This window comes from Humulus lupulus, chromosome 3 (assembly GCF_963169125.1).
Source record: "Humulus lupulus chromosome 3, drHumLupu1.1, whole genome shotgun sequence".
Classification (NCBI taxonomy): Eukaryota; Viridiplantae; Streptophyta; class Magnoliopsida; order Rosales; family Cannabaceae; genus Humulus; species Humulus lupulus.
Window position 1 is genome coordinate 224,293,840 of NC_084795.1, and position 72,089 is coordinate 224,365,928.

General features: G+C 39.6%; 1 protein-coding gene across 1 annotated transcript; it reads right to left on the reverse strand.

The window, feature by feature from the left end:
* Positions 1–32,187: 32,187 nt before the first annotated feature.
* On the reverse strand, positions 32,188–36,600 carry LOC133823441 (metal tolerance protein C2). Its single transcript, XM_062256220.1, has 10 exons — positions 35,907–36,600; positions 35,668–35,776; positions 35,434–35,473; positions 34,917–34,993; positions 34,282–34,370; positions 33,208–33,277; positions 33,008–33,046; positions 32,778–32,928; positions 32,603–32,692; positions 32,188–32,508 (listed from the first exon to the last, which is right to left on the reverse strand). The coding sequence occupies exons 1-10, from the start codon at positions 36,346–36,348 to the stop codon at positions 32,407–32,409; spliced, it is 1,209 nt and encodes a 402-aa protein (XP_062112204.1). The 5' UTR covers positions 36,349–36,600; the 3' UTR covers positions 32,188–32,406.
* Positions 36,601–72,089: the final 35,489 nt, after the last annotated feature.

A 72,089-nucleotide genomic window follows, 5' to 3' on the forward strand; every position in this document is an offset into this window, starting at 1 on the left:
TAATTTCAAAATTCTAACAAGTTTTTTTTTTATCGAATTTTTCATTCTTCCCAGAGCTCTCCCAAGTGGCGACTGATAGAGACTGGCATTGAGCGAGAGTTTCACGATTGCATCAAGGATAGAAAAGGTCAAAAGAAAAAATATTTCGATGAACATGGAGGGTATGATGATATTGAAACAGCCAGTAAGAATCCACTCAAGGACCTTGACAAAGATAGTTGGCAGAAGTGTGTTGACCACTTCATAGTTCATGGCACACTCAAAGACAAATGCTGCCAACAGAGCAAAACAGAAGTATCCAAGTCTCCATGGATCGACCTAGATAGTTTGAAGTATTTTCAGTTATCTTAATAATAATTTCAGTATTTAGCCGATATTTTGTTACATTTTGATTTCTGAAGATGAATCCTCAAACTAAGGAACTGCCCAGAATTATTGATACGTTCCATGACATGCATAATCATCTGACACGTTGAGGGGTGAACACGGATGCTAAGGATGCATATGTAAGTAACTTCTTAAGTTTTACACATATATGAATTATTTAATTATATCATGTATTACTTGTCTTGTTTCTAAATTGCAGGATGCCTTGCAGCAAGAAGTCCAGACACAAACGCAATCCCAATCCTAATCTGGTTCTTCAGCAGGAAATGTCTCTATCGATGAGACACAAGTCATCTCGAAGGTACTTGATCAACATCGTGACCACAACCGAGGTATTAGATGCAAGTTTAAGGGCACTAGTTCTCTTGCTACCAAGCCACTAGCGCCACTAGAGCCTCTTTGCAGTCAGAGGCATCACCATTTACATTGACTACAGTCGGCCCTCAATGGTACCAGCTGAGGCTTTCCAGTCAATAGTTCAACACTTCAGTCAAGCCATCATGACCGAGAACAATAATTTTCTCCAAATGCAACAATTTATGCAATCTTCCAACCCGAACATTCAAGTTCCACAATTTCAACCTGTGAACTTGGACATGAATATGATACAGTCCATGATGGCGAACTTTCCAAGCTCGGGCCAATTTCCACCACAACTACCACACCAGCCCGATGATGATGAATACTTTGGGATTGATTTAGATGACATTTAGTTTGGTTATGTTATGCTTTTAACTTTATTATTATTTTGTTTTTTTTTTCATTTTGGAGACTATACTACTTACTTGTAAACTAAGTTGAACTAAATTATTTTGATTTTGATTTTGATTTCATTAATATAATTTATGTTAAATATTATTTTATTAATATTAAATTATATTTTAATTAATAAATTAGTTTTATTTATATTTAATATTTATAATTAGGATTTTTTAATATTAAAATTAATATTAAAATGATTTTTTATAAAAAAAAATCACCTACAGCGATGACATGTCATCGTAGTAGGGTACACACAGAAAATGAAATGTTGAGAGATCATTATCCTACTGGGACCACATTTCGTCACTGTAGGTCCGTGAACCCTCACCCTCTACAACAACCACATGTCGTCGTCGTAGAGGGTGGGGGTTCACGGACCTACAACAACGACATGTGGTCGTAATAAGAGTTCTTGAAATTCAAATTTCAAATTTTGCAATGACCTACAGCGATGACATGTCATCTCAATAGAACATTTCAACCATCAAAAGGGATTTCCTACTACGACCGACCTATCATCGTTGTGGCCATAACCTACTGCGACGACTGTTTTTTGTTGTCGCTATAGGACGCTACACATACAAACCTACAATGACACCGTTTGGACGACGACTTCTTGATCTACAGCGATCACAAAAGTCATCGCTGTAAACCACTTTTCCTGTAGTGTTAATGCTATGCTATTACATTCTAAATTGAATTTTAGTTTGTGGGGTAAAACCTTGCTATCCGCTTGTCATATTTTGAATCGTATTCCCATGAAGAAAAATAATATCTCTCCATATAAGTTATGGAAAAGAAAGAAACCAAACATTGGTTATCTTAAAGTGTGGGGGTGTCTTGCTTTTTGCAAGAGCACTGATCCTAAAAGGACCATATTGGGTCCAAGGACTATAAGATGTGCATTTGTGGGCTATGCTAAAAATAGCAAAGCTTATAGATTGTTAGACTTTGACTCTAATGTAATAATTGAATCAAGAGAGGTTGAGTTATTTGATAACATGTCATGAGACGACAACAAGTTAGAACCTACTCAAACTAGAGAGCCTCAAGAGGAGACTCCTAAATTAGCTGGTGAGCAACCTCAATTGCGTAGAAGGAGCCAAAGGCTCAAAAATTTTGGATGAAGTGAGAAATGTTCTCAAATAGAGACACTATACCTTGTTGAAGGTGATAATGAGGAAGTTACTTGGAAATATCCAATATTACTTCAAATAGAAGATGATCTCAAAATTTTCAAAGAAGCAATTTTCTCAAGAGACTCTGCTTTTTGGAAGGAGGAAATTAATGATGAATGGATTCAATTATGTCTAACCACTCTTGGGAATTGGTTGACCTTCCAAAGGGGTCGAAACCAATTGAGTGAAAATGGGTATTTAGAAAGAAATACCATATTGATGGCACCATTCAAACCTTCAAGGCTAGGTTAGTAGCCAAATGTTTCAAACAAAAGGAGGGAATAGATTACTTTGACACATATGCACTGGTAGCAAGAACTACTTCTATAAGATTGTTGTTTTTCTTATCATCTATATCTAACATTTATGTTCACCAAATGGATGTCAAAATGGCATTCCTAAATGGGGATCTTGAGGAGGAGGTCTATATGGAACAATCGGAAGGTTTTATTCTTCAAGGAAATGAACATAAAGTGTGTAGAATTTTCAAATCATTATATGGTTTGAAACAAGCTCCAAAACAATGGCATGAGATGTTTGATAAATTCATTGTTTCTAATGGATTTAGACACAACAATGTGAACAAGTGCTTATACTCTAAGACTTGTGGTGACTATGTCATACTAGTGTGTCTACATGTAGAGTAGATGTTGATTTTGAGTAATGACATCAAATGAATAATATAAACAAAGAGGTTTCTATCTTCTATCTTTAAAATGAAATACCTTGGAGAGGTGGATACCATTCTAGGTATTAAAGTTAGAAGGAATAGTGGAGGTTTTGTGTTGAGTCGGACCAACTATGTTGAGAAAGTGCTCGACAAATTTAGTCATCTCAAAATCAAAGAGGCACATACACCATTTGATTCAAACATGAAGTTTGAAAAGAATGAAGGAAGGCAGTGGCTCAATTGGAATATGCAAGTACAATAGGAAGCCTAATGTAAACCGCTCATTGCACAAGAGTGAAAATTGCATATGCGATTAGTAAACTTAGTAGGTTTACTAGCAATCCAAGTATCACGCATTGGAAAGCGATTGAGAAAAATCTTTGTTATCGTAAGGGTACCAAAGAGTATAGTCTTCACAATACAAACTTTCCAAAGATACTTAAAGGATATTCTGATGCTAATTGGATATCGGGAGTAGGAGATAATCTCTCCACCACTTATTGGTTATTTACACTTGGAGGATGTGCAATCTCATGGGGCTCCAAGAAGCAAACTTGAATATCACACTCGACCATGGATGCAGAGTTTATAGCTTTAGCGGCAACTAGAAAAGAAACCGAGTGGCTTAGGAATCTCATGATAGATATTCCTTTAATCGCAGATATGGTATCAATAATTTAAATACATTGTGAGAGCATTTTTTTCACGTGCTAGAACATATAATAGTGTGTATAATGAAAGTCTAGACATATTAGTCTAAGACATGAATATGTGAGACAATTAATTCAAGGTGGAATCATATCGATCTCATATGTTAATACAAGTGAGAACTTAGCGGATCCATTTAAAAAACCTCTTGTGAGAAGGTTAGTAAATTCCACTTCAAAAGGGATGGGATTGAAACTCCTAGAATAATAGGTTCACCAATGATGGCATCCCAACTCCCAACTTGTACAAATCAAGGGAAAGAGTTCAATGGGTAAGAACAAGTCATTGATAAGTGAATAAATTCAACACTAAAACTTATGGTGAGTTTCATCTGAGATGGTTAGTGTTGGTTGCTACTGAGTTAGGGATAATCCTAGGGATTTTAATGAAGTTCTATTGAGTGTAATAAGCATCTATTTAGGTAGCAAAGATGTTGTAAGAACTTCACTTAAGTGAACTTAGAGGTGGTGCTGCCTCTCACGGGAGTTGGAGTTTCTCCCCAGAAATTTCATGAAGAGATGAGCACATGGCCATGATAGTGCTAAGCAAGAAAGTGAGAAAATAAAATATGTGGTGGAGGTGTGTGAGGTATCACATGTTTTATCATAAGGAAAACTTGGTTCAAACTTTTAAGCAACTAATGATTTTGATAAGAATTTGTGGTATTTTCAAACTGAAAGGTACTTTATTTAATGCACCAAAATTGTTTTAAGCTGGAGAATGAGTCTTGTATTTAACCAAGTGGGGGATTGTTATTATTGGTTAAATACAAAAAAGATAAGTGTTAAAATAAAAGCAAGGTATAAACACTTAGTGAATTTCACATAGTGAAGATGTGAAATTTGAATTTCAATTGTAGGCACTTTAAAACGTGTTTTTGGGTGCAAAGCAATGCATGGAGGTATCTAAGGGTCCCCAAAAATTTTGGTAGCATTTGGAATATTTTTAAGACCTTTGGAGGGGTCCAAAAACAGAGAGGGTGGTGATGTGTCACCACCCAAGTGGCATAGCATCTCCTGATGCTTAGGGTTCTTTAACCCTAGCAGGTGATGCATCGTCTGCATGTAGACGACATATCGCTTGGTAGGTGATACATCGTCTATATATAGGCGACGCATCACCTACTGGAGCTTGTACAAGTTATGTAAATTGCGCTAAATTACATGTTTTACAAGTCTAATCCTACTGGTTAGACCTAATGACGGTGTCTACTCTATATAAGGGTCAAAATAGAGTTTTGGAAGACTTGATCACTCTCTCATATCTCTCTCTAACCACTCTCTCTCTCTCTCTCTCTCTCTAGCTTCAAGAATCTCAAGTTTTCTCCAAGAACTCATATAGAAAGTGCTTGACTTTGTGAGTTTAAGGCTTGTTTAATCTGAATCCTCATTTTCCCCTTGAAAAGGCAACAATGGTGGCTAGAAAATAGAGTATTAGGACAGCGTTAAGAGATGTGTATAAGCCTTTGAATTTTGCTTTTCTTATGTTCTAACGATTTTCTCAAAGTGGTGGTTCTGTAAGGGTTTCAAGGTTCATCAAGGTTGAAGAAGATCATTCACCAACTTTGGTTTGCATAATCTTTCTCAATCTTTATTTAGTCTCTATCAATCCATTTTTTGTGTAGATTCTAAATTTAGATGTGGTGTTAACTCACTCTTTCCCAACACGGGTTCGAGTCTAATCTGACCCAAAATTAACATGTTAGGCCAAAAAGTGGGTTTTTGGGTTGCGGGTCGGACGGGTTGTGCGAGTTTTCGGGTTTTGTGGGTCAAATGTTCATCCCTAATCACAATGTATCAAAATCTTCAATACATCAACTGTAGTTTTCAATATCTCCAACATGAGATCTCTTAGCCACTCGGCCTCTTTGCCGGTTGCCGCTAGAGCTACTAACTCGAACTCTATGGATGAGTGACATATACATGTTTGTTTCTTATAACCCCAAGAAACCACACCCCCATCAAGGGTGAACACACAACCAGTTGTGGAGAGATTTTCTCCTACACCGGATATCCAACTTGCGTCGGTATATCCCTCAAGTACCTTAGGAAACTTAGAATATTGTAGGCATAACTCTTTGGTCCTTTTAAGGTATCCAAATACTCCTTCAATGGCCTTCCAATGTAAGACACTTGGGTTGTTAGTAAGCCTACTTAGTTTACTAACCACAAATGCAATGTCTGCTCAAGTACAATGAGTGGAAAACATTAAACTCCCAATTGCGCTTTCATACTCTAGTTGAGCCACCGCTTTCCCTTCATTCTTTTCAAGCTTTTGGTTTGGATCGAAGGGTGTGTTTGTCTCTTTAATATCAAGATGACCAAAATTGTCAAGCATTTTCTCAACATAATGAGCTTGACCTAAGGCATAACCATCGACATTCCTTCTAACTTTAATACCTAATATGGTATCAACCTCTTCGTGGTCCTTCATTTTGAAGTTAGAAGATAGAAACCCCTTTGTTTCTATAATATCTTTCATGTCATTACTCAATATCAACATATAGACACTAAGATGACATATTCATCACAAGACTTAGAGTATAAGCACTTGTCCGCACTGTTGTATCTAGGCTCATCTGAAACAATGGCCTCATCATACTTTTCATGCCATTGTTTGGTGCTTGTTTTAAACCATATAATGATTTAACAAGCTTACACAACTTATGTTCATTTTCCCTTAGAACAAACCTTTCTGGTTGTTCTATGTACACCTCCTTGTCGAGGTTACCATTTAAGAATGTCTTTTTGACATCAATTTAATGAACATATAGGTTGTGTATTGATGATAAGGCAAACAACAATCTTATAGATGTTGTCCTTGCTACCGGTGCATAGGTATCAAAATAATCTATGCCTTCCTTTTGTGTAAACCCTTTAGCCAACAATCGTGTCTTATAGGCTTGAATGGTCCCATTAGTGTTGTATTTCTTTTGAAATACCCACTTGCAACCTATTGGCTTTTATCCTTATGGTAGATCAACAATCTCCCAAGTGTGGTTGGACATAATTGAATCCATCTTATCATTTATTGCATCTTTCCAAAAATTAGAGTCCTTTGAAGACATAGCTTCTTGAAAAGTTTTAGGATCACCCTCCACTTGAAGCACCATTGGATACTTCCAAGTAATTCCCTTGTGGTTTCCCTCTACTAGGTAAAGAGTATCCACTTGAGAGGTTTTATTTTTTGGTCCAATATCTTTGAGCCTTTGGATTTTTATAAGCAATGTCGGTTGCTCTACAATCCTTGAAGGTAACTCTTCTTGAGTTCCTTCTAATGAGATCGATTATTGAGGCTTATTGTCACCAGACAACAAACTCTCAAAGAAATCCACTTTTCTTGATTTAATTATCACATTAGACTCCAAGTCTAATAGCATATAGACCTTGTTTTTTGAGGCATAACCTACAAACACACATTTGATGGCCCTTGCGCCCAACTTGGTCCTTTTAGGCTCCATGCTATTGCAATGAGCAAGGCAACCCCACACTTTGAGATACCCTAGGTTAGGCCTCTTTCCTTTCCATATCTCATATGGTGAAATTTTATTCTTCTTTAGAGGAATCAGGTTTAGAATATGACAAGCAGTAAGCAAGGCTTCTCCCCATAACGTAAAACTCAAATTTGCATGTAAGAGCGTAGCATTAATCATTTCAACATATGTTATATTCCTTCTTTCTGTTATACCATTTTTTTTAGAGAGTATAAGGGACTCTCCATTCATGCTTTATACCATGAATCTCACAAAATACATTAAATTCATTAGAAAAGTATTCACTGCCCCTATCACTTCTAATCACTTTTATTTTCTTTTTCAATTGATTTTCAACTTTGAATTTATAGATTTTAAAAATGCTAAAGGCATCATCCTTATTCTTAAGAAAGTATACATATGTGAATCTAGAACAATTATCAATAAAGGTAATAAAATACCTATGTCCACCTCTAGTAATGATTCCATTCAATTCACATAAATCACTATGTATTAAATCTAACAAGTTAGTTTTCCTTTCAACACTTGGAAAATGTTTCTTTACCATATTAGATTTAACACATAATTCACACTTATCATGATCAACACCATTGCATACAACTAAACCACATTTGATAACTCTTTTAATTATACTAAAATCTATATGAGCAAGTCTATTATTCCATAAAGTAATAGAATCAAAACCAAGCAAATAAGAGAAAGATGAGCATGCATTATTATCAAAAACATTGTCTTTCCTACACAACTTTATCATCCCATCACAAACATACTTTTTCCCCACAAAGTAATTTCCCTTAGATAAAATTAGCTTACTAAACACCACTTTGATGCCCAGTTTGCTCAACAAATGCCCACTCGCAAGATTCCTACTCATGTCTGGAACATACAACACATTGGTCAAGAGAACCTTCTTTCTGAATGTGAAGTAAAGATCAACATTCCCCTTGCCCAACACCTTGCGCCTTTGCTTATTCCTCATTTGGATCTCATGCCCATTCATTGATTCTTCAAAGGTCTTGAAGACCTCTCTATCATAGGCAACATGAATGGTGGCACAAGTGCCATGCACCTTCCCTATGATGGCATTCATCTCACGCAAAGTTGCAACCAAATCCTCTTTGGTTGAGTTGACTTTGGATCCATGGTTATGTGGCTTTCAATACTTGCAATCTCTAGCCAAGTGACCACTCTTGCCACAAACAAAACAAGGGCCTCTCACACTCTTGAATTGCCCTTCATTCTTCCTTGGAGCTAGATGAGTATCTTTCTTTTATGGGGGTTTCTTGTGATTATTTCCTTTGGATTGAGAGTGTTTCTCTATGGCATTATCCTTGGATGTCGCAACCATGGAATCTTCCATACACTTTTCTCTAGAACGAGACTCTTCTTCAATCTTTAGGTGCTTTAAGATTTCTTCGAAAGATGTATCTTCATTCTTATGGAGAATCTTCTTCCTATAGCATCTCCAAGATGGAGGTAGTTTGGCTATAACCCCCCCTCCCCCCCCCCCCCCCCCCCCCCCCAAAACAATGAAGGAATCCGAAAATGTTATCTTAAGAGTAGACAACTTATTCACAATTACTTGAAGCTCATGTACTTGGGGAGTAAGGGTTTAGCATCAAAGAATTTAATTCCATGTATTGAGTGATAAGGAATTTCTTGGTACCTTCTTCTTCGGTTTTGTATTTCTTCTCAAGAGCTTCCCATATCTCCTTTGTCGATGTAGTCTTTGTGTAGAGATCATAGAGACGATTTGACAAAGCATTGAGTATGTGCCACCTACAAATGAGTTTATCTTCTTCCCTTTTCTTTCTTTCTTTAATCACTTCTTGAGAATCATCATCCTTTGGAGGCTCCAAAGTCTTCAAATCTTTGTCAGGAATGTAGTAGACTTTCAATGTTGTGAGAAGAAACTTGATCTTGTCTTGATATCTTACAAAGTTTGAGCCATCAAACCTATTTAGTCTAACTAGATCTTGAGACATGAACTTGAGGACTGAGATTGATGACCTTTCTTCCACAACTTTCTCTAGCACAAACTCCTTTAGAATATACAAACTTTGACACAAAATAAAGGTTTAGCGATAGAGATTGTTTACTATTGGTGTTGACCCGGTTTTTCAACAATAGGGGATATAGAAATCTGACAATAGAGAGATTAGGCTTTTCGTAAACCGAATGTATAAGAAGTAGCAAACAAAAAAAGAACGCAAAATGCTCACACGATTTTACGTGGTTTAGTGGTTAAAATTCACCTAGTCCATGAGTCACTGTTATTGATCTGTTTAGGACTATTGAAGAAATTGTTGATGACAATTTCAACAAAGTTTTTAAATACATAAAGTCGATCCCTTTTTCTGTCCATTCCCCTTGTATTTATAGGAGATTTTCATGGACTGTTTTGGGTAACCGTATATTAATATGGCAATTGACAAATTTGGGTAACTTCTCATTTACATAAATATATGATTGCCTATTAAATTTATATCTGTTATATCGGGTAATGAATTTATAATAAAATCTAGGCCATTATGAGGCATATAAAGAATCTTCGAGTCTTTGGAGATCCTTAACTGTGCATCATAACCAGGCTTCCGCGAGCTGAACACATTCTTCGAGTTGGGTGTTGTAGTACTAATTTGAACTGACACATGTTATGTTTAGAGTTTCATGAAGGCGATCTGGGCAATGCATATCTCAAACTAAGTTTTTGGCACAAGAAGCAATCTGTAGACTATCTGGTTGTCGTAAGCTATCAAGTTGACTCGAGCTTCTCACTCCAGAGTTAGCAAGATGCTCTTTATGTATGCTTTCTTCATACGCTTGTCTGCTAGCTGTACCCCGTGCTGAGTAATTCAGCTCGTATTTTTTGGGTACAATAGTTGGGGTTAGGCTATAAACAACCCATGTTTATTTATACAACTCAAGAAAAAATATAAAAGTAATCAACCTTTAATGATAGTAAAACACAAGTTACATAACACAATGAGATCAAAGTTTAGAGTAGACCTTTCTTGAAGAACAACCCTTTGAACATAAAATCACAAAGCTATGATTTTATGTGAAACACAAAAGTTGCAAATCTTGATATAAATATAGATTTGTTGTCTGAAAATCTCTATTCCTAGTCATCTCTATGAAAATCTTGAAGCTACAACAATGGAATGAGATTGGGATAGACAAACCTTGATCCATCATACAAGCCAAGATTTCTTGATGAAGATCTTGAAGAAAACTAGTAATCTTAGAGCTAGAGAGAGTTCTTGTTTTAGAGAGAGAGAGGTGCGTGATCAAGTCACCAATTAACTCATATTAACCTCTTAAATAGTATAGGACCCTCATTAGACTTAACCAATGAGATTAGAGCATTTGAATTTAAGTTTTGGAGCTAAATTACATAACTGCACGGACATGCAATAATGGCTCAAGTGATGTATCGCCTCGCACTAGGCGATGCATCGCCTAAGCTTAGGCGATACATCGCCTGGTCTATCTTGTTTATGGTTTCATGGACCAGGCGACGCGTTGCCTTCCAGGGGCAACACATCGTTGATGCCCCTAACTTTACACTCCAAAATATGTTTCAAAACATCCCCAATTGCTCCCAAACTTCTTGGGTACTCTTATATACTCTAAATAAACATTTTGGACCCTTAAAGATAATTTGCAAATGCCTATTCCAAAAGTTAACTTTCACATGTTGACTTTTGTGAAATCGTTATTGTTTTAGCACCTCTTCATGCCTAAACAGTTTCACTATGTATTTAACCAATGTCAACAGTAAGTGTAGCAGATGTGGTGGTAGTGGGCACAATAGGAAGTCGTGTAATGCTAGGATTTAATTGTATGTCATCGTGATATTAACATTTGACATTGTTGTAAGGATTTCAAGTCCTTTTACTGTTAATTTGTTGGTTTTATCCAAAAAATAAAGTGAATTTAACAATTTTTTTGTTGTCTACCTTGATAAACCTCAACAGGCCTCGATGGATAATAACCATTGAGTCTTGTCAAGGCTTGTCGAGGTTTATCGAGGAAAGTTGAGGTGTAATATCCCACTCAAATTGCTTACGTATATCGAGCCCAATCGAGGCCTATTGGGCCCTATCAATGTTTAAATAACACTAAATTTCTTACGTATATCGAGCTCTATCGAGGCATCTCGAGGAAAGTCGAGGTATAATGTTACAACTAAATTGTAATTCCCTGGTTAACAAAGATCGTTACATTGTTTGTTTACAAATAGTGCTTAATTCACTAAGCAAGTCATTTGAACTTAAATGTGTAATTAAAGACTAAGTCAAGGTCAGGTTCTAAAAGATTTGGTCAACAAAATAATTATTTTTTTATTAAAATATTAAGTTTATACACGGGATCCCAAAATCAGTTTACAGACTTGTAAAAGACAAATATAATACAAATTAGCCATCCTAAGCGACAAAACAGGGTTTAACCCTAGTTCTTCTCAAGCTATCCCGACCATGGCGATCGAGCAGGCTGCATATGTACACACTGCCCTTGAAGCTCTCCAACTCATGGTTGGTCCAGTTATTCTTTCCTTTTACCTGCACCACGTAGCACCCGTGAGCCAAGGCTCAACAAGAAATCTTAAACCAACATGGACAACTAGGCAGCAATATAAAAGCGACAAACATAAATCATTAGATTCAATTAAGAATAAGATATAAACAACCAACCAATAGTAATACTCAGCACAGTCAAATACATAAATCAAACTCATCAATCAATAGAATTGATTAAGTATGAACCACACTTCTGTTTATGGTATAATATCTAGGCTTAGAACCCTTAGGCCGAGTTCCCTGGTCTCTTAGTCGACGCCGGCACCCTTAGGCTGGGCCGCATTCCGCACGCTTGCTATCGGCCCCTGGTACCCTTAGGCTAGCCTGCAAACAGATATAATCCCAAATGCACAATGCATAACAAGTATTCAATGGCAGCATATACAAGCGTGCCCATCCAAATATTCTCAGCTACTGATATGTTCATATTCATTATATATTCATTAACAGGGGTTTAAGTCCAATTCACAACTCGGGTGCAATTTTCTTACCTCATGTCCTGAGCAGCTAGCATATGACAGCCCCGAGCACGATCCCTAATCCTGAGCTCTTGCGGTATAACCTAGTCACGATACGATAATGGATAACCATTAAAATCCTAAGCCAATTAAAAGCTTTGGAATAAAATACTAGTCTCCAAGACTTTGAATTCTACTAAACCGGGTAGTGGAAATCATCCCAAGCACTTAGGTTTAAATCCTCGAGCACAAAAGCCTAATTTGGCTAAGGCTGCCTAGGCGGGCTGCGACCTGGCCCTAAGGGTCGCGGGGCACCCCCAAGTCAGAGGTGCCAGCCTCCAAATCGAAAGGATAGGCGGGCCACAGCACGCTTATTAAACAGCAAGCCCCCAGGGCTCCTGGGGTCACGCAGGCCTCAGAGCCCATGAACTAGGTCGCGACGCGCCCCCGTGAACCCAGAAATTCTAGGGCTTTTCAGCGTTTTCTCCCAACCAATTTCTACATAAAATCATTGTAACCTTACATCGAAACCAGACCTAAGTCTGAGACTCTAACCACACACCCTAGGCCTCATAATCACCCAAAAACCCACTGCAATCACCACAACCTATGCTCTAACACCTAAATTCAGAACCTTAAGACACTAAAAATAAACTAAGGATTTTAGTAACAAAACTTGCTTGAATCTTACCTCAGTGGAGATTCCAAGCTTAGACTAGGTTTCCCACACCCTCAGCTTGTTCTCCCAAGTTCCTAGCTTCAAATTCAAAGCCTCACCACCAGAATTCTCCAAAGTTGCCTAAGTCTTCAAGAGGAGGAGAGGGAACTAGGAAAGAGAAAATGTTCAGAGCTTAGAGAGAGTTCCTTCCTTTTGTCTATCCTTAGTTTCCAGTATTTTCTCAAAGCCACCCAGCTGCCTAAGGCCATCCTTAACCTCAAAAGACCAAAACACCCTTTAAGCTTACTTTTATCCTTTAATGGCGGCAAGGGCCAAATTGTCATTTGCCACAATTTATGCTAATCCTCAAGTGGCCATATAAATTCCCAATTAAAACCGACACGCCCAATTAATCCTCAAATAATTTGTTATCTAATAAATCTCAAATACGCACTATGTCCCCAAAATAGCCCTAGGCTCGCCCCAAGCCGGGTATTGGACCCCATTGTCACTATTCAGCTCACTAGGATCGCCTCAAGCCAAATATGGTTAATATATCCACATAAAAATGTGATCTCAATCATTTACACACATATAATCGCATATATGCCCGTAACGGGCCAATATTACAAATATGCCCTTCTAAACAAGAACAGGCCCACACACATATTTAATACTCATAAACATGCATATTAATATACTCATATTATCATATAAATAATGCATGCCACATAGTCACGCATTTAATAAATTACTCACACATACATCCAATTATGCTTTCCCGGCACACTATTCAAGGCACTAAACCTTATTAGCATTTTTTGGATGTTACAACTATCCCCTCCTTATTGAAATTTCGTCCTTGAAATTTATTAAAACGTCTTGGGATACCAATCTCGCAAATCTGACTATAGCCTTAGTGTTTAGTCCTTTACCTTCCTATCCCTTAGTAATACTCTCACTAAAGTGAAAGTCTTATTCTGTAAGACTTTATCTTATTTATTACCAATTCCATTACCATTTCCTTGCGCAATAAATCCCATTGAAACCCTAGGGTATCCTCACCCCATCAGCGGTAATGCTTAACATTTCTTTCCATGACTCTGGCACCAGTAACACTTTATGAGCCACCACCCACACTAGGGTAAGGCTGATCTATAGGCCCCTGGCCTAGTCCTTGGTAGGATCTTAGAAGTCTGCCAAATCAGGAGTCAAAGCTCCTCTTTCTCTCCTAAAATATCTTGCCCTTCCTAGTCCACAATACTTGGAGAAATACAAATTCTCCCATCCTGGAACTCTGTGTTCCCATACTTGAAATTTGCAAACTCTTATGTCCTTTCAAATAGGCAGACATTTCTTCCCTAACAATCCTAATAATTTCATTGCTCCCACGGACCAATTCTGAATTACAATACTTCCTGTATCTCATTTCATTACTTGGAACAAGTACTTCTCGCTCCCTATCTCACTGTATCTTATTCAGAGTCACCCTAGTCTTTGACCTGCATTCACCATCGTGACTATTCAATCAAGGGACCAAACTTATCTCAATGCCCCAAATACTTACACATTCGATGTACAATACTTAATGTGTGAGTCATTCCTTCAAATTGTCAGTCTATCTGAAGGTAACCAATAATTCTAAGTCTCAACCTTATACATAATTCCCCTTACAATCCTTTTCCAGAACTTGGAAAATAAAGGGTCTCAGTCAGACACTATCGACTTCGGTGTCCCACGGACATACGGTCGCCCATATGCATTATTGTAATACTCGTTCACATGAACCGAGGTGTGTTAACTCAATCTGTTGAGTCACAACTTTTCATATCCAATAATCTTACTTACAGTCTAATGTAGTCCACCCTTACGGTCCACCACTATACCCTTTTGCCTTCCAATACTCAAATTTTTGATCCTAACATCCATTCAAATTTCTGGATACAATATTCATAAGGAGGTAGTACAATTCTCATCTAGAATCTCCACCTCAACACCAAGTTTCAACGGATCACTCATCTGATCTTCGTATCTTAACCCATTCATACTAAAATAGTAGGATTCTTAATCAATCCCACAAGATCTCCTCCCTGAATTTCATATTCCATAGAGATATATCTCCCAACTATCAACTGCAAATACTATACCAATCTCGGTCGTTACCTCGTCTGACTTTACTATAATTTGTGGCGTCTTATCCAACTGGAACATACCTTTCCAACTCAAGATGTCAGGTTCCATGTTAATTTTCTCCATGCAATCAAGGATTTCCAAGGTGAATCACCCATTAGTTCCCACTAGAGCCTTAGCCGCAAGGTTATTCCTCTATGGGTGACCAAATGCTTTAACTCTTCATACTAGTGCATGCACTACTATTCCATAGGTGTCGTCACCGCACCCTAGCCGTGGCTATCAGGCATTACTGTCAACCTAATTCCCTGTGTAGAACATTTGTGTTCTTATCCCTTCATCTACCGTGAAGCACGAACAACCATTCTTTTCAGTCTGTACATGGGCGCACCCTAGTCTTCGACACACCACCCTATAGTTTCATGTCTTAAGCAAGGACAGTATCCATCATGTCATCCTCCTGTATCAGTCCATCGCATACACATTCTGATACCGTAGTGTGCTAACCAATCCTTATTCTATTTGTCTGAAAATCCAGTACGAAACTATCCATTCAAACAAACTTTAGGTTCTTATGTTACCTCTCACCCCTTAGGCATTCCTTTAGCAACTTCCTTGAGGTTTCTATCTAAATTACCTTATACATAATCCCATCACCTCCCATAATGTGACCTTAAATATCCTCTAGGGAACTCGAATCCTATCCTCTCTAGAACCTTACCTGCAACCTTGCTTCCTTAACCTTGGTGCTATCAATGAAGTTGTTATTTGCGCTTTGCTGCTAACTGGGAGTAGACCGAAACATCCCTAATCAATCCAAATATGGATTTTCCATGTCATTCCTGTACTTTCTCTACTTGTCACACTTACCTATATCATTGGAGCATTAGTCAGTTAAGAATCTTCACTGATAATCCATCACATCTTACTTGGTGCAAGAAGTAATTCCTAAAATGTCTCTTTCCTTGATCCTCAGCTGGTAATAACCAGATCGAATGTCAATTCCTGAGAACATTGTCCTATCTTGAAACCGAGCAATTGAACCCTTCATCCTCAATCAAATACTTCTTCAACTGAACCATGAAATTCTTTCTGCTGAGCTAATATTGTTCTTCGTGATGTCCCCGATACCAATTATATCCCTTTCATAATCTTGTAGCATACTCTATTTCTTTGTGCACCCATCTGAAACCTTACTTGCTAATCCAGTTTTCATTCGGTCTAACTGATATATTCCAAGTGGTACCTACCACAATATCTAGGCATCCCGTAGACGCAACCAGATCCTTTCCTTTTAAATCCATACGTCACCATCATCTCTTGCATTCCATGGTTGTCCCTTATTTAATAGATTAATCCATACTCAGGATCATATCAAAATCCTCATACGACGAGCTCAATCAATTCTACCATAAACCTTTTACCAATAGTACTCTAACCCTTCTTCGGGAAGTGACCAATTTTCCCGGCAGACACTAAAATCTCACGCCCCATGGCGTGACAACCATAAAGTATGTGCCACAAATCTCTGTCTCTTCTAGGAGATATGTAGCAGCAAACTCACTCAGCTCAATTTATAACAAGGAGAACTAGAGAGCCAACCGGTCATTTTCGAGGGACTAGCCTTGGGCTCTGGCTGTATCAAGGCAGACCAGTTCTCCCTTCTTTAATCTCAGGCAATCCTTCTTGACGTGCCCAAACATTCCACATTGAAAACATGCCTTCACTTGGCATCCTCCCAATTGGCGTCTCCTGCACCTGGCGCATACTAGATAACTTCACCAAGCCTCATTGCTGCCCTGGCGACCATCCTATAAACTATAACCCCTCCTATCAGGTCCAGGAGTAGAATTATCAGGGGTCCTTCTTTTCTGGTTACTGGGCATCTTCCCCTACCTGATCCCGCAAATGGGAATTGTCTGAGCTTTCTGGCCTATGACACTCTCACTCCATATCTCATCTCTTGCATCTTCTATAACAAGTCCATCCCTACAGCCCGAGCATAGATAGGAGTCTCATTCACTGGAGCGATCCTAACGCACCGGGCCATCCCAGATTTCAATCCTCAAATGAATCGTTCCTCCAAACTGAACAGTTGTTTGGACCATTTGAAGGATGGCTGGCTTAATCTCAAAATTGTTTGCAGCAATGGTTGGAGGTATAATGCATGAATGCACTCCTGTAACAGTAGGAAGTACATAATCTCTCAAAGTTCTTGGTCCTTGCTCCCTTGGAACCTCTGCAGCCCCTTGACAATTATTAGCACCATTTCCCAAATTTTCAGCCATGGGAAAATCCAATCTCCTCTTTATTTTCCGATTCTGTCTGCACGTTCTTTCAATTTCCCGATCTATTGGTATAATCTCCTTTTGTCTATTGCTTCGCATATACCAACAAGTCCTGAAACACAATAGAACCTCGATCCAAATAAATGTTAACAGAGATTAAATAAAATAAAATAACCAAATTAGAACAAATAATAATAACAGTGATATTGGAATATAAGTCCCCGGCAACGGCGCCAAAAACTTGATCTGTAATTTATGTACGCAAGTATACGTAGTCGTGTCAAGTAGTAAATTTCGTAAGAATGGATATCGTCCCACAAAGACTATCTCCCAAGTTTCAAATTCTATTTGGTTAATTAAAATTTAAGTGAACAATTAAAAATAAAAGAAATCCTATAAACTATGAACCAAAATTAAAGAACTAGAAACAAAACAATGAATCACTACTTAAGAATCAATAATAAAAACAACCTAGGAATTAATTTCATCAATTGTTCATTCTATTAATTTTAATAATCAATTCTAAATCTCTTCTTTCTATTCTAATCGTAGGTTAATATAATCGATTCCTATTCTTTTTCAAGATATAAGATCTCAATCTATATGTAGGTTTTCTACATTTCTGTGATAAACTTGAACATATAAAAGGCATTAAATATGGAAACCTAATTACTACACAAGTCATACAGGTACTTTCGTCCAATATGCACCCTATGTCTATACAATGATAGCATATTCAATTCTCATCTTTCGAATTTTGAATCAAAACCATTAAATGAAGCAAATAGTGATCAATTATTTACTAGCATTAAACACACATCATATAGATTAGAATAGAAAATAAGCATCAATAGAAATTCATAATAAAATTAAATAGAAATCCCAGTGACTACATTAATTCCTAGATAAAATAAATTAGTTCATAAATACCATGATGAAAATAAACTGCAAATAATTGTTCATAAAATTAACCTAAGAATTCAGATGAAAAACAAAAACAGAGAAAATAATTATAGTAGCCTCTTTCTATCTAGGATTTATAAAACTTCCAGTCCTCTAAAAATCGCAGAATAATGTTCCTTAAATAGCCCTCCAATGTTCCCAAGTGAATAGACCAAATTTCCCTTCAAAAAGTGGTTTAAAATCTGAAAAACGCATAACCAGCGCTGTAGCGCTACTTCTGGAGCACTGTAGCGCTATTAACAGTGCCAAAATGTCTCAAAATTTGGTGCACTAGCGCTGTAGCGCTAAAGTCAGAGCCAAAACACCTGAGAATTTGTTTACTAGCGCTGTAGGGCTCTTGTTGTAGCGTTGTAGCGCTACTTCCAGAATAGAACGGAAACTCGTTTCGAACAGCCTGTAGTGTCAACTCATCGTATTTTGATCATAACTCCTTCGATATAACTCTGAATTGAATGATTCAAAAAGCTATGGAAAGCTAAGAGAAATATCTACAACTTCTATTTATTGAAGTGTTTCCAGAAAGTGAATAAACCATGGTCAAAATTCGGCTTGAAGTCTCAGACTTGCGTTATAGAGCATAAAGGACGTGTGTTGAGCATCTTCAATGTAGTATTTTCCACACATAATGTCTTGAAACTCCACAATCAACACGAAATCCATCTTATTTATCATATTTAACATGTTTCTTCTCATTTCACTCCATATTATGTAATTGACCATTAAAACCTGAAACAAGAAGAAAACAAGCATAAATCTGCGCTAAACAATTCTAAATAACTAAAAACATAACATAAAACAATCTCTAAAACAAACCTACAATGAACCTAACACATACGCATGGCACAACCACACTATTATGGCCTACCACTCCCATGTAGTCAAGGATGGAGCTAATCATACCCATCCACTGATCAGCTCTGAACAAACCCAAACCTTCCTTGAAAACTGAAGGATAAAGCTTCTAGAGTCCTTCATACCATAATTCTCATCTGTTTCCACCCTCAGGTTGAACCAACACTGGTGTCATTACTGTAATGATCCAACTATTTCTAAGACCTTGGACCATTAAAAGTACTAGACATAGCTACTATTATGATACAATCATAAGAAATAACATATCTTTATTAAAAACCCAAAATATTGTACTAATACAAAATAGAGTAAAAATATAAAATAAAATGTGATATGGTATGGGATCCCATTGTTTATAAAACATAAAACATAACTTTAAAAAACCTAGTTACGGAATTACATCAAAACATAATATTAAAAGACTAAAATAAATGGCATCCTCGATCGACACGCAGTCCATTCAATCCATTCATCCTTAACACACAAGTCAAGCTGCCAAGAATCCTTCCGCCTTCCATATTCATTCTCCTGCATCAAGCTAAAAATAAAGGAGTGAGCCTAATGCCCAGTAAGGAAAATCTACTGTCAACATACAACATATATCATAAACATAAGACTACATCATATTCATATACTATAAAACATATGACTATAAACATATATCACATATGACTACAACATTAATGGCCAATATAAATATTGGGGCTTGTTAGCTAAACAAGTCATATGCCCAATATACCTTCTTGGGGCTTCCTTATCTAAGCAAGTCATATGCCCAATCATCCATTCTTGGGGCTTGTTATCTTAACAAGTTGTATGCCCAATCATAAATTCTCGGGGCTTGCTTGTCTAAGCAAGTCATGTGCCCAAGCGACTGAAAACACATTCTATACGTAACAAAACATAACATAAGCATAACATATCATATAAACATACAAAATCTATCTTATTTTCCTTACCAACACCGGGATATTTGAGAACAAGGATGGGATTTGGAACACTCCGAGAACCTTAATGTTTAAGAACTTAAACACCTTTGGATGTACTAGAACCGATCTACACCTCTATATTAAAAACACACTATATCTCACTTCCCAAGTGTTTATAAAGCTTAAGATGATAAAGCTTTTTATCCCAAACCCAAGTGTATCACTCTATAGTAACTCTAGTAGCTTGAAGGCTCTGAACACAGCTTGAAGAATGAGAAAAATGGCTGGGTACTAGGTCCTATTTATAGAGTTCAAGGAGTGAAAATATCTCCTTTCAGCTTGAATAAAATAATGAATATTAATTGAAAAATATTTGAATATTCGTTCAACATGTGCTTAAGATTCGGTCAAAAATGTTTAGAGGCAAGTCAAGAGGTTAAGGGATAAATCAAGCTTGGTTTCTACAACGTTTGAAAATGTGTTCCTAAGGCCAATATATCGCCCACCCTAGACAATATATCGCCTGGCCCTATGTCCCGAGTGCTCGTGGTTTCATTTGTGCGACGTTGACGTGTTTTTTGTATCTCCCGTGTGGCGATATATCGCTCCTATAGCTACGATATATCGGCATACGTTGAAATATTAGACACATAATTGCACTTTATCAACTTAATTTGAATTGGATAAACAACTTTGACTGAGTCATAATACAATTTTAAAGCTGCTGGGAGGTTCTAGAGCTTCCAGGTCTTTCTTTTATTAAAATTATTCATAAAAAATACTTAATTCCTTAATATTCATGGTTATGACAAGTATCATGATCTTATTAGTTCTATCTAAACCTTATAGTATAATAAATGACATCTTTATAATCAGCTATATTAATCAAGCCTTATGTTATAATTAATATTCTTAAACTATAGGTTAAACTTATAAAATCTATAAGTATTGCTACTAGTGTTCAACTAAGTCCCGGCTTGAACTAAAAACCACAGTAACGATCATACTATAACTACTACTACTACTACTATCTAACTAGCTAAGTAAAGTTGTGGGACTCTGCAATTACTGTCAATATATATGAAACAGCGTTCCCCGACGGAACCTGCTATCTCAACCATCTAATCTCCTCTTCCTGATCTGACAGTATTGCTTGCATACTAGCAAACATCTGCTGCAAAATTCTAGGGGCAGATGGAGGTTTCTGACCCTAGCTTTCATCTGCAACCCCTATACTAACGATACCAGGTCTAGTTGACTATCTTGAACACATAATTCTTGAATCAGTATGCAATCAATGACTTAACCTCTCAATCCACATATTCATATCCAGAATTATCCCACGGGCAGGTACAAACAATCATAATAACCACACACACAATATACATATCAAACACAAATCCACCTTGTTCATGCATCAATTATCAAATCCCATTTCCACCAAATACATTCATACACATCATGTTTTCTATACTTGCATGTAGATAAGGCACTTAGGTTCAATTTAAAAAATTAACCACATACTCATGTCACTAGATACCTAACCGTGAGTCGAGCTTATCTTTAGTGGTGAGTGTACACGCCCAGCAAGTCTTTAGGAACCCTTAAACCTAGACTGCTTTGATACCAAGTTGTAACACCCTAGTTAACCAAGGCCGTTACATTGTGTGTTTACAAATAGTGCTTAACTCACTAAGCAAGTCGTTTGAACTTAAATGTGTAATTAAATACTAAGTCAAGGTTAGGTATAAAAAGATTTGGTCAACAAAATGATTATTTTTCTTTATTAAAATATTTAGTTTATACACGGGATCCCAAAATCAGTTTACAAACTTGTAAAAGACAAATAGAATACAAATTAGTCGTCCTATACAGCAAAATATGGTTTAACCCTAGTTCTTCCCAAGCTATCCCGACCGTGGCGATCGAGCAGGCTGCATATGTACACTTTGCCCCTGAAGCTCTCCAACTCGCGGTTGGTCCAATTATTCTTTCCCCTTGCCTGCACCATGTAGCACCCGTGAGGCAAGGCTCAGCAAGAAAACTTAAACCAGCATGCACAACTAGGCAACAGTATAAAAGTGGTAAACATAAATCATTAGATTCAATTAAAAATAAGATATAAGAAACCAACCAACAGTAATACTCAGCTCAGTCAAATACATAAAGCAAACACATCAATGAATAGAAATGATTAAGTGTGAACCCCACTTCTTTTTATGGTATAATATCCAGGCCCGGCGCCCTTAGCCCGAGTCCCCTGGTCTCTTAGCTGACCTCGGCACCCTTAGGCTGGGCTGTATTCCACACGCTTGCTATCGACCCCTGACACCCTTAGGTCAGCTTGCAAACAGATATAATCACAAATGCACAATGCATGGCAAGTAATCAATGGAAGCATATACAAGCATGCCCATCCAGATATTCTCAACTACATATATGTTCATATTCATAATATATTTATTAACAGGGGTTTAAGTCCCATTCACAACTCGGGTGAATTGTTCTTACCTCAAGTCCCAAGCAACTAGCATATGACAGACCCGAGCACGATCCCTAATCCTGAGCCCTTGCGGTATAACCTAGTCACAATGCAATAATGGATAACCATTAAAATCCTAAACCAATTAAAAGCTTTGGAATAAAATACTAGTCTCCGGGACTTCGAATTCTACTAAACTGCGTAGTAGAATTCGTCCCGAACGCTTAGGTTTAAATCCCCAAGCCCAAAAGCCTAATTTGGCTAAGGCTGCCTAGGCGGGCCGCAACCTGACCCTAAGGGTTGCGGTGCGCCCCCTAGTCAAAGGCGCCAGCCCCCAAGTCCCAAGGATAGGCGGGTTGTGACTAGCCCCTTCAGGACCGTGACGCGCCTACGAAATAGCAAGCCCCCAGGGCTCCTGGGGACACACGGGCTGCGGCACCCATGAACTGGGTCGCGGTGCGCCCTCATGAACCTAGAAATTCTGGGGCTTTTCAGCGTTTTCTCCTAGTCAATTTCGACAGAAAATCATTGTAACCTTACACCAAAACTATAACTGAGTCTGAGACTCTAACCACATACCCTAGGCCTCATAATCACCCAAAAAACCACTGCAATCACCACAACCTATGCTCAAACACCTAAATTCAGAACCTCAAGACACTAAAAATAAACTAAGGATTTTAGTAACAAGACTTGCTTGAATCTTACCTCAGTGGAGATTCCAAGCTTAGACTAGGTTTCCCACACCCTCATCTTGTTCTCCCAAGTTCCCAACTTTAAATTCAAAGACTCACCACTAGAATTCTCCAAAGTTGCCTAAGTCTTCAAGAGGAATAGAGGGAACTGTGAGAGAGAAAAAGTTTAGAGCTTAGAGAGAGTTCCCTCCTTTTGTCTTTCCTTAGTTTCCAGTATTTTCTCAAAGCCACCCAGCTGCCTAAGGCCATCCTTAACCTCAAAAGACCAAAACACCCCTTAAGCTTACTCTTATCCTTTAATGGCCCCAAGGGCCAAATTGTCATTTACCACAATTACCGCTAATCCTCAAGTGGCCCTATAAATTCCCAATTAATCCCGACACGCCCAATTAATCCTTAAATAACTTGTTAGCCAATAAATCCCAAATACGCACTAAGTCCCCAAAATACCCCTAGGCTCACCCCGAGCTGGGTATTGGACCCCGTTGTGACTATTCCGCTAATCTGCTCACTAGGATCGCCTTGAGCCGAATATTGCTAATATATCCACATAATAATGTGGTGTCAATCATTTACACACATATAATGACATTTATGCCTGTAACGGGCCAATATAACAAATATGTCCTTTAAAAATAGAACGGGCCCACAGGCATATTTAATACTCATAAACATGCATATTAATATACTCATATTATCATATAAATCATGTGTGCCACATAGTCATGCATTTAATCAATTACTCACACATACATCTAATTATGCCCTACTAGCACACTATTCAAGGCACTAAACCTTATTAGCATTTTTGGGACGTTACATAAATTACCAATGTTTATCGTGTCATGTCGAGGATTATCGAGGCCTATCAAGGTAGGTTAGTATTGGGGTATTGAGGTTCATCGAGCCCTATCGAGGCAATCATGTATTGTGCGTGGGGTGGTTCTTCGAGCTTTATCGAGCCCTATCAGGGCAGACTAGAATTGTTGTGTTGCGGCTTGTCGAGCCTCATTGAGTTTTATCGAGGCATGGTAAACTTTTAGTATTTTGCAAATTTTTGAAATAGGCATATCGTGCCCTATTGAGGATCAATGGACAAAAATCATAGTTTTTCCATACAAAAGAAAAGCAACTAAACAAGTATCCCAAAAGACCCAAACTCATAAACATAAATACAAAGAAAAAAAATAGTGGTAATCAACTCAAGGAACTAATGTCTGGTAAAATAGGTCCACGCACCATTGGGTCCTGAACAGTTGCATGTTTTCGTCCACAATAGTTTCAAGTGTGACATTCACCATATGATGCTCTATATGGTTTATGGCATACATGCCACAATCGCCACTGCTATCAAAGAAACTTAAACATTGTTAATTTAAACATAATAAAGTGATTTCATATTACACTAGTGTTAGCATTTGTACCTTGATTTCGATTGAGGGACTTTATCTGCTAGTAGTTGTAAACATTGAAAGGATGGAGGCCAGTCGCCTGGTTCGAACTGTAGGATCTTATGGTCATCAAATAGCCCATATTGATATAGCAAATAAGGGAGGAGCTTGCACGAATGCATCATGATTTCCCCCAAAGCAGCGTCACTCAAGATCGAGATAGTTGAATCATAAACAACAAAGGTCCAATTATTAATTGAAACATCGATGGCGGCACAATGTTGTGCATATGGAATGTGCAAGGAGAAATATAAATAAATTGCATCCTTCCATGATTCTAGGAACTGATCAGGGATGCCACTGGTGAATTTCATTATGTCGTGATCCCACGTAAATTTCTCCCTGGTATTCTTAGCATTCTGCCAACGACACATGCACACCTGGGGGAATGTTGTATTTAGAACAATGGCGTCTTGGCGATACGTTGCCTTCAAGAAGAAACAAGTCGAGGGTCGCATCAATATGCTTCATAAAGGGAAATTTTTAAGACAAAAAAAACTAATTTCAAATTGGAAAAAAAATTAACTAAAGTACTTACAGAATCACAAAGCCAAGTCTTGATTGTGTTTAATTGTACGAACCACGCCACATTATGGTTATCGGTCTTCACATCCCAATCCCGCTTGTTGTTAATCTTCCCTAGGATCCACTTCTCAAAAGTACGCAATTGCTTCTCGTCACACGGCTTCAAAGGTTCTATATCAACTTCACATTTGTCTGTGCACATGCGTGTCTGCCTTGTCAGGTCGGTGTAGTCCTTGAAGCATTTTGGCTTGCGTTTGTTCCTCCTAACCTCAAAGCCTTGAACCTCACTAGGGTCGACAATGACTACACCAAGCGTACCATTATCACTTGCTGTCACAGCCTCCTTCACAGAAGTAGAAGGAGGACTATTAGCTTGATAATCTGTGGGGAGAATGTCAGACTTTGTATCTGATGTCAAGGACTGCTTCTCAACCAATGACAATAACTTGTCCAACTGAGCCATGACCACTAACTGATTCTCTAGTAACTTTGCCTGGCCCTGCTCTACCCTCTCAGCCTCTATACCAGCTGATCCCATTTATGATTAGACATATGCCCTGATGATGATGTAGTTGCTGGTGGAGTGAGCTCAATCTCCTTTCGACATCCTCATAAAAAAAATAGAAGTTGATTTTGCAACCTCAACCAACATATCTGCAACTTTCTCTGGATCTACCTCTTCTTCCACTTCAGTCTCATCCTCGCCCACTCCCGTTCCCAACTCATGGAATAGATTAGAGTCAACATCTGTGAGGCTGTTGTAGTATTCCACCTCACCGGGATGTGGCTTCAACATGGAAAAGACAACCAACTGCAATAACAAATAACATTTGTTAAAAATTCTTTAATAAAGTAAACCCTTAATAAATTACTTCTATTATTTAAACAGATAAAGTGAAACTTACATGAGTCTTGGAAAACAATGGAACCAACTAAACTGTAGAAGGAAAGATATCGATCTCGGTGGATCAACTAAGCATCCGGGGAATTTGGTTCTCACTCTTCTCACCATATTTCCACCCAATATCTAGAATTACCTCAAAATCCCAATACATTACTTGTGGAGCATAACCATAGAAACTATACTTGGACATTATTTGTTGTTTCCCTAAACTGTCCTTTTTATCCTCATACAAGTCTAATTGTTTCTTCATGTCTCTCTGAACTCATCTAATCAACTTTTTAAAAGATAGCTTCCCCCACGGATACTTGAAGAAGTAATCAAGATCTTCAACCAACTTTAGTGAATTTCCCCATATTCTAGTTTTCTTCTCAGGGGCATGCAGTACCTCCTCGATCAATTAGCATAAACCCAACTTAAATGTATCTTCAGGGTTTGTACAATCCTTCAAAGCATCTTCCAACTGACCGAAATTAACCTTCACCACACCATTAAAATATTCCTTGATGATATAATCACTGGTTAGATGCTCTTTCAACTCATCTGTGGACGACGTCTTGCCAAAATTCAAATTGATAACTAAGGCAAACTCTACAATACCAAATCTACACAGACAACTCCCCACGTAGAACTGACCCTTTTCAAGCTTCTTGCTTTCAGCCTTATGAAATAGTAATTGGTGAAATAAGACCCTGGAGAAATTGAACTCCTTCGCCTTGAAGAACTGTCCCAATAGGCATGCATTTGCCCGTTCAATCAAGTCATGCCTCTGAAACTGCTCTATAAGGGTTAACGTGTGAGCACTCCCCCTATAAGTAAGATGAGCTGGAAAATGCTTCTCCAAAGGAATAATAAGGTCAAGCATCTGCAAACCAAAACCAAACAAAATAAACAGTTAATAATTTTTTTTTAATAATCTAGTTTTCATCAAGGCTTGTCGAGCCCTATCGAGGCCTATTGAAGTACTCATTAATCTACCCATTTCAAAGCCTATCAAGTCCCATCAAGGCTTATCATCACCCGTCGAGGCCTATCGAGGCACTCTTAATCCTGCCACTTTCAAATCCTATCGAGTGTCGAGGTCTATCATGACCCATCAAGGCCTATCGAGGCACTGTTAATTCTCCAACTTTCTAATCCTATCGATATTTTTGTCGTGCCTTGTCGAGGCCCTTCGAGGACTATCAAGGTGATGTAAAATCTATAATTTTCATATGCCTATCGAGTGATGTCGAGGTTACATCCATCGAGGCCCGTCGTTACCCGTGGGGTCCTATCGAGGCACTCTTAAATCTCCAACTTTCTAATTCTATCGAATTTTTTGCTGAGAGTTGTTGAGGCCTATCGAGGTAATGTAAAATCTAAAATTTTATTATGCCTATCAAGGCCTATCGAGCCCCATCAATTTCTATCGAGGTAGATGAAAAAAATTGAAAAAAAAAAAACTCAGATCTGCATATTCTCAGCCCTGATCTATCATTATGAACAAAAATTTACGAAAAAAATATGGTTCGAGCTCTTACCTTCTTCGACTTCTAGCTTCGAGCCCTGATCTCGGACGTTTTGACGCACCAACGTGAGAGAGAAAGATCTTAGCAATGCCTTGGGATTTAGAGAGAAACTGAACGATTTGAGGGATTTTTTTTTTGGATCTTGTTTCGGGACCGAGAGAGAGAGAGAAAGATTGGGACACAAATGGCAAGGGTATTTTTGGAACAAATGGAAATACTAGGACCAATTTCCCATGTCAACAAGGACTGGCATATTTTTGAGTTAGTACCCCATACAATGCATAAATATCCAAATTTCTCCCATCCACTAACCTAGCAATGAGCAAGACTGTAAAAGGATGATAATTCGGGCAGAGTGGGAGGGAGGGAATATATCCTTTTTGTACAAAAATATTATTTAAAGTTCAATTTAAAAAATACAAAACAAAATTTATCAATCTAAACAAACTTAATTTTAAAATTAAATTGAAACAGAACAAAAATTAAAATAAATTGGGATATTTGCGGCAAAAGTACCCAAGTTATTACGTTTAAAGCACTTAAGTACCCAAATTATTTTTTTCGGCGGCAATAGTACCTTCCATTCATGTTTTGGTGTAGATTGGTGTAATTGTTTGTTCCACTGTTAAGTCCGCCTACATGGCGTCAAATATGCTTATAACCTGGGTACTTTCATCAAATATCTCTTTAATTGGGTACTTTTGCTGCAAATATCCATTTAATTAGGTACTTTCGCCGCAAATATCCATTTAATTAGGTACTTTCGCTGCATTACTGGGTACTTTCACCTATATTTTACAAATGGACTTAATGGTAGAAACAAACGGTTGTACCAAACTGCACCAAAACATGGACGAAAAGTACTTTTATCGCCAAAAAAATAACTTGGGTACTTAAATGTTACAAACATAATAACTTGGGTACTTTCACCGTAAACATCTCAATCAGATTTATAAAGTAAATGATCTTGGCGCCGACAAACCTTGGTGACTGCGGACTTGGGTCGTAGACAGCGCACTTTAGGTCAATCTTGGCTTGAATCCAATATGAGTTTTGAATGTTGATTTCATTTTATCCATTCTCACTTGATTTATCAATCTAAATGTTGTAAATGTTTGTATTTTCACTTTAGCGATGGTGAGGGAACAATATCAACCTTATATAGTCTTGTGTCTACTTAGCATGTCATCATTATCTTAATTACTTAGCATGCCACATCACAATATTTGGATAGAACCATACATTTTTGGGAATCCTATTTGTCCTTAAACTGTACGTTTGGTTGGGAGTAATGAAAAAAGAGGAATAGGAATGAAATAAAATTTAATATGAATTTTTTTTTTAAAAAATCATCTTGCATTGAAATGACATTTCCTTGTACTTTTGGAAGAAATATGTTGGGTTTTATGCCCTTATAAAACCACATTTCTTGTGTAATTCATTCATCAATAAAGTAGTATAAATCATTTTGTTCAATCAAATTGCGTAATTTACATGTTTTATTACATGATTAATTATTATTAATACAAACGTTTATAAAATCTTGAACATATGTATAGTTACAATTATAGTGACTCAGTCACAGTAGATTATAATTGTAATTATATGTTCAAAAGCATTTTTTCCTAAGATTAAATCAATACACTGAACTTTTACTAATTGGGTAATCTACAATAAGATCTACTTACACATCTGGTGTGATGTCCTATGCAGGACATTAGTCAAGTAGATAAAATCGAATGTATTTTGTTACATTGGACTGGACCGATATTGATTATTGATAAGATAAGTAAATATCGTTATTATCTAATCTAATCATATCACAACGTTGACCATTGGTCAATTCAATCTTAATTCTGAGTGATTAATAGTCTGCTAATTTAATTATTCAAGTCTTTTGATTTGTTCGTTACCAGCTTACCCTACGGGCTAGCTCATACTTACATATTGGAGATTTTGTAGTATAATTGAGTGGGAGTATTTATCATAGACATGAAATCTATATCTTCTGTTTAAGAAGTGAAACGATAATTTTCTTACAGCTTGGTTCAAGTGTTAAATGATAGAGTACTCATTTCTGTAATTAAGTTTACGAAGATATCATTTACAAGGAACTTAGTGGGAGTTAAGAATAAAATATCAATGAGGGATAAAACATTAATTTACACCCGTCTCATTAGTAGATCATCTATATAGGATTGGATGACAGTTATGGTTATAACAATGGATAACGTATTTACATTTGGTGTAAAACATTATATTAATTCAAGAGTGCAGTTCTGAGTCTATAGTAGAGTCATGAGGAATTAATAAGGTAGTAAGTTTATTTGTTATAAATAAACTCACGGTAACTTATTGGAGCTTAAGTTCATAGATCCAAGGTCTCCATGTCATCTCTTATAAAATGAACCTATTAACCTATTAGTCTTGAATAATTAATTTAATTATTAATTATAAAAAATCATATTGACTGGGTCAATGAAAATAAATAATGTTAAATTATTTATTGATATTTTGTGAGAAAAGAAATAGAAAAAGCTTTGAGCTTTTTATTGCAAAGTCTCAAAAAGAGAGTAATATAGGCAACTAAGACAATTTTGTTAATATTGAAAGAATTGTATTAATATTAATAAAAATAAAATGAATTAAATAATGGTCAAAATTATAATTGGTTAATTTTGATAAGTATTTAATTAATGATAATTATTAAACAATTAAAAATAAAATGGGAAACTAAAACTTATTTTATGTCTTAGCTAATTGCCTATATATACTAGAATGCATTAGGTCAGATGAATTTGACAAGAAAAAAATTCAATTATAATATTCTATACCTAGCCGCTCACTCTCTCTTAGTTTTCTCTCTAGGAATTCTCTTCTCATGTGTTGAGACTTGCCCACACAACACTAGGTTTTTTTTAGAGAAAGATTTGGAAGACTGTGGTCTTGTTTCAAAGCGGTTTGGATTTCTTGCAATACCTAGCATTCAACAAGGACAAAAAGTTATGGAATCCAAATGGTGTAGTCATTATTCCGCTGCGCATCTTGTAAGTACTCTAATGGTTTTATTATTGTATTTCGTATCTCTATAATATTCAAATGCTTTTATGATTTTATGATTTCTACTATGTATATTGTTTTTAATATATATTTATAGGGAGCATGCATATAGACTTATATAAATGAGATCCTACAAAATAGTCGTTCTACTAAAATGGTGGAAATGTAATTCCATTGGAAGGACATTCCAATACTTTTAAATGCAACCAAAGGAATGAAGGGAATAAAAATTGATTTCTCTAATTTTCATCCCATTCCATTACCCACAACCAAACATAACCTAAGTTTTCGCCTCACCTCAAAATCAGAATCAAGTTCAGATTCTTCCATTACTTCTTAAACTCCATCTTTTTCCTTACAATACTTGAAGCCTGCCATGAAAATGAAACTTCATTTTCAATTGTCATTCATGAATAGGATACGTTTTACTCGGCTACTAACCATAATTTTTGTTGTAGCCATATTGAGTGGTGATCTTACTACAGTGTGATGCTTGTATTTTAGTTATCCAACTTTCGATGAATATGATGAAAATAATTTCATCCGTGACAACTCGGAAATGGAATTTGAAGCTATCCTTACACCTGATCTTAGTGACTCTTCAAGACTTATGAGATTCTTGTATAGAGACTCGTTGAAGCTTTTGGAGAAGGCAAAAAGGCAAAGGCAGGGATACCATTATAGCATCTTTCAATTATACCTTTGTTTTTAATGTCTCTCCATATCCTTCAAATGAAGTTCCAATTGGAGAAGTATTGTCCTTAACTTAGAATCCTACTCCAAACAACAGTGATGGGAAGTACCTTGGGATTGTAAATAAGACCACAAATGGGTTTAATTATAACAACATGTTGGTTTGGATATTAACAGCGTATACTCGATCAAACGAATGTCTCTAATTATGGCCTTAATCTTTCCTGCACTAGTAATTTGACAGTACGAGTTTAGTATGATGGGAAGAATTTCTGTATTTGTTTCCTTGACCAACGAGATGAGTGAAAACATTAACTTGGCCAAAGGATTCAGTTTTAACTTGGCCACTTAATTTCTAACTGTCTCCCATGGAGGGTTTTTGTGGGAGTCTCAGGCTCAACTGGCAATAACGTCACCAATAGGAACCGGAAATTGTAATGGTATTTCAGGTTTCAGCAGTTCAAACATAGATGGAAATCCTAACCTGTAGAAGGTTGTTTTGCTAATTACTTGTACGCAAAGATGGAAGAAAGGATTCAAGGGCAGCAAGAATACATGGCAGAAGCGACCACACTCGGCAGCCTAGGACATGAAAATCTGGTGAAATTGATTAAATGGTGCTATGAAAAAATCTGTTTAGATTCTTGTGTTTGGAAGCTAACAGTGGAAGAAAGCCTGGGAGTCGGATTAAAAACAATGAATGCGCGAAAGAAAGCACGTTAGTTTCATAGATTGGGATGTCAATGCAAATTTCTACAAGAAACCAAAAGACATCAATATACGGAAAATTTGATACGGAAATAGTACCCATTGACAAAGAACTACCGTGTGCCGTATATTCTCAATCAATATTTATAAAAAGAATTTACAGTTCTACAGGAAATGCAAGGACGGTGATAAAAATAAATGAACAATTCTGATCCAGTTCCCTACTTGTTACCAATGAATGATAATAATATTAACTCTACACGTAAACTAGACTCGAAACAGTTATGAAGGTGAGAGAAAAAAAATTATAACAATAACAGCTCAGATATCGACAGTTTGCACAGTCAAATCTTGTACACCCAATTCATGGTACAACCCATGCACATATTGGAGAATTGATCGATCATCTGACCCTTTTTTCACCTAAATTTGTTCACCACCAAAATAAGACATCAAATTACGCTAAATGAATAAAAGATAAAACTCCTCAAACAGTAAAATTTTCAAAGCATGTAACCTGTATTGAGAGTGAGCCAACAACATAACCTGGAACCAATTCCCAAAACCGAGCTTGAGAAACTTCAGATACATCTTCGAGGGCAGAAATCTAGACCAGAATATCGACAATGTCATTACCAGAAGTAATTATATCTAGAAAACAAATAGGACTGTGTAGAACAAATTCAGAGCACCTGTCTCAAGCATTTACTTAATGCAGAAGGTGGAACGCTTGGTGGTGCCATTTGGAGCAAAATACCACCAGCTGCTTTGAAGAGCGGCATTACAAGCATAAAAACTGTAACTGAGACTAGTCCAAGACACAGAACTTCTGCATTTTGAAAACTGCAAATACAGAGAGAAAATGAGGAATGAAAGTAAAAGAGATTGTGGAGACTGAAAGTGGAAATGAAGCAAAACTTACCCAAGAGACAGCAACCAGGATGCCAATATCAAACCTGCACTGAGACACAAATGCCCAAAAAACCAATTTCAGATGGACGTGCACAGGAGGGGAAAATAAAGAAACAAGTCACCCATGCAAGCTTCTTATTTTTTTCAATGAAGTCATCTGTACAAGCTTTACATTAGAGTAAGGACAAGACAACAAGGAAAATATAATACCTGCGAATGGAATCTGCAAGAACATGCAGGAAAACTGAGTGGTAGTTCATATCTTCAGCTTTTCTGTATGCTGCGCAGCATAAAAAAGGGACAAGGAAACATCATCCAGAATGGAAAATTTATCATAGTCTACTACTCAAAGTTAGGACACCAAACATTGTTAGTCATACAGGTTAAGTGTATGCCACAAAAACCATCATACTTAACACAAGATGCAGAGAAGAAGAGAAGGCTTTGTTTGATTGGCTGATAGGCACCTGCCAAGGGGGGATAAGGTGGGGTATTCATAAGAACAGACTAGAACCATGAGGTATTCCAGAGACCTCAACTATTCCTAGATCAAAGCTCAACCTTTGAACAATCAACATGCCCATCCCTAATTCTATCCTCTCATACAAATATAAATATGTATAAATATATATTCATAACTAACACCACCCTACCCAACTTAGCAAAACAAACTATAACAGCTCATCCACTAAATATAACTACAAATACCCACAGACCCTCTACTATCTTTACCATTCCCCACTTTATCCCCCCTTGGGGGGTGCCTATCTATGGCTTGGGGATGGTGGTTAGCTTATAGTAAAAGCTAAGGACAAGAAAGCATAAAAAGCTGAGCCATTGACAAAAGAACTCCTTATTCTCCCAATCCTGTCAGTATCACATTTCTAAAGGGTACATTTGCATATTCACTCTGACCTTCTCTTGGATATTTTTATGGTAGCATTCCAGCACATCCAATTAGCAAATTTAAGCATTGCCTTGGGTGTTAAAGTAAGTTATGCTGCTTGAGTATGTAACATCAGGCCTTATCTTAAGTAGAAAAAATATTTGCTAAATTAGGCTCACATCACAAGTGAGCTCCTTAACCATAAGTCCAGAATCCACAACACATCTTCCCAAAGAGGTGAGTAATCACCACATATTATTGTCAGGCACTCATTGCTGACCAACAAAATAATCAGCATCATTTGATGCCAAAAGGGGCAGGAAAGCTCCGGGGGAGGAGACAGGTGAAATGAAGAATTGGGGAAAAAAAAAATTCTCAAGCTGCTTCGATGAACTTACTTAAATTTATACGAGCATAGTTCCTGAAGAACCAAACCCCAATAAGGTTCACCAGCAAATTTGTCACCGCCGAAACAATCAAGTAGTGCCTATAAATTAACATTTATTAGCAGTTGCAGACAGGATAGGATGAACCAATATAAACACACAAAATAATATTCATCTATAAAAACTAATATATTTACATATAAATGGATAGAGTAATGTAAGCTCAAATGCACAAACATTGCAGCAATTAAAGTGTAGTGATAAACTAATAAACTTGTAATGACCGGTTAACTTAAAGACATAGATGCAGATAGACATCCGTGTGCACTCTCACATGCTCGCATCATATGAATATTCTAAAATATGCAGTTACTGTAGCATAAACATGCAGAAATTTCCTAGGTTGGCAATGAATTAGATAAGAGGGGTCCGAACATGTATGAGCCTAAAATGAATAATGATGAACTGCAAAAGACAGCCAAACAATATTATCTGGAAGAATTAGGATAAGAAACAGATGTAACAGGGATTGCAGAAATAATCACAAAGTACATGTACCATAAATACATAAATAAATAAAATCCAATAACAAATATCCTCATATGTAATCAAGTATTAGCTCATAAGTGTTAGCATGGTCATCTTACTTGTGTTCAGATTCATCTTCAATGAATGCATGAAGAGCTTCCACGGCCAAAGAGAATGACATAAACAAAAGGAACAGCTGTCTAAACAGAAGAATCAAAAAACTTCACATATTTGGCCATAAAATATAACAAGCACAGAAAGAACGGGAAAAAATTAAATAGTTATAAGCAAAGCTCTTTTCATGCACATATGGTTATTTTTTTTTACAAGGACAGTTACTCAAGACATGTGTTCTCAAAATTCCAAACAATAAAGAACTAGGAATGAGATAAGTAAAGCCTAACAAAAATTTGTATCCATAGTCAATAACCCGAAGAATATTTAACGCTATTCTATTTCCAGTAAACTCATAAGAGGTTATAAAATCAGCACAAGCTTATAATTAGTACGTGATTTGGCATATTTCAATACACATATTGAGGACAATATACAAAGGAAGATGGACCAAACACGCAAAGTGTATGATACCGGACAGGTAGAGCTACTCTAAATAACAAAGAAAAGTGAAACACTTACAGCATTGGTAAATGCAGACAAAACCTCAAGCCGCTTATACCTGATGTGAAACAATTAGATTAATATTGAATCTCAAAAAAATTGTTCAAAGAACAGCACAGCATAAGTCAGTATTGACTATACAGTAATAAGAAATATTAATTTAGAAAACAGGGCCATTCAGCCAACCAACAAGACCAGACAATTCAAGTCCAGATTCATGGTTTTACACAAAATAAATAAATAAACTCTTACCCATAAGTGTAAATTCCGTCAGGTTTTCCTCGAGAGGCAGCCATAGCAAACAATGAAAAAGTCAAGAGACCACAGCCAAAAGTTAAATGAAATGCATCAGACACCAATCCTGCATAGCCCACAAACACAAAAAGAATCAAACTTAAATAAACATACATATACAAATGCAGAGCAAAAGAAAAATATATCACCTTAAAATTTTTAGAAAAAAAAAAAAACAATGCAACATTAATACATACCTACACGCCCCGTGAGAAGACCAATGCATAGCTCAGTAGTTGAATAGGCCACGTTAAGCGAAATCAACATGAACAACCTCTTCATATACCTACTCCCAGAGCTCATGATCCGCAATACCGAACCCACAAGCAATGAAACCGACAATTTCTGGTCCGAAACTTCTCCTACTCCAAAGAATTTAACATTCTCTTCGGCCGCGTAAGCCTCCGGAAGAGGAATATCAATACTGGAGACACTTCTTGAAAGGAAAGGCCTACCGGCGAGGGAATCATTCAGGTTGTTCGAAACCGGCGTCCAAGGCTCCTGGTACTGCTGAAACGAGGCTTGGCGGGAAAAAGCGAATCTTCGATCGTTGACTCCAAGTCCCATATCGCCATTAAAGGAACTCTGAAGCTCATTCTCTGATTTGGCTGTGAAGTTGAAGGAATTATTCTTCTCCATAAGCCAATTTAATGATATTGCTAATTCTGAAGTTTTGAGCGATTAGAATTCGATCAGTGCGTATAGGATTCAGAAATTCATGGCGCAATATCCTACTTCCCAATTCGCGATCTGAATTTTGAACCTATGTAACCTAATTCCCAACTGTTCTAATAATTTGAGTCAGAAAGGAAAAAGAAAGCAAGGAACTAACTGGAAAGAGGAGGAGAAGACTGCGATATACGAAGTCAAGTAGACAACTAGCTTTTTTCTCTCATTAATATAGAAGAAAAGTAATTATTAGGATTAGAAGTTGTTAGATATTAGTTACATTTTACCCCTTTAACATTCGTGGCATGTGTCTTAGCATATACGAGGCTATCTTTATATGGACTAGGGATGCCCATTTTTCCCCCGTGGGGATTGCTCATAATGAAGTAGGGAATGCCCATCTAAATAGGAAATAGGTGGGGATGGGGATAATTTTCGATCTCCAATGTTAAGTGGGGATAGCACTCCCCATCCCGACGGGGCCCGTTTAATTTTTTTATATATTTTTGTAATATTTTATAGGGTTTATATTTTTTTGGACCCTGTGTTTTTTCTCATTATCTGTTTGGACCCTGTATTTTGTAAAATTGTTAAAATAGAATCCTAAACTCGATTTTGGTCAATATTTTTTCAACAAAAATAAAATCATTCTGCTTAAAAATTGTATTGTTATATTTAATTTTTTCTTCATCAAAATTGAGTTTAGGGTTTTATTTTAATCATTTTATAAAATATAGAGTCCAAAAAGTAATTTGTCAAAACACATGGTCCAAACAGTTAATGAGACAAAACACAGGGTCCAAAATGATATAAACCCTATTTTATATGTATTTTATATCTTTCTTTATGTGTTTTTTTAGTATAGTAGTAATTTTTTTAATATTTTAAATTTTATTTAGAATAGTGTTTAATATTTTAAATTATAAATATTGCGCAATATTTTAATTTACATATACTTTGCGATTTTTATTTTAAAATTTTAATTTAAAATTTATTTTTTAAATAAATAGGTTCCCCGTAGGGATTCCCCGCCCCAATAGGGGATTCCTCACCCTGTTCCCGACGGGGAATAAGCAGGGATGAGCCAGGAATGAGGATTAGAAATATTAATAGGGACGGCGAGGAGGGGAGTAACCCCGCCAATTCACTGCCCCGTATTCATCACTAGTATGGACTCTTTAGTGAGAAATGATATAAATATTCAAATTGTTTTTTTCTAATATGGTATCAGCGTTATAACTATTTCTCGATTGAAGCTCCATGGCTCGCCCAAGAACACGAAGCACGACTCAATCACACAACACTCAAACTAGATCTGCAAACAACAATGGCGACATTAACTCTGCACCCACTCGAACATAATCTGCTCCAACTCGAACAGAGTCATCCCCAAATCGCTTTGCTCCTCTGGCCCTAATCAATCGTCCTTCCTATGAAGATGTTACAAACCCCTATTTTCTGGGCACCGGAGATCATCTCAGAATGATTCTTGCTTCTCCTCTTCTCAATGGCACTAATTGTCAACTAATCTTGATGCTCATAACCTAGATCAAGTGTTGCAATTCTTACCTGGTTTAAATGATTCATATTCATCTGTTAGAGCACAAATTCTACTAATAGAACCCACTCTAGATATATCCAAAGTTTTTTCTATGATTTGTCAAAAGGAACGCCAAAAAAAGTTAGGTACTGTCCATGTACCAAGTCTTGTTGTTGTTACTCCTTCTACTGTTCATATCATTCCTCCAAACAACAACTCAAGGAATAAGAAGTCTCGTCTTTCTTGCTCTAACTGCCACAAACCCGATCATCAAGTCGAGAAACGTTATTTCCTCCACGACTTTCCACCAGGGTATGGTGATTGCAAGAAACCCTCTGAAAAACAACCTTCTACTCAAGCATCTGTTATGCAAGTCACTGGTTCCACACAAGAAATCCAGCCACAAATTTTCACACCTTAGTTTCAACAGTTCATTTCGATGTTCAATCAACACATGCAAAAGGACATGGACTTCTCTACAACCTCTACTTCGGTACCCACTGCTGCTACAATTTTTTTTGGTAAACATGTATATTTACCCTCTAAATATTGGATTATGGATAGTGGAGCCACTCATCATGTGTGTTATGATATAAAATGCTTTCTTTCTTTTGATACTATTATACCAACAGCACATATTTATTGCCTACTCGTTAACTGTTGCCATAATCAAATCTGGTACTACTCAAATCACTCCTAAAATAATATAGTCTTGAAAATTTTCCTCTATGTGCCTCAATTCAATATCAACTTATTCTTTCATTCATTAACAACACTTCATATGTTGTAAACTTTTCCAATAATTCTTGTTGTATACAGTAACTTATTCCGACTTTGCCGATTGGGATTGCTAATAGACATGGCAACATTTATCTCCTTAAGCAACATTTGACTACTATTTTTTTGGAAAAAATTTATCCATGTAACTCTTGTATTGACACTAATAACTGGCATAATAGACTAGGCCATCCATCTTTTTCTATTACTCAAAATATCAATAAAAATATTGTTTTTTCCGCTGCCAAATCTTATAATATGCATTGTTCTATTTGTCATCTTGCTAAGTAAAAACATCTTCCATTCCCTCAAATAATCATTGAAGTAATTCATATTGACATTTGGGGACCATTTCATACTATTACCACTGAAGTATATAATTTTTTTCTAACTATCGTTGATAATATGTCTCGTTTTACTTGGGTTTACATGCTTAAAGCCAAATCTGAAGCACAAGATGCCATTTCTTTTTTTTTTCTTATGTTTCTACACAATATTCTACTCATATCAAATCAATTCAGAGTGACAATGCTAGAGAACTTAATCTAACATCTTTTTTTTGCCTCTAAAGGCATCATTCTCTATCATTCATGTGTTGACCGACCACAACAAAACTCAGTGGTCAAAAGAAAACACCATCACATATTAAATGTGGCTAGGGCTTTACATTTCAGTCACATTTACTGTTGCCCTATTGGAACTATATGGTTCAAATAGTCGTGCACCTTATAAATAGGACACCTTCGGCTTTGCTACACTTTAAAAATCCTTTTGCTATTCCTAATCAAAAGGAACCCATTTATGATCACTCAAGATCATTTGGTTGTCATACATATGCTTCTAAACTTAATAGACACAAGCTTAAATTTTCTCCTCGCTCACGTGCTTGTGTTTTTATAGGTTATCCTCAAGGCATGAAGGCTTATTGTCTTCTCGACATCCACACCTATGAAATCATAATTTCAAGAGATGTTTCCTTTCATGAAAACACATTTCCATTTGCTAATAAAAACACTTCATCTGAATTTTCTTCCTTCTTCACTTTTGATATTATGCCTAAGTCTAACCATAACTTTTTTTGCAGAAACTAACCTTCCTACTGCAGATTCTACCTCCCCAACAGCTCCTCAAGATGACATAATTCAACCAAATGTTGAAAACATCGAAACTCTTTCCTCTAGTGAAAATCCCATAACTACAAAGAGTGGTCGCTTAATTTCTAAACCACCTCATTTACAAGATTATGTTTGTGCTTCTACTTCTACTAACCGTCATATATCAAGATCATTCTCTTATGATAGGATTTATGCACCTTTTCAGACTTTTGTACTTGCTACCAATACAGTAACCGAGCCACAAACATACTCCCAAGCTTCTAAAGACCCACTTTGGCACCAAGCAATGGATGTAGAACTTGCAGCTTTAGAATCCAACCAAACGTGGTCTATTGTTTCTCTTCCAACCGACTGTCACACAGTGGAAAACAAATGGATATACAAAGTCAAATACAAACATAATGAAGAAGTGGATGGATACAAGGCCCACCTTGTCGCCAAAGGCTATACTCAACAACAAGGCATCGATTACAACAATACTTTTGCTCTCGTTGCAAAATTCAACACCCTCAAATTAATGCTTGCCTTGGCGACCTTCATGAAGATGTTTACATGAAGATACCCCATGGTTATCATAGTAAGGGCTTGTGCCTCCTAATATCGTTTGCATGTTAAAAAAGCGTCTCTATTGACTCAAGCAAGCCTCACGACAATGGTTTACTAAACTAAGCACTACACTTACCATAATAATGGTCCCAACAACTCAGAATCATCAAAACAAATCTTAAAACTCAATCCAAACCTCCTTAAAACCTCAAATTCAATCAAGCTTTAAAAAAACAGAAACTCAAACTCAAGAACTCTAATTACCTCTATTAAACGTGTTTCCCTAGCTGATTCCTAAGCTTCCACAACTTACAACTTGCCCTTAATCCTCTTAAAACCCAAGAGTTCTAAAAGAAATTCACTTGGAGAGATAGAGAGAACGAGAGAGAGTGAGAGTAATATGTTGCTCTATTTTGTTTGTGATACTTTGTTTTTCTTATCCCCTCAGTTGATAAAATCAGCTGCCAAATTAGCCTAAGGGTCCAAAAAGACCAAAGTGCCCCTAAGGCCAAGTCTCTCTCTCAAGGCCCACTAAGGGCAAAACCGCCATTTGTACTCCCGTCTCACATAATACTTGAAATTCTCAATTAATTCCGCTAAACTCGGAATATTACTAATTCTCCCAAAATATGACTCATACTCTCGCGAGTCCCAATAACTCACAGAAATACCTCTTGGCTCACCCCGAGTCGGGTATAAATTCCCCGTTGTGACTAAATCGCTATCTTGCTCGAAAGGACCGACTCCTGCCGAATATCTCAAATATATCTACATAATAATGTGGTCTCACTCACATATTATCATATAATTACAATTAGATCATCAACGGGTCAAAATTATAAATATTCCCCTTTAAATAAAAGCGGGTCTATTTCGCACATTTAATATACTTAAACATGCATAATTAGCTATACAATAATATAACCCATGAAATTCACATAATCACATAAATATCCAATTAATTCACATAATATTCCAATATTGACCTCCTAGACCCCTAATCAAGGCACTAAGCCTTATTAGGAATTTTGAGACGTTACAACTATCCCCTCCTTATGGAAATTTCGCCCTCGAAATTCACCTGAACAACTCAGGATACTGGTCCCACATGTCTGACTCTAATTCCCAAGTCACTTCCTCGACCTTGTTGTTCCTCCATAATACCTTAGCCAAAGGTATGGTTTTGTTTCTCAATACTTTGTCCTTTTGATCTAAGAGTTGAACTGATCGATCCTCATAGGAAAAATCTATTTGTAACTTCAAATCCTCCTAACTCATTACATGAGTTACATCTGACACATATCTCCAAAGCATCGAAATATGGAATACATTATGAACCCCTAACAGCGATGGGGGTAAAGCCAACCTATAGGCTACCTGATCAATCCTTTCTAGGATCTCAAAAGGTCCCACGAACCTAGGGCTCAACTTGCTCTTCTTTCCAAACCGCTTCACCCCTCTCGATGGTGAAACACGGGGGAAAACATAGTCCCCAACCTAGAACTCTATATCTCTACGCTTAGGATTAGCGTAGCTCTTCTGTCTACTCTGAGAAGTGAGCATCCGAGCTATAATCTTCTCAATAGCCTCATTGGCCCTCTAAACTGCTTCAGGACCCAGATATTTCCTTTCACCCATTTCATCCCAATGAATGGGTGATTTGCATTTCCTACCATACAACATCTCATAAGGAACCACTCTAATAGTTGACTGGTAGTTGTTGTTGTAGGAAAACTCAATCAATGGTAAATATTTAATCAAGACCCTTCAAAGTCCAACACACATGCTCGCAGCATGTCCTCTAATATATGTATCATCCTCTCAGATTGTCCATCTATCTGAGGATGATAGGCAGCACTGAACTTTAGTTGTGTACCCATAGCCTTCTGCAGACTTCCCCAAAACATGGAAGTAAAATGGGGTCCCGATCAGACACAAAGGACCTAGGAGTCCCATGAAGGCGTACTATTTCTTTCACATAAAGATCAACATACTAATCTACTATAAAGTTTGTCCTCACTGAAAAGAAATGGGCTAATTTGGTATACCGATCCGCAATCACCCATACAGAGTCATGATGACCCACTGTCCTGGGCAACCCTACTACGAAGTCCATAGTAATGTCCTCCGATTTCCACTCCGGGATACCCAAAGGTTGTAATAGCTATACTGGTCTCTGGTGTTTAGCTTTCACTTGTTGATAGGTTAGGCATTTAGCCACATATTCAACTACATCTTTCTTCATTCCAGGCCACCAGTATACCAATTTCAAATCTTGATACATCTTTGTGGTGCCTGGATGGAGCGAGTACGGCGTAGTATGAGATTAATCTAGAATCTCTCGTCTGATAGCAGAGTTCATCGGAACACAAATTTGCTCCATGTACCTCAGTAAAATGTAATGACCTGACTAACTTAAAGACCTCAGACCATTAAAACTACTAAGACATAGCTATTATTTTTTAATAAATACATAAAATAATAGAACTTTATTAGAAAGTCCAAAATACAGGATCCCATTATAATTACATAAAATCATAAAGAAAATTAAAACCTTTATTTTAATCGTACAAATACTAAATGCGGAAAATCATAAATACATAATTAAAAAGACTCAAAACATAAATGTCATCCTCGATCGTTCCCATCAGTCCATTCATTTAGTTCTCACCCAATACACATGCCAAAGCTGCATGAATCTGTCTCGCCTTCCATGCTCATTTACCTGCACAATCTAAATAAAAATGAATGAGCCTAATGCCAGTAAGGAAAAACTACTAAAAAATAACATAAAAAATAATACTACAAATCAATGGCCATTAACTCATTACCGTAGTATGTGATAGAAACCATCTAGGTCCTCTTGCTACTATTTAGAGGTAGGTTTAAACACAAGTATAGTATATGATTGAAACCATCTAGGTCTTCTTGCTACTATTTAGAGGTAGGTTTAAACACAACTATAGTCTACGATAATGAAAAAAAATATCAGGATTTTCTTATTTGCTATCTAAGCAACCATATTTCCCAAGCGACTACAAACATAAAAACAACATACATACACATAGCATATAAACATAATCATAACACATAAAATCTAACTTATTTTCCTTACCAAAAATCAGGGTATTGGAGACAAGTGCGGGATTAGAAACTCCTAAAACCAAACAGTAAAAATCATAAGTTTCGTAAAAAAAAGAAGATGAAGAGAAGATCTAAACCATCAAGATAAGAACTTACCAAAAACCTTAAGTTTCAAGAAAATCAAACACCTAACCAAAAGCCATTATAACAAGTTAGGATTTGGAAGAAAATGAAAAGAATAAGAGGAACTATAATGAACTAAACCCGAGGATAAAAGTACCTTAGATAGCTTAGAACTTCGATCTACACCTCAATACCAAAATCACACTCTAGCTTACTTCCCATGTATTTAGAAAAGCTTAGATTTGACATCTTTTAACCCCAAAACCCTAGTGTTTCTCTCAAGAACGAAATTAGCAGCTTGGAGGCTCTGAGAAGTGCTTGAATGATGATGCAAATGGCCGAGTGAAGAGTCTTATTTATAGAGTTCAAGGAATGAAACTAAATCCTTTTAAAATGAATAAATAATTTAATAATATTTGAATTTTCTCCTCAACAGATGCCCAGAACTCAGTCAAAATCGTTTAAGAGAAAGTCCAAGTTGTTGAGGGCTATTTCTAGCTCGGATTCCATGGACTTTCAAGATATGTATGTGGAGCAAATATATCACCCATATAGGTGATATATCGCCTCCCCCATATTCCTGAGGCTCTGTGGTTTCATTCATGCGAAATCGACGTGTTTTCCATATCAACATAGGCGATATATCAACTCCTATATCTGTAATATATTGGCTTACGCTGATATATTAAACACGTTTTTGCACACTTGAAGTTTGTTTAAACAACTTTGACTGAGTAATACGAGATCCTAATAGCTGAGGGAAGGTTCTAGACTTCCTAGTTTTATCCTTTATTAATTTATTCATCTAAAATCCTTAAATCCTTAATAAACATACATGTGACAAATGTCACGTTCTTAATTATTCTATTTAAACTTTAGGTTATAATAAATAATATTTCTAGGACCAGCTATATTAATCAAACCTTATGATAAAATTAATATTTCTAAACTATAGGCTAAACTTATAAAATCCATAACTATCTCTATGAGTTTCCAATTAAATCCCGAATTTAACCAATAACCATGAAAACTAAAATACTACAACACAAACTACTACTATCTAGCTAAGTAAAATTCTGAGTCGCTACATAAACCCATCTCTGAGACAGTGTAACCTCTAGCCACTCCAGCTAGGATGTCCTCTTTGTGCCTCCTCAACTAAGGATCATTCATCTAACCCTCTCTAATCCTCTCCAAGAGAGTGGACTGGAAGGTCATGTTAGCTAACTGGCCCACCACCAATTCTATATCTGCTCTACTTATCTCCTCTGCCAACTCCTTTGATATTTGCTTCAAGCTAAATAGCTGCCTCGAACCTCTCTGACTCAAGGCATCAGCCATCACATTGGCTCTCCTTGGATGGTAAAGAATCTCACAATCATAATATTTCACCAACCTCAGCCAATGCCTCTGTCTCATATTAAGACCTCTCTGAGTAAAGAAATACTTCAAGCTCTTGTGGTTAGTGTATATCTCACACTTCTCTCCATAAAGGTAGTGTCGCCATACCTTCAAAGCAAAGACCACTGCTCCTAACTCCAGATCATGTGTAGGGTACCGCTGTTCATAGTCCTTCAACTGTCGTAGGGCATATGCAATCACCTTTCTAGCCTACATAAGGACACAACCTAACCCTTGCTTCGATGCATCGAAGTAAACCACAAAATTCTCCTGATTCAAAGAAAGACTCGGAACTGGAGAATTGATAAAACCGCTGCTTCAACTCCTGGAAGTTGTTCTCACATTTATCTGACCACACAAACTTCAAGTTCTTGCGAGTTAGTTCTGTCAATGGTGTTTTACTATTTGAGAACCCTTCCACAAAACGTCAATAATAACCTACGAATCCAAGGAAACATCGAATCTCTGAAGCACTCCTTGGCCTTGGCCAATCCCTAATCTCCTCAATCTTGGTCAGATCCACCATAATTCCATCTCTGCTGACTATGTGACCGAGGAACGTCATCTAAGATAACCAGAACTCACACTTCTAGAACTTTGCATACAATTTGTGCTCCCTTAACCTCTGTAATACCAACCCGAGATGCTTCTCATGCTCTAACTCCGACTAATTATAAATAAGAATGTCATAAATGAAGGCTATCACAAACCTGTCCAAGTAATCCTTGAACACACTATTCATCAGAGCCATGAAAGTTGTCGGGGCATTAGTCAATCCAAAATGACATGACTAAGAACTCATAATGCCCATACCTAGTACGAAAGGTTGTCTTCGAAATATCCTCATCTTTGATCTTCAGCTGGTGATAACCAGATCGAAGATTAATCATTGAAAATATAGTCTTACCGTGTAGTAGATCAAACAAACCACTGATCCTTGGCAGTGGATACCTGTTCTTGATAGTCAGCTTGTTCAGCTCTCTATAATCAATGCACATCCTTAGAGAGCCATCTTTCTTCTTCACAAATAAGACTTGTGCACCCTATGGCGAAAAATTGGGCCTGATAAAACCCATGTTTAGTAACTCATGTAGCTAAACCTTCAGTTCCTTTAAGTCTGCTAGAGCCATCCTGTATGGTGCTCTAGATGTTGGCTCTATTCCCAATGCCAATTCAATGACAAATTCTTTCTCTCTGTGGGGCGATAACCCTGGTAACTGTCCTGGGAATACATCCAGAAACTCACAAACTAACCTGGTCTCCTCGGGTCCAACTGGCACAACCCTAGTGATATCTACCACACTAGCTAGGAATCCCACGAAACCACCTCGCAATAGGTCCCTAGCTCTCAACGCTGATATCATAGGAATATGGGCTCCGTGCACAATTCCCACAAACAAAAACAAGTCCTCGCTCTCAAGTTCAAAGGTTACCATCTTTTTCTTACAATCTATGGTTGCCCCATACTTGGATAGCCAATCCATACCCAATATCATATCAAAGTCTTCATGACCAGCTCAATGAGATCTAGTAATAACTCTCTGCTATCCACTTCCACCAGTAATGACCTGACCCATCTTCTAGAAACTACCAGATCCCCAGTAGGCAATAAAGTCCTGAATCCCACATCATAGTATTCACATGGTCTACACAACCTATCAATCACCCTACTAGATACAAAGGAATGTGTAGCCCCAGAATCAATCAAAACTGAATAAGAAGTGCCAGCAATAGAAAGATGACCTGTCACTACTGAGGGTCGAGCCTCAGGCTCTGATTGTGTCAATGCATACACTCAAGCTGGAGCCAAGCTATTTGCCTTCTTTGGTTCTTCCTTCTTCACCATTGGGCAATCTTTCTTAAGGCGCCCAATTGTACCACATAAAAATCAGGCCTTCGCCCGACACTCTCCCAGATGATGTCTCCTGCATCTGGCACATTCTGGATAAGTCCTCCAGCTCTTATTGGCACCCTGGCGGCCAACCTATATACTCTATGGCCTTCTCTCTGGGCCTGGAACTGTAATGGTTTCTGGGGTCTTCCTTTTCTAGTCACTAGGACCTTTTCCCCTTCTAGATGCAATAAAGGGAGGGTCCACCCTCCTAGTGTCTCTTCTGGCCGTGTTCTTGCGCCAGATCTTATTCTCAGCGCCCTCAGAAGTAAGGGCCTTCTCCACTACCTGAGCATAGGTCATTACTCCAAGTATTGAAGTAATTTTAACATCCCAGGCTATCATAACATTAAGCCCTTGAAGGAATCTCCTTTCTTATCACATCGGTTGGCACCAAGTCTGTAGCGAACTTGGCCAATCTATCAAATTTTAGGGCGTACTCTGTAACAGTTATTGTGCCCTGCACTAAATTACTGAACTCATCAGCCTTTGCAGCTCTGACTGCATCATTATAATACTTCTCATTGAACAAGTCTCTAAACTCCTCCCAACTCAGAGTCTTTACATCTCTAGTTTGGGATACCACTTCCCACCAGATTCGGGAGCGAAACATATATGTGGCACAAGCCACTCTGTCATTACCTACCACCCCCATAAAGTCCATGATGGAGATTGTCATACCCATCCACTACTCAGCTCGTAGTGGGTCTAGCCCTCCCTCAAAGGTAGGAGGGTGTTGTTTCCTGAAGAGCTCATAAAGAGGCTCCCACCTGTTTCAGCCCCTGGTTCTTACTACAATATTGGTGCCACAACAAGTGCACAGATGGTGCAGCGTTCCCTGCTGGAACCTGCTGCTGTCTCAGTAGGCATATCACTTCTTCCTACCTCTGTAATCTCGCTTGCATATCAGCAAGCACTTGTTACTAGTTCTCAGGAGCTGGCGGAGGGTTCTAACCCTAGTCCTTGTCTATAACCTGGAAGCATACTTCCAAGTCTATCTGTGTAACGCCCTGGTTACCCCAGAACAGTTACGGTGAACGGTGAACCAGAAATTTAACTTACTACCCGAGTCCTTTGGTTTAAAAACGTGCTTCTAAGTATTATTAACAGGCTAAGGTGGAAAACCAATTAAAAGGAAAGGATATATTTTATTTAACGCATAAAACTATTCATGGGCCCATAAAAACATTTACAAGTTATTTACAACTCAAAATGGTCATTAATGTTTCAAATTTACAAACCTGCCGACCTAAGCAGCAAAAATAGGGTAAACCCCCAAGTTCCTCTGAGAACTCCTAGGTCGTGGTGGTCAAGCGGCCGCATATGTAAACAACACCACCTAAGCTCTCCACTCAAGGTTGAGTGAGCTTTTCTTTCCCTTTACCTGCACCACATAGCACCCATGAGCCAAAGCCCAGCAAGAGAACACAATATAACATGAATATAATATCAACAATGATCTTAATAATCATTTAGGACTTTCAGTCCAAAACAGATGAGTGACAATTGGAATAGTCACTAAAGTGGGTTAAGCTCCCTTTAGCTATGTGATGATAGGGTCATCGGGGCTTAACAAATAAGTGATCCTTTCACTAGCTTATCAAGATAGGTGCTCGATGAACATGTCACCAATATAACCTATCGCATGACCATAGAGTCATAACCGTGGGATTCCGCTCCCTTGCCATGTGACAAGCTGTCACCTAGGCCTTAGGCCCTGGCTCTGAGTAACTAGTCTTAGACTAGTCAAGTGCTTATAAGTTTCATCGACCTTAGGGTCAGTCCAGCATTAATGCTCTAGAGTCATTCAATGCTGATATCGATTAGATCTAATCTTTAATCGTCCCTACGTTCAGGACGCTTATGTCGTTTCTGACTCATAGGTCAGTAATATGTGACCAGTCCCGCCCCTGACTAATCAGTGCCATACACAAGTAAGCAAGCTCTGCTAAGCATTTAATATGCAATCAATGTCCACATTTATCAACCAACATGCCTCAACAACAATTATGCATGTCATATACACAGGGTGCAGTTTTCTTACCTCTGGTTCGAGCGAGAAATAGAACTAGAACGACTCCTGAGAACGATCAACCTTTTGATTCCTTAGCGGTTACCTAATCATAACCAATTATAACCTCCATTAATGAAAATCAACAATGAAAGGGTCTTGACCTAAACCCTACTCTTGGGACCTCGAAACATGCCCACACGGTGAGTAGATTCGATCCCGGGCCTTAAGGATTGAAACATCGAGCCAAAAACCCTTAAAAACACTCAAAATGGGATTCTGGAGGAACAGAGTAGCGCTACAGCGCTGCTCAATAACGCCCCAGGGCTATACTCAGATCCCCAAACCGCCCAACAGAACCCTGTGTAGCGCTATAGCGCCCTCTGGTGGGCGCTGTAGTGCTACACCCAGCCAGAATCTCCCTTGAAATCTCTTCCTTCGACTCCTTCAATTCCAACTTGATTCCAATGCTTCCAAACGTCATTTTTGGTGCCAAATGAACCCAAAAACCATCCTCACATGCCCCAAGCATCACAGCCACAAGAACCCTAGCCAAAATTCCCAACAAAACCAACCATCCAACCTAGAAATCCCAACTGAAAACCAGAGCTAAAACAGAGCAAACTAGGAAATTTAATGGCTAGAAACTTACCTCAAGCTTAGATTATGATGCTCTTCAATGGTGGAACACACTCCCAAGCTCTCAAGACTTACTTCCCAAGCTTGAATCCTCAAGTTAGGCCCAAAAATCACAAAGAAAAAGGGAAGAAAACAGGTACGGGAGAAGCTCTAATCTATGGTCTGTTTTCTCTTCTTTCTACAGCCTTCAATGGCTGTATATCTATCCTAGGGGTGAAAAGACCAAAATACCCCTAGGTCAAATAAGGGTTTCTAAAGGCTCCTAAGGGAAAAATTGACATTTCTACCTATTATGTTAATCATAATTAACGCTCTCCAATTCCCGCTATTCTCGATATTCTCAAACACCAATAATTCATACCCCGTTACCCTTTAATTCCCGGCAACGCTCTAATCATTGAAATCACCCCGAGACTCATCCCAAGCCCCGAACTTAAACATGTTATGACTAGACCGCTAATTAATATTCCATGATCGTCTCATGCCGAATAGCTCGAACAAATCCACATTATAATGTGGTCTCAACAATAGGTCACCGACATACATACAAATATACAATTACGCCCTCAACGGGCCAAATTACCAAAACACCCCTGTAATGAAATGTGGACTTAATATAATTCTCATAAACATGCATATAATCATTTAATGGCACAATTAAACAATTATGGCCCTCCCGGCCTACTATTCCAGCCATTAAACTGCATTAGGGATTCCGGGGCATTAAAACTATCCCATCCTTACAGAAATTTCATCCTCGAATTTTATCTGAACAACTCGGGATACTGACTCAGCAAATCTGACTCAAGTTCCCAGGTCGCTTCCTCAACCTTGTTGTTCCTCCACAATACCTTAACCAAAGGTATCATCTTATTCCTGAGGAACTTATCCTTTCTGTCAAGAATCTGGACCGGCTCCTCCTCAAAAGAGAGATCTGCCTCAAGCTCCAGATCTTCATAGCTCAAAATATGATTCACATCAGATACATACCTCCGAAGAGCTGAAACATGAAATACATTATGTACGGCTGACAATGCTGGAGGCAAAGCCAATCTGTAAGCCACTTGACCAACCCTCTCCAAGATCTCAAATGGACCTACAAATCTAGGGCTTAGCTTGCCCTTCTTCCTAAACCTTCTCACCCCTTTCCATGGCGACACTCTAAGGAAGACATAGTCTTCCACTTGGAACTCCACGTTCCTACGCTTGGGATCTGCATAACTTTTCTGCCTACTCTTAGAAGCAAGCATCCGAGCTCTAATTTTCTCAATGGCCTCACTGGTCCTCTGAACTGCCTCAGGACCTAAGTATCTCCTTTCACCTGTCTCATCCCAATGAATGGGAGACCTACACTTCCTACCATACAACATCTCATAAGGTGCAACTCCAATGGTAGACTGATAACTGTTGTTGTAGGAAAACTCTATCAAATGTAGATACTTACTCCAAGATCCACCAAAGTCCAGTACACATGCTCGCAACATGTCTTCCAATATATGGATCATCCTCTCAGATTGCCCATCTGTCTGAGGATGATAAGTAGTACTGAACTTCAATTGTGTCCCCATGGCCTTCTGTAAACTCCCCCAGAACTTGGAAGTAAAAGTAGGGTCCCGATTTGACACGATCGACCTTGGCACTCCATGGAAGCGCACGATCTCCCTCACATAGAGATCTGCATACTGATCAACTGTATATGTAGTCCTCACTGGCAAGAAGTGAGCTGACTTGGTGTAGCGATCCACTATCACCCAAATAGAATCATGTTGACCAACAGTCCTGGGTAAGCCCACCACGAAATCCATCGTGATGTCCTCCCACTTCCACTTTGGGATATCCAGAGGCTGCAATAACCCTGTCGGCCTCTGATGCTTAGCCTTGACCTGCTGACATGTCAAGCACTTAGCCACATACTCTACTACATCTCTCTTCATCCCCGACCACCAATATAACGATCTCACATCCTGATACATCTTCATGGTGCCTGGATGCAAAGAGTAAGGTGTAGTATGAGATTCATCCAGAATCTTTCGCCTCAAGGCAGTGTCCAACGGAACACATATTCGCCCCTTGTATCTCAACAAGCCTAACTCAGACACTGCATAATCTCTGGATGCTCCAGCCAAAACATCCTCTCTAATCTTGATCAGTTGTGGATCACTCAACAGACCCTCCTTGATTCTCTCCAATAGTGTAGACTGTAGTGTAATATTAGCCAACTGGCCCACTAGCAACTCTATACCAGCTCTGGTCATATTATCTGCTAACTCTCTGGCTATCAGCCTCATACCATAAATTTGTCCCGGACTCTTTCGGCTTAAAGCATCAGCTACCACGTTGGCTTTTCCGGGATGATAAAAAATCTCACAGTCATAATCTTTCACTAACTCCAGCCAATGCCTTTGTCTCATATTCAAATCTTTCTGAGTGAAGAAGTATTTCAGGCTCTTGTGGTCTGTATTGATCTCACACTTCTCTCCATAAAGATAATGCCTCCATATCTTTAAAGCAAAAACCACAGCCGCCAACTCTAAATCATGAGTGGGATATCTCTTTTCATACTCCTTCAACTGACGAGAAGCATAAGCAATTACCTTCTCTGACTGCATCAGAACACAACCCAAACCCTGATGAGAAGCATCACAATAAGTCACAAACTTTTCTGTATCTGTCGGAAGACTCAAAATCGGAGCTGTAATCAATCTCTGCTTCAGTCCCTAGAAGTTGTTCTCACATTTATCTGACCACACAAATTTCTGACTCTTGCGTGTCAGCCCAGTCAACGAGGTAGCAATCTTTGAGAACCCTTACACGAAACGCCTATAATAACCTGCCAATCCAAGGAAACTTCTAACCTCATAATCATTCTTTGGCCTTGGCCAATCTCTGACCGCTTCAATCTTTGCTGGATCTACCTTAATCCCCTCCTTACTGACAATGTGCCCAAGAAAGGATACCTGAGATAACCAGAACTCACATTTCTTGAATTTGGCAAACAGTCTATGTTCCCTAAGTCTCTATCACACCAACCTCAGATGCTGCTCATGCTCTGACTCAGACTGAGAATATACCAGAATATCATTGATGAAGACGATCACAAACTGGTCTAGGTAATCCTTGAACACTCTGTTCATCAGATCGATAAAAGTAGCAGGGGCATTAGTCAATCCAAAAGACATGACTAAGAACTCATAATGCCCATACCTGGTACGAAGAGTAGTCTTCGGTATATATCCCTCCTTGACCCTCAACTGATGATAACCAGAACGAAGGTCGATCTTTGAGAATACCTTCTTACCTTGCAACTGATCAAACAGATCATCTATCCTTGGCAAAGGATACTTGTTCTTAATTGTCAGTTTATTCAGTTCTCTGTAATCAATACACATCCTCAGAGAACCATCCTTCTTCTTTACAAACAGAACTGGCGCACCCCAATGTAACGCCCTACTTCCTTAGAGCCGTTACTAAGTGAGTTTAAAAACGTGCTTTCATCTCGCTAATTGAGGTTTTAGATCAAACAGTGTAATTAAGCTATAAACAAAGAGAAAACCTTAAAAATATTAATTTCCATAGAGAATCGTAAAAGGTTTACACTTGGGATCCCAAAATACAGTTTAGAAATGTTTACAACATATTAATTAAACTAAGTCGACTAGACGACAAAATCAGAGTTTATTTACAAGCATCTCCCAAAAACCTCTGGCCGTGGCAGCCAGGCTGGCCTAACATGTACACGCCGCCTCACGCCTGCTGTACTCATGGTTGGTTGATCACCTCTGTACCCTTTACCTGCACCACAGAGCATCTGTGAGCCGACGCCCAGCAAGAGAACCCACAAGCAGATAACATATGCATCACATATAACGAACATATAAACATGTCACCAATGGCTAAACACGTATGGCCTAGCCGTCCCAGGCATTTACCAAGCCCTGGGTCTGCGGACCATGCCATGAGGATATCCCAGGTATCCTTCTGGGGACTCGCCCTGGCAACTCGCACTCCACGTGCTCAGCGTTGCTTCCGGCCCCTTTGCCATTCTCGGCCTTGCACTCATTGTGCCCAACGCCGTTCTCGGTCTACACCGTTCCCGGCCCAAGCCGACCATTCACATCATAATTCACAAAGCATAACAAGCACACATAGAGTTCTAACATAATCAGATGATGGGCTACGCCCCACAGTTCTAGCATATTGGGCTCGACCCTGCATATTAATCCATTCAATCACACTAGGCTCAGCCCTGCATATCAGTTCATTCAAACACATTGGGCTCAGCCCTGCACACAAGCTCTATGGGAACAAGGGTTCTCTTACCTGAGTTCCGAGCTTTCCGAGCACCGATGTCCCGAGCACAGTCCTCAAACTGGAGCCTCGTCGAAATCCCTAGTCACAACACATCACCAATATTCAGTCATCAAGTTCTAATCCAATGAATAACCTCAAACCATAACCCTAACCTCCGGGACCTTGAATTCCACCAACCCGAATGATAAAATCCATCCCGAGCCTTACCCTTTAAGTTCCCAAGTAAAAAATCTCATTAAAATCCTCACTGACACTAAGGGCCGCGGCCCCTCCCACTAGAGCCGCGGCTAGCCTCAAAACAGAGGCTAGCTCTCCACTGACCACCACGCGGGTCGCGGCGCGCCCTACAAGCGCCGCGACGCGCTCGAATTCCCTCAACCTCCCATGGCTGCGCGCGCATGCGGGCCGTGGCACACCCCTCCTAGGGCCGCGGCGCTCCCTGCTGAACCCAGAATTCTTCATCAATTTCCTCCCTTTTCTTCAAGCTAACCCCAACAAAACTCACCTATCTAACCCAGATATTAAACACATACTTCAACCCAGCAATAACTCAGTAGCAACATCATAATCCATCAAAGTCTACTACAAAAACCCAACTAAAATAATCAAGAACACATCAAACTTAACTAGCATGCACTCTTACAAACCAGCAGCAAATTAAAGCATAAACCTATAATTAAAACTTACCCTCTTGCTGAACTCAATCCTTGAAGTTGATCCTCAATTCCCCAAGCTTCAAGCTCCTGAGTTTCCTCAGCCCAAATCCTTGCTTAAGTTAGCTTTCTCCAAGTTTCCCTTGAGTTGTTCCTTAGAGAGTGAAAGAGAGAGGTGAAAATAGTGAGAGATTCTATCCTTAGCTGAAACTAGAGGTATAAGTCGGTTTCCCAAGGCTTCCAATTAATTCCCCCTTTTTGTTTTATTTAACTTAAATCTAAAGGGTTACCTCAAGGCTCGGGGTACCAAAACGTCCCTGAGGGTAAAATGGTAAAGTTCCTCAATATACCCGCCTAGACATTCTATCCTCAAATAGATCTCCAAATATTTATTTTCATGTCCCAATAATCCCATAACACACCTAGTACCCAAATTACCCCTCGACTCGCCCCGAGTCGGAATCTCAACCCCGTTGTGACCCTCTGGCTAACCACTCCCTAGGACTGTCTCGGACCGTGCTGCACAGACATTTCACATATATAACATATATCACATTCACGCCCCCAATACCCAGTCGGGGCCCACATGCACATTTAATTCACTAAACATGCACTATCATATATTCACGTTAATCCACCCATAACACATTAAAGCATAATAAATCACGTATTGCCCTCCAGGCACGCTAATCAAGGCCTTAAGCCCGATTAGCAAATTTGGGTCGTTACACCCAAGGTGAGAAACTAGGTCTGATAAAACCCAAATCTAACAGTTCCTGCAACTGTACTTTCAACTCTTTCAACTCAGCTGGGGCCATTCTGTAAGGTGCTCTAGACACTGGCTCCGTCCCTGGTGCCCGTTCTATAACGAACTCAAGGAATCCACAAACTAGTTTGGTCTCTTCTGGTCTCACTGGCACGACTTGAGTGGTATCAACCACACTGGCTAAGAATCCAATGCAACCTCATTGCAATAGATCCCTGGCCCTCAATATAGAAATCATAGGTATGCGAGGTCCATGTACAGTACCAACAAACACAAAAAGATCCTCACCTTCAGGCTCAAAGGTGACCATCTTCCTTCTGCAATCAATAGTTGCCCCATACTTTGCTAACCAATCCATACCCAATATCATATCGAAGTCAGTCATAACCAACTCTATCAAATCTACTGACAACTTTTTGTCTTCCACTGTCACTGGCAAAGATCTGACCCATCTCCTGGATACCACTAACTCTTCAATGGGTAACAAAGTTCCAAACCCCATAGCATAAAAATCACAGGGTCTACACAGTCTATCAATAATACTACTAGCAACAAAAGAATGTGTAGCACCATAATCAATCAAAACATTATAAGGGGTTCCAGCACTAAGAAGCTGACCTGTAACAACTGAGGGAGAAGCCTCAACTTCTACTTGTGTCAATGCAAACACTCGAGCTGGGGCCGAGCCGTCCGCTTTCCTTGGTTCTTCTTTTCTAGCCTTAGGGTAATCCTTTTTAAGATGGCCCACTGCACCACATGAGAAGCAGACCCTTTCCTTACACTCTCCCAAATGATGCCTCTTGCATCTAGGGCATTCGGGATAAGACTTCCAGGCTTCATTATCACCTGGACGACCCATTGAGATACCACGGGGCCGCCTATCAGGACCTGGAACTGGGAAGGTGTCAGGAACCTTCCTCTTCTGCTCACTAAGGCCTACACCCCTACCAGAACCCACAAATGGAGGACTTGTCCTCCTGAACTCCTTTCTGGCTGCACTATCTCGCCAGATCTTGTTCTCTGCACTCTCAACTGTGAGATCCTTCTCAACCACCTGTGCATAGGTAGTAACCCTAGCCACATTGGTAATACGTACATCATGGGCTAATCTGGGCTGTAGCCCCTGAAGAAATCTCTCTCTTCTGGTCCCATCAGTGGGCACCAGCTCCATGGAAAATTTCACCAAACGATCAAACTTTAAGGCATACTCAGTGACTGACAAACTTCACTTAAGTAGCCTAATGAACTCCTCAGCCTTAGCTGCCCTGATGGCATCATTGTAATATTTCTCATTGAACAGAGTCTGAAACTCTTCCAAACTCAGGGCATTAACATTCCTGGTCTTGGTAATAACCTCCCACCAAATTTGGGCATCCTCCCGAAACATAGAGGTGGCACAGGCCACCCTCTCATTACCAATCACCCTTATGAAATCTAGGATGGTGGTAATCATCATCATCCACTGCTCTTCCTTGGCAGGATCTGCACTGCCCTAAAAAACTGGAGGTTGTTGCTTCCTGAACCTTTCATAGAGAGGCTCCCATTTATTTCCAACCTCAGGCAGCTTCCCAGCTGCTGGCACCGACACAGGAGGTGCCTCTGATACACTGGCCAATGCAGGTGCTTGTTGTTGTCTCAGGAGACGAAGCTCTTCTCCCTGTCTCAACACTGTTGCCTGCAGATCGCTAATTATCTACTGCCAGTTTACAGGAGCTGGCTGTGGAATCTGTCCTTGGTCATTTTCTTGACCCTGATTATTATTATTCAGGCCTTGATCACTCTGGCCAGCTGACATATCTGTCTGTCCTGGATTCATTCTTATCACTGATACCTTGCTGAAACAATGATCAATATGGTCAGTCAGGTAGTAATAACTAAACCTCTTGTCGCCTTACGGTCCAAGAACAAACAGATAGTTATCATATTCCACAGTCATACAAATATACAAGCAGATACATGTTTATAACATTTAGCACTTAGCATGTATCACATAATAATTCACAATCAACAATACTAATAACTATGTTCCAGCAATCTCAGTACTATTTAGCACACAGTTGCTGTGGATATAATATTTCAGGGCACAGGTTTAACATGGTGTCTCATGCATACAGGTAAAGCATATATACTATATTTAAGCAGTTATACATATAACTACATAAATAGTTACCAAACCATGAGTCGAGCTTGACTTTAGTGATGAGTGTACATGCCCAGCCAGTCTACAGGAACCCTAACCTTGCACGCTCTGATACCAAGTTGTAACACCCTGGTTACCCCAGAACAGTTACGATGAACGGTGAACCAGAAATTTAACTCGCTACTCGAAACCTTTGGTTAAAAGCGTGCTTCTAAGTATTATTAAATGGCTAAGGTGGAAAATCAATTAAAAGGAAAGGATATATTTTATTTAACGCATAAAACTGTTCATGGGCCCATAAAAACATTTACAAGTTATTTACAACTCAAAATGGTCATTACTGTTTCAAATTTACAAACCCGTCGACCTAAGAGGCAAAAATAGGGCAAACCCCCTAGTTCCTCTGAGAACTCCTTGGCCGTGGTGGTCAAGCGGCCGCATATGTACACAACACCATATAAGCTCTCCACTCAAGGCTGGGTGAGCTTTTCTTTCCCTTTACCTGCACCACATAGCACCCATGAGCCAAAGCCCAGCAAGAAAACACAATATAGCATGAATATAATATCAACAATGATCATAATAATCATTCAGGACTTTTAGTCCAAAGCAGATGAGTGACAATTGGAATAGTCACTAAAGTGGGTTTAGTTCCCTTTAGCCATGTGACGATAGGGTCACTGGGGCTTAACAAATATGTGATCCTTTCACTAGCTTATCAAGATAGGTGCTCGATGAACATGTCACCAATAAAACCTATCGCATGACCATAGAGTCATAACCGTGGGATTCCGCTCCCTAGCCATGTGACAAGCTGTCACCTAGGCCTTAGGCCCTGGCTCTGAGTAACTAGTCTTAGACTAATCAAGCGCTTATAAGTTTCATCGACCTTAGGGTCGGTCCAGCATTAATCCTTTAGAATCATTCAATGCTGATATCAATTAGATCTAATCTTTAATCGGCCCTGCATTCAGGACACTTATGTCATTTCTGACTCACAGGTCAGTAATATAGACCAGTGCCACCCCTGACTAATCAGTGCCATACACAAGTAAGCAAGCTCTGCTAAGCATTTAATATGTAATCAATGTCCACATTTATCAACCAACATGCCTCAACAAAAATTATGCATGTCATATCCACAGGGTGTAGTTTCCTTACCTCAGGTTCGAGCGAGAAATAGAACAAGAACGACTCCTGAGAACGATCGACCTTTTGATTCCTTAGCTGTTACCTAATCATAACCAATTATAACCTCCATTAATGAAAATCAACAATGAAAGGGTCTTGACCTAAAACCCACTCTCGAGACCTCGAAACGTGCCCATGCGGTGAGTAGATTCGATCCCGGGCCTTAAGGATTGAAACCCTGAGCCAAAAACCCTTAAAAACACTCAAAACGGGATTCTGGAGGAACAGAGGAGCGCTACAGCGCTGCTCAATAGTGCCCCAGCGCTATACTCAGAACCCCAAACCACCCAACAGAACCATGTGTAGCGCTATAGCGCCCTCTGGTGGGCGCTGTAGTGCTACACCCAGCCAGAATCTCCCTTGAAATCTCTTCCTTCGACTCCTTCAATTCCAAATTGACTCCAATGCTTCCAAACCTCATTTTTGGTTCTAAATGAACCCAAAAACCATCCTCACATGCCCCAAGCATCACAGCCACAAGAACCCTAGCCAAAACTCCCAACAAAACCAACCATCCAACCTAGAAATCCCAACTGAAAACCAAAGCTAAAACAGAGCAAACCATGAAATTTAATTGCTAGAAACTTACCTCAAGCTCAGATTATGATGCTCTTCAATGGTGGAACACACTCCCATGCTCTCAAGACTTACTTCCCAAGCTTGAATCCTCAAGTTAGGCTCAAAAATCACAAAGAAAAGGGGAAGAAAACAGGTACGGGAGAAGCTCTATTCTATGCTCTGTTTTCTCTTCTTTCTACAGCCTTCAATGGCTTATATCTATCCTAGGGGTGAAAAGACCAAAATACCCCTAGGTCAAATAAGGGTTTCTAAAGGCTCCCAAGGGAAAAATTGACATTTCCACCTATTCCGTTAATCATAATTAACGCTCTCCAATTCCCGCTATTCTCAATATTCTCAAACACCAATACTTCATACTCTGTTACCCTTTAATTCCCGACAACGCTCTAATCATTAAAATCACCCCGAGACTCATCCTGAGCCCCGAACTTAAACCTGTTATGACTAGACCGCTAATTAATATTCCATGATCATCTCATGCCGAATTGCTCGAACAAATCCACATTATAATGTGGTCTCAATAATAGGTCACCGACATGCATACAAATATACAATTACGCCCTCAATGGGCAAAATTACCAAAACACCCCTGTAATGAAATGTGGACTCACATGCATGCATTTAACATCATATTATAATAATATTCACATAAACATGCATATAATCATTTAATGACATAATTAAACAATTATGGCCCTCCTGTCCTACTAATCCAGCCATTAAACCGCATTAGAGATTTCGGGGCATTATAATCTGCAATCAATGACTCAACACATTAGGCAACAATAAGGTGCCCAACACCAGCCCATGGTTCAAGACCGAACAATTAAGCATACACATGCAATAACAGTGCTAATAAGTAGTTGAATAGCTTTCACATACAACAGTCATGCTAATAAGCAAGTCAATTCATATTCATGCTCAATCAGGGTGCTAATAAGCACTTCTTCAATATTCATAGCAGTAATAGTGCTAATAAGCACATCCTTTATCATCCACACAATAGTCAAGGGCCAGGCCCTATCAGTATTACTCATGATTTCTAATCAAGCATGCAAATAAGACATTCATATATCAAATAGGCAGGTAAATAAAGATTAACATTAATATTTACCGAACCCTGAGTCGAGCTTGTCTTCAGCAGCGAGTGTACATGCCCAGCCAATCTTTAGGAACCTTTAAGCCTAAACCGCTCCGATACCAAGTTGTAACGTCCTCCTAATCCAAGACCGCTACATTGTGTAATTTAAATAGTGTTTAGCTCGCTAAATGAGTCATTTGGACTTAAACTGTCTAATTAAGACTAACCACAGGTTTAGGCAATACAAATTTTGGTCAAAATTCAACCATTTCATTATAAGAGTTTGACTTCAATACATGGGATCCCAACATAGTTTAAAAGGGTACAAACCCAAAATGTATACAATAGTCGACCTAGGCAGAAAAATCAGAGTCCAACCCTAGTTCCAACTGATAACCTTGGCCGTGGCGGACGAGCAGGCCGCATATGTACACTTTGCCCTGAAGCTCTCCAACTCATGGCTGGTCCAACTTTTCCTTTCCTTTACCTGCACCAGTGAGTACCTGTGAGCAGAGGCTCAACTAGAAAACATAATCATGCTTAAAAGCAGTACATCATTAGATCACATATTCATAACTAGCATGCCTATCAATAATAACACTACTCATGCATGCAAACAATTCAGATAAGTGATTACAGTGTCACACCACGACCTATTGCCCAAATTCCCATATAACCAGCCCTAGAGCTGGCCAAGCGGGTCTGGCACTTAACATTTCAGACGACCTTAGGGTCGTTCAAGTAGACATCTTGTTTCTTGATTAGTTCAACCACATCGGCTGATGCCTAGCACACTATTTCTGCCCTCGACTCATAAGCTGAGTGTTTTATCTTTTGACAGATAAGTCGAGCTCTTTTACCTTTGACTGATAAGTCGAGTCTTTTAAGCTTCGACTGATAAGTCGAGTCTTTTAACATTCAACTAATAAGTCGAGTCTTTTAACATTCGACTGATAAGTTGAGTCTTTTAACCTTCGACTAATAAGTCGAGTCTTTTAACCTTCGACTAATGAGTCGAGTCTTTTTATCACAAGTATGTCCTTGACTATTAAGCCAAGATTTTCATCAGATAACACAGATGAATCCTCAACTTATAAGCCGAGATTCACAACTAGATAACTAGATAAATAGCTATTATTTAACATAAGTAAACATAGCGCAATTAACATGTTTAATAAAACAATCTTAGCATAGTAATAATCCTGTACTATAACTGGGCCAAGCCCTAAACACAAATTGGGTGCAGTTTTCTTACCTCATGTCCTGAGTAAATAGTATCTGACGACCCCTGAGTACGGTCCTTTCCTCTCGAGCCTAACACTTCACCCTAACCATAATAATAACAATGAATAACTATCAGGAATGAACTAATAAAGGCTTCTGGACTCAGTCCTAGCCTCTAGGACCATGTACTATACTAACTCGGTAGTAGAACCATTCTTGAGCCCTTAGAATTGGGTTCCTAGCTCCCAAAACCCATTTTTTCTTATTTCCCCAATTAGAGTCGTGGCGCCCCCCAATTAGGGCTGCGACACAACAAGTCAGAGAGCCCCGAGCCAAAAACCACACGACACATGCTACGGCGCAATTCGTCTGGCGTCGTTGTGCCAAGGCAGTTTGAGGCACCTGCTTGTCCCTCTGAGTTCATAAGGGCCGAGGCACCCAAGAACAGAGTCGTAGCGTGACATGGCGAACTCTGAAAACCAGCAATTTTTAGAATTTCCAATCCTCCAAAAACCATCCCAAAACATGGTTTTTACCTGTTTCGACCATAATAATGGCCCCAATAGCTCAGAATAATCAAAATCAATCTTAAAACTCAATCCAAACCTCCTTCAACCCTAAATTCAATCAAGCTTTAAGAACACTTAAAAAAAATGAAACTCAAGAACTCGAATTACCTCTATTAAACGTGTTTCCCTAGCCGATTCCTAACCTTCCACAGCTTCCAACTTACCCTTCATCCTCTTAAAATTGAAGACTTCTCAAAGAAACTCACTTCGAGAGATAGAGAGAACGAGAGAGAGAGAGAGAGAGAGAGAGAGAGAGAGAGAGAGAGAGAGTAAGAGTAATACGTTGCTCTGTTTTGTTTGTGATACTCTATTTTTCTTATCCTCTGAGTTGATAACTCAGCTGGAAAATTAGCCTAAGGGTCCAAAAAGACCAAAGTGCCCCTAAGGCCAAATCTCTCTCTTAAGGCCCATTAAGGGCAAAACTGTCATTTGCACTCCCGTCTCACATAATACTTGAATTTCCCAATTAATTCTGATAAACTCGGAATATTACTCTCTCAAAAATATGACTCATACTTTCGTGAGTCCCGGTAACACACCGAATTACCGAAATACCCCTTGGCTCACCTCGAGCCGGGTATAAATTCCCCGTTGTGACTAAACCACTATCTTGCTCGAAAGGACTGACTCTTGCCGAATATCTCAAATATATCCATATAATAATGTTGTTTCACTCACATATTATCATATAATTACAATTAGACCTCAATAGGTCAAAATTACAAATATGCCCCTTTAAATAAAAAACGGGCCCGTTTTGCACATTTAATACACATAACACATGCATAATCAGCTATATAATAATATTTCCCATGCAATCCACATAATCACATAAATATCCAATTAATTCACATAATATTCCAATATTGCCTTCTCGGACCCCTAATCAAGGAACTAAGCCTTATTAGGAATTTTGGGACGTTACACCCACGAACCTAGAAAATTAACGATTTCAGAAATCGCAATCTCCTCCAAAACCCCTCCAAACTCAGTTTTTGCCCCAAATTGACCACCTAAACTATTCCAACAACCCAGAAGACAATAAACAACACCTTAACACCTCTAAAACACACTCCATCACCAAGAAATAACAATTCCTTAAAGATACCCAAGACAAATCTTAAGAAACTTTAGAGTTAAACTTACCTCTTAGAATTTTGAACCCCAGCTATGATCCCAGGCTTGGCAGCCTCTACTTCTCCTTAAGCAAGCTCTAAGTTTCAGGCCTTCCTCCTCAAAATTCAAGAGTCGCCTAGTGTCCAAGACAGAAGAAGTTGAACAAGAGAGAAAGAATGGAAGTTGAGTTTGTGCTGAGTGTTTTGCTTGGGTGACTAAACCCCCAACAAAGGGTTGCCCCTTACTCTAATTATGTGGTCAAATGGAAAATTTTCCCCTACACACTCTAACCTTCAAGCTAACCTCCAAGGGTAATTCAATCATTTTACGACTACTTTCTGCTAAGCCTCAAATACACTATAAATTCCCAATTAATCGCAACATACCCAAATAATCACCAAACAACTACCCATCACCCGATAAATCCTGACTACGCACTAAGTGTTATCCAAAAAACTGGCATGGATGACGTGGCAAGTGATTCCCGGACAAGTGGCTGACACTTGGAGGAACTCTGCTAGGATATCGACTAGAAGACAAATTATAAGCAGTAGGCAACCGAAACTTACCTGCGACCAGTATGGTCGCGGGTTCCGCATGCTTCATGATGTTTCTATAAAGATCTTTGTAAATCCCGAAATTGACTCCCACAATATCCTGAGTATCCAATTATTTAGGAAAGAATATCTGTAACAAATTCATGTAATCCCCCTTGAGCCTATATATAGAGAAAGATAGCTCAAGGAAGGGACTTTTGGGCTTTCGAATTATTTGAGACTAGAGGGATCCTATTTGAGATATTGTCTTGTTCTTCAGAGGTGGGTGAAACTCATTGAACCCTAGTTCTTTGATCACTCCTTTTGATCTTATATCAATAACAATCTAATTGGACGTAGGTTATTACCAGATCCTAGGGCCGAACCACTCTAAAATCTGGTGTTCTTATTATTTTCGTCATTACATTTATTTCAACGTATCCTTCCACGTCAAGCGTATTTTGACTCCGTGTCAGTTGGCCAAAATCTGGGTCAACATTCTGGTGCTTTCATTGAGAGCTTGATATATCACCGTTGAGAAAACCAATGGCGAAAACTACCAGGAAAACTGGACAGGCGGCCGGCGCTACTCCATCTAACCCGCCTCCTCCTCCCCCTCCCAACGTGGCTGAGGATAAGCCACATTTGGAATTTGAGGAGGAAGAAATGGATGACGCAGCGCTAAAAAGTACTCTGGGGGTGTTGCACGAAGAGCTGGCCAATCTGAGGGCCAGCCAGGAAAGTGCTGCCGAAATCATGGCGTGGTAGCAGCAAGAAATTGAACGGCAGTGCGTGGAGTTAAGCGAGAGGCAGGCGGAGATGGACCGTCGCCAGAGCGAAGCCATGGCAGCCCTCGAGGCAGCCTTGCAATTGGCTAGGAATCAGGCTGCACCTGCCTCGCAGCCTAATCAACCTACGAATGGACCAACATAAAGGGGTCCTAATCCTAGCTCACCTATCCAACCCTCGAGTCCGAAAAGGTCCAAACAGCCTTAGGTGCCCCATGACGATGTCCCACTGGACCTTGAGGCACAGCCTCCATCCTAAGCTGGTTACGGCAATCCCCCGCATCAGAGGCAGAATAAGACCTCAGCCTTGCAGTCCTAGACGCCATAGGGGCGACGAGCCGAACCTTCCGAACAGAGGACAACATCCTCCTGATAACAGGAGGAACTCAGAGTTAGGCTCTGCGGTCCGAGGTCCCCCACGGCATGATAATGCACGAGGACCTAACGACCAACGCAGGCCACCCTCTAACGCTTGGGACGTTTCAGCTCAGAAAGGAAATCGATGGAACAGTCGATCCCATCATAGCCAATCACGATTCAGAGATGGAAATGGTTATGATGAAGCCGATTCTGGCAGAGGAAATGCCGGTCGGAGGAATGACGAAAGAGGTGGAAACAGGAGCCAGCCACCTCATGATGACTAACCCGGCAGACAGGACGCTGGGGGGCAACCCAAGCAAAATAACGTCTTCAACCGGCTCGGAGCTAGCGAGCAGCGGAGAAGAGATGAGGATTTGAGAGATGTGCTCAATGATTGCCGTGAGAGACATGGCGAGAACATCCCCCCAGCAACAGAGGCCACAGCGATTCCTATCGCTGTGCAAGCCCAGATAGATGCCCTCAACCAGGCGATGCAACAGTTGGTCGGGGGAAGAACATCTTACATCGACCACGACAGGAGGAAAGGCACTCCTTTCGTCCAAAGGATAGCTATGGCAGAGACTCCTAGCAAGTTTAAAATGCCTACGCTTCCAAACTTTGATGTGTACGGTGACCCGGCATCTCACGTCAATAAGTTTGAGATACAAATGGACATTCAGAAAGTGTCCGAAGATGCTCGGTGCAGAATCTTCCCTGCAACACTTTCTGATGTCGCGCAGGAGTGGTTTTTCAAGTTCCCTCCTACAAGCATAGTTTCCTGGGAGATGTTCGTAAAGGAGTTTTACGGACAGTTCTACGCAGGTCGAGTGCATCTGACCGAGGCAAACCATCTGGTTGAAATACGCCAACAGGATGGAGAACCACTAAAGGACTACATCTAGCGCTTTATGTGAACAGCAGCTGGAGCAAAAACGGTGGGGGACGAAGGCAAAATGATGGCCATAACCGTAGGGGTTAGGCGTCGCACCCCCTCTGGAAAAGCCTTCGAAAAGATGGGGTTAGAACTACCCAGGAATTCTTGGACCGGGCTGATCGTTACATCAAGCTCGAAGATGCCATTGCCGATGATGGAAAGCCTCTAGGCAAGGATAAGAAGGCTGCCGAGCCCGCCAAAGCCGCCAATGGGTCTAAGCCTAACGGCAACGGCAAGGGCAACGGGAACGGTAACAACAATGGCAAGAATGGTGGAAAACGGCCACACAATGAGCCTTTCACCTCTGACAATAAACGAGCCAAGGGTAACCATTATGAACCTCGGTTCACTAACTATACTGCCCTAGTTGAGTCTCGGGGAGAGGTTTATCAGGCCACGAGTTCCAGTGTGCCTTATAAGAAGCCTGCCCCCATTCGGAAGGATATTTCAAAAAGAGACATTACCAAGTTCTGTCGTTATCATAACGACTACAGACATGACACAAATGAGTGCAACCAGTTGAAGGATGAGATCGAGTTCCTTATCAGACAAGGACACTTGAGAAGATATGTACGGGCATCGGGGAATTCCCAACGAGAAGCTTCAGGTGGCAACGAGCAAGCGCCCACATGCCAACGCTCGCCACCTTTACAGCCTGCCCCCGTGACTGACACATTGTTAACCATCTGTGGAGGCCCGTACCTCGCGGGAAACAGCAGAAAGGCCAGGGAACGATACGCTCGGACTCTGCGCCATGACCAGGACATCGAGATGATGACTGTGGAGGACCGCGCGCCAAAAAAGGCTCGATCAGAAGAGGGCGAGATAACCTTCTCTGATAGCGATGCCAAGCATGTCCGGTTCCCACATTCTGATCCGCTGGTCATGGATGTCCAAATGGCCAACATGATGGTGAAGAGAGTGCTGATCGATACAGGAAGTTCGGTGAATATCCTGTATAAGTCTTCGCTGGAATGCATGAAGTTGTCCGTTAAGGACCTGGAGCCATGCAACCAAACAATATACAGCTTCTCTGGTGAGGGACTCGCCCCTGCAGGGTCAATCAGACTACCAGTGACAGTGGGTACAACGCCTGCTACCAGGACGTTACTCGCTACTTTTATAGTAGTCGATTGTCCTTCGGCGTACAATGCCGTCATTGGAAGGCCTATACTGGTTGATCTACGGGCCGTTACCTCTATGTGGCACTTAGCCATGAAATTCCCGACAGACGCAGGGGTAGGACGCGTGTTGGGAAACCAGAGGGAAGCCAGAGAGTGCTGCAACGCCTCAGTTATGAAGGCGAAAAAGGGAACGTCAAAAAGCACTCCCCCAGATAGGCTGCAGATGGCAATTGATACACAAGCCCAATCCGGTGATGAAGTCACCAAATAGGGTGTTGCCCAAAGTGAGGATAGAGATTTAGATCCTCACTTTGGGGATTTTGAAGAAAATGTAGGACCCGTTGAGGACCTGGAAGAGGTCCAACTTGACGAAAAAGACCCGACCAGTGTCGTGAAGGTCGGGAAAAACCTGGAACAAACCACGAAGCATGCACTGGTGGAATTTCTGAAGAAGAACCAGGAAGTCTTTGCCTGGTCGCACAAAGACATGATTGGGATAGACCCTGCAGTTATCAGCCATGTCCTAAACATAGACAAGACTTATCCGCCCGTTCAACAAAAAAGAAGGCTGCTCGATAAAGATCGATCGAGAGCCTTAAAAGAAGAAGTTGAGAGGTTAAAGGAGAATGGGTTCATCAGGGTGGCGTTTTATCCATCGTGGGTCTCCAATCCAGTGTTGGTTCCTAAGCCTAACGAAAAATGGCGAACCTGTGTGGATTTTACAGACCTTAATAAAGCCTGCCCAAAGGACTGCTTCCCACTCCCAAGAATCGACCAATTGGTCGATGCTACTGCAGGACACGATATCCTCTTCTTCATGGATGCATATTCAGGCTACAATCAGATTAGCATGCATCCCCCTGACGAAGATCACACCATCTTTCGGACCGATACGGGCTTGTACTGTTATAAAGTAATGCCCTTCGGACTGAAAAACGCAGGTGCGGCTTACCAGCGGTTAGTTAACCACATGTTTAAAGAATTGATCGAGATAAACATGGAGGTATATGTGGACGACATGCTGGTAAAGTCTAAGAAGGTAGAAGGACATGTAAGGGATTTACATGAATGTTTTGATGTATTGAACAAGTACCAGATGAAACTAAATCCTCTCAAATGTTCCTTCGGAGTTGGATCAGGGAAGTTTGTGGGGTTCATTATAAATTCAAGAGGAATTGAGGCCAACCCCGACAAGATAAAAGCCTTGATCGACATGAAATCGCCAGAAAAGATCAAAGATGTACAAAGTTTAACCGGGAGGATTGCAGCCCTAAGTAGATTTATTTCAAAATCAACAGACAAATGCGTCCCTTTTTTCAATCTACTTAGGGGCAATAAGAAATTTGAATGGATAGGAGACTGCGAGCAAGCTTTTCAGGCCTTGAAGGCCCATATGGCACAACCTCCCATTTTATCAAAGCCAATCGAAGGAGAAACTTTGTTCCTTTACCTGGCGATCACTGAAGTTGCTGCTAGTGTGGTACTAGTACGAGAGGAAGAAGGCGTACAAAAAGCGGTTTACTATGTAAGCAAGAGGCTGATCGGAGCAGAATTGAGGTATCCTCCCATCGAGAGGTTAGCATACTGTTTAATCTTGGCCTCAAGGAAGGTACGTCCTTACTTTCAAGCCCACTCCATCATGGTTTTAACTGACCAGCCCCTTCGCCAAGTCCTCAAAAAACCAGAAGCGGCTGGGCGCCTATTAAAATGGGTAGTCGAACTAGGGCAGTTCGATATCACGTATTTACCGCGAGCAGCAGTAAAGGGACAAGTCTTGGCTGATCTTGTTGCAGATTTCACCGAACTCCCAAACAGCGAGCAGTGCGAACAACCTAGTGCGCCTGAGCCTCAAGATGAAGCTCCTTCATGGAAGTTATTCACGGATGGGTCGTCCAACGAATCTCACGCAGGAGCGGGAGTGATATTGATAATGCCAGAAGGGCATCGATTTAACTGCGCCATTAGGTTCGACTTCACCACGTCAAATAATGAAGCCGAATACGAAGCACTCCTCGCTGGGTTGAGAATGGCGAAAGACATGAGCATAAAGACGCTTGATATTTACAGTGATTCACAGCTGGTAGTGAATCAAGTTCTTGGGGAATATCAAGCACGAGGCCTAAAGATGGTGGCCTACTTGAACAAAACCAAAGACCTACTAGCCCAGTTCACGAAGTATACCCTCCAGCAAATACCGCGGGATCAGAATTTGAATGCAGATGCCTTAGCCAAACTCGCGAGCACGAAAGATGCTGACACTTTGAACATTGTGCCAGTAGAAAGATTGAGTGAGCCAAGCATACAAGAAATTGGAGCCAGTATGGAAATCCGGGTAGAGGACACATGGATGGCACCTTACTTGAAGTATCTGACAAATGGTGCACTACCAACAGATAGAAACAATGCCAGAACCCTACAAAGGCAGGCTGCTAGGTACATACTGGTCGATGGTGTTATGTACTGAAGAGGATACTCCATGCCACTACTCAGGTGCATTACACTAGAAAAAGCTAAGGAGCTAATGAAAGAGGTACATGAAGGCTTCTGCGGGGATCATGCTGGGGGGAAAAGTTTGGCAAAAAATATTCTAAGGCAAGGTTATTTCTGGCCGACCATGAACGAAGATTCGATGGAGTTTGTACGAAAATGTGATAAATGTCAAAGGTTTTCAAAAATTCCACGAGCAGTCCCAAACGAGTTGAAACAGATGCAGAGTCCGTGGCCTTTTGCAGTATGGGGGATAGACTTGATTGGATCCCTGCCAACGGGAAAGGGCGGAGTGAAGTACGTAGTTGTGGCAGTCGACTACTTCACAAAATGGGTCGAAGCTGAACCACTCGATACCATTACGACCAAGAAAGTTCTTGACTTTGTCATCAAGAACATTGTTTGCCGGTATGGTTTGCCTCGAAAGATTGTTTCAGACAACGGAACCCAATTTGACAGTGACTTATTCACCGACTTCTGCGAAAGACACGGGATTATCAAAAGCTTTTCATCAGTTGCGCATCCACAAGCGAACAGACTGGTCGAAGCAGTAAATAAAACGCTTAAGGACACCTTGAAGAAAAGGCTTGAAGACGCCAAGGGAGCATGGCCATAACAGCTGTCTGAAGTCCTCTGGTCGTATAGAACTTCTCACCGAACAGCGACAGGTCATACCCCGTTTTCCTTAGCCTACGGATATGAAGCCATGTTACCTGTCGAGTTAGATCCCCCCTCACATCGACGTATCACATATGACCAGGGCCAGAATAGCCAACTAATGATGGAGTCCCTAGACTCAATTGACGAAATACGAGAGAAAGCCCAGCTTCGAGTTGCTGCGTACCAGCAAAAGGTCGCCCGGTACTTTAACTCGAAAGTAAAGGAAAGGAAATTCAACGTCGGTGACCTGGTGCTACGACGAGTTTTCTTGAACACCCGCGACCCTACTGCTGGAGTACTCGGGCCAAACTGGGAAGGACCTTACTAGATTGAAGAAGTCCTTCACCTGGGCACCTACAAACTTGCATGCCTAAATGGAGATCTCGTTCCACGCTATTGGAATGGAGAACACCTGCGCAAGTATTATCAGTGAACAATCCTTTTTAAAGGACTGGCTTGTATTAAATTTTACTTTTTACAAGTTTTGAAAAATGGTTAGCCACGTTGTATGGCTAATCGCTTATAAATGTAAGATCCTTTTTTAGGATCACTCGTAAAGACATGTTTAGTCCATTTTTAATACGAGATTAATAGGGACTGTGCGCAGCCAGTCATTCTTGCCAACCTTTGTGAATTTATTTTTACAAGTATTTGTTCATTACATGTGTTGTTTTGCTGTATTATAAGTATTACGTTTCCAACCGAGCAGAAATGTTCGAACAGGTCGTGGTCAAGGCAAGTGACCAAGGACCTAAAGCTCCTCAGTCACTTGGGGGGCATATAAGGTACATCGATAGCAAAGCATACCAAAAGGTATGTAAACACATGAACAAAATAAGTGAAAGCATGCTAAGGTACTTAGAGTATTTTTCAAAATTTATATTTTGTTAAATCAAACCAAAGTACTATGCTAAGTTCAGTCATATGGATAGATGTTATAGTAAATGAAAATATTATAACATTATAATGCAGTCTTTTACACCGCAAGCATCACCGCTTGGATGTAATTGTTCAAATAAAAGGAAAGTTTGCTGCCCATGCAGCAAATTTAAAAAATATAGTCTTTACATCATGACCCGTGGGTCGTGTAATTGAAGAAAGAAAAAATAAAAAGTTCAAGAAGCATTAGGAGCAGGAGGGTCTTTATCAACATTTTGATTGGTCGTATCCTCAACAGCTCCTCCTTCCTCTGCGCCAGCGATGCTTTGGGAAGCAGGGAACCTTGCTCTTTCCTCTTCTTCAGCCAATCGAGTAGTGCAGCAGGCCAGCTCAGCATTCCTGGCATCTTCTGGAAGGTAGTAAAAGTTGGCACCTCGGTTGTGTTTCCAGAAATCGTAAAAACACCGAAGCGTCGCATTCTTGTACCTTTCCAGATCTTTGGCGTTGGTAAGCTTCAGCTGCTCTATTTGGCTCTCAAGAACAGCTATGGCCTTGTCCTTTGCAAGATGCTCCTCTTTGAGTCTCTTGCATTCACGATATTGGACTCGGCTGGAATCCTGGTACTCATCCCTCTGCTTCTTCAAGGCTGCCTTGGAAGCTTCAGCCTCCGCCAGCTTTGCCACCACAACATCCTTCTACTGGGTGACCACCTCCAACTCCCCAATATGCCTGGCTTCTGCAGCCTGAAGCTCCTCAGTAGCTTTCACCTGGTACCTCTCGATGGCCTTTGCCCGAGCCTGGTCAATGGTAGCTTGGGCATGGGTACGAGCAGCAGTTGCAGTCAGCAAGGCCTGTGGACAAAGGATAAAGTTAGAGTCTGTTGCAAGGAAGAAAAAATGAAAGCCAAAGAGATAAGAAATGCTTACGCTGGAAATTTCGTTTAGGGCCCTATTCAGAATTTGGTCGACCCCCATATTCTCTGCCTCAGCCATCACATACTTGCAGCGGTCATACCTCACGATGTGTGCAAGGCGGTCCTTGGCTGCTCGCAAGGTACGGTTTGAAAGTTTGGCCCCAGGAGCTTCGGCCGGCTGGGATTGTTCTTTAGCAGCTGTAGGTGGAGGATTCGTCGTAGCAGGTGGGGTTTCCTTCTCAATAGGAACCGAAGGCAGGGCAGAAGCTTGCC

What these genes read in the sequence shown, in the direction of transcription:
- LOC133823441 (XM_062256220.1), bottom strand. Translation starts at nt 36,348, where the DNA reads ATGGAGAAGAATAATTCCTTCAACTTCACAGCCAAATCAGAGAATGAG. An exon ending in TCTTCTCACGGGGCGTGTAG is followed by an intron (nt 35,777 to 35,906) that starts GTATGTATTAAT and finishes TGGGCTATGCAG; the next exon opens with GATTGGTGTCTGATGCATTT. An exon ending in CTTGCAGATTCCATTCGCAG is followed by an intron (nt 33,047 to 33,207) that starts GTATTATATTTT and finishes TTTGTGTCTCAG; the next exon opens with TGCAGGTTTGATATTGGCAT.